At 38.2% G+C, this 70,788-nt stretch overlaps 8 protein-coding genes and 1 long non-coding RNA gene across 10 annotated transcripts in view; 4 read left to right on the plus strand and 5 right to left on the minus strand.

Annotated features, from left to right (window-relative positions):
* Window positions 1-524, plus strand: part of LOC103428250 (small ubiquitin-related modifier 1) — a 1,392-nt gene extending 868 nt beyond the window's left edge. Inside the window, exons 2-3 of the mRNA XM_008366350.4 lie at window positions 1-146; window positions 251-524. The exon at window positions 1-146 is cut by the window's left edge and continues 4 nt beyond it. Of these exons, the coding sequence (XP_008364572.1) occupies window positions 1-146; window positions 251-316 (212 nt within the window). The 3' untranslated portion in view covers window positions 317-524. The remainder of the gene's footprint in view (window positions 147-250) is intronic.
* Window positions 525-3,269: 2,745 nt separating this feature from the next.
* On the plus strand, window positions 3,270-6,470 carry LOC103428455 (endoglucanase 11-like). Its single transcript, XM_008366560.4, has 5 exons — window positions 3,270-4,027; window positions 4,189-4,401; window positions 4,557-4,757; window positions 4,939-5,193; window positions 5,652-6,470. Exons 1-5 carry the CDS (start codon window positions 3,827-3,829, stop codon window positions 6,303-6,305), a joined length of 1,524 nt encoding a protein of 507 aa, XP_008364782.3. The 5' UTR covers window positions 3,270-3,826; the 3' UTR covers window positions 6,306-6,470.
* Window positions 6,471-7,355: 885 nt separating this feature from the next.
* LOC103428244 (histone H3.3-like) lies at window positions 7,356-8,613 on the minus strand. Its single transcript, XM_008366345.4, has one exon. The coding sequence runs from the start codon at window positions 7,967-7,969 to the stop codon at window positions 7,559-7,561; it is 411 nt and encodes a 136-aa protein (XP_008364567.1). The 5' UTR covers window positions 7,970-8,613; the 3' UTR covers window positions 7,356-7,558.
* A 3,861-nt stretch (window positions 8,614-12,474) lies between these two features.
* LOC139194766 (uncharacterized mitochondrial protein AtMg00810-like) lies at window positions 12,475-13,500 on the plus strand. The gene has a single exon (XM_070819672.1). The coding sequence runs from the start codon at window positions 12,670-12,672 to the stop codon at window positions 13,498-13,500; it is 831 nt and encodes a 276-aa protein (XP_070675773.1). The 5' UTR covers window positions 12,475-12,669.
* A 3,711-nt stretch (window positions 13,501-17,211) lies between these two features.
* On the minus strand, window positions 17,212-18,460 carry LOC103428260 (uncharacterized). The gene is made up of 2 exons (XM_008366359.4): window positions 18,155-18,460; window positions 17,212-17,634 (listed from the first exon to the last, which is right to left on the minus strand). Exons 1-2 carry the CDS (start codon window positions 18,248-18,250, stop codon window positions 17,368-17,370), a joined length of 363 nt encoding a protein of 120 aa, XP_008364581.1. The 5' UTR covers window positions 18,251-18,460; the 3' UTR covers window positions 17,212-17,367.
* Window positions 18,461-36,939: 18,479 nt separating this feature from the next.
* On the minus strand, window positions 36,940-41,619 carry LOC103428465 (adenylyltransferase and sulfurtransferase MOCS3-like). Its single transcript, XM_029100122.2, has 11 exons — window positions 41,272-41,619; window positions 40,415-40,507; window positions 40,221-40,276; window positions 39,924-39,988; window positions 39,398-39,472; window positions 39,173-39,251; window positions 38,934-38,972; window positions 38,692-38,800; window positions 38,294-38,412; window positions 37,730-37,846; window positions 36,940-37,587 (listed from the first exon to the last, which is right to left on the minus strand). Exons 1-11 carry the CDS (start codon window positions 41,537-41,539, stop codon window positions 37,195-37,197), a joined length of 1,413 nt encoding a protein of 470 aa, XP_028955955.2. The 5' UTR covers window positions 41,540-41,619; the 3' UTR covers window positions 36,940-37,194.
* Window positions 41,620-44,599: 2,980 nt separating this feature from the next.
* Window positions 44,600-45,687, minus strand: LOC103428270 (uncharacterized). Of its 2 annotated transcripts, none has more exons than XM_008366367.4 (2): window positions 45,402-45,687; window positions 44,600-45,098 (listed from the first exon to the last, which is right to left on the minus strand). In XM_008366367.4, exon 2 carries the CDS (start codon window positions 45,083-45,085, stop codon window positions 44,879-44,881), a length of 207 nt encoding a protein of 68 aa, XP_008364589.1. In that variant the 5' UTR covers window positions 45,086-45,098; window positions 45,402-45,687; the 3' UTR covers window positions 44,600-44,878. The 2 variants fall into 2 exon arrangements, with proteins under 2 accessions (XP_008364589.1, XP_008364597.1); XM_008366375.4 differs by having other exon boundaries at window positions 44,600-45,104; window positions 45,402-45,555.
* Window positions 45,688-48,689: 3,002 nt separating this feature from the next.
* Window positions 48,690-49,622, plus strand: LOC114824001 (uncharacterized). Its single transcript, XR_003772223.2, has 2 exons — window positions 48,690-49,040; window positions 49,121-49,622. It is a non-coding gene; the product is annotated as an uncharacterized lncRNA (long non-coding RNA).
* A 249-nt stretch (window positions 49,623-49,871) lies between these two features.
* Window positions 49,872-52,860, minus strand: LOC103427292 (GDP-L-galactose phosphorylase 2). The gene is made up of 7 exons (XM_008365358.4): window positions 52,049-52,860; window positions 51,586-51,707; window positions 51,423-51,482; window positions 51,051-51,293; window positions 50,777-50,962; window positions 50,415-50,663; window positions 49,872-50,316 (listed from the first exon to the last, which is right to left on the minus strand). The coding sequence occupies exons 1-7, from the start codon at window positions 52,176-52,178 to the stop codon at window positions 49,960-49,962; spliced, it is 1,347 nt and encodes a 448-aa protein (XP_008363580.3). The 5' UTR covers window positions 52,179-52,860; the 3' UTR covers window positions 49,872-49,959.
* Between the last annotated feature and the right edge of the window lie 17,928 nt (window positions 52,861-70,788).

Below are 70,788 nucleotides of genomic sequence, written 5' to 3' on the forward strand. Positions count from 1 at the left end.
GGAATGAAGTGTTTTTCAGGATCAAGAGAAGTACCCAGCTGAAGAAGCTTATGAATGCTTACTGCGACAGACAGTCGGTGGAGTTCAACTCCATTGCATTCCTGTTTGATGGCCGTCGTCTCAGAGCCGAGCAGACCCCTGATGAGGTTCGTTTCTTTCTCACTCTCCCGATATGTCAGTATGTGTGTGAATGTTGATTTTGATGTTTGGTTTTTCGAATTCTGACCGACTATTATTTCTTCTCCTGCAGTTGGAAATGGAAGATGGGGATGAAATAGATGCAATGCTGCATCAAACTGGAGGTTCTTTTGCCTAATCAATGAATATGGAAGGTTGTTTTCCTAGTAGACGCTAAGTATGTGTAGACTATCTCGAAGGGCGATGTCTGTACTTTTAGTATCTATCAACGCTACTAGTTGTATTTAAGCTTTATTGCTAGATGTTTGTCAATACTTGGCAATTGTGTGTGTATTAAGTACGGTGTTATGGTTTCAAAGTATATGAGGTATGGTTTCTCCTTTACATTCTCTCTGTGTGTCTTATTCTTTTATTCCTGGCACTAGTATCTGGCTGTTCTTCATGCTACTCGTATTTCTTTTTGTGTGTCTATGGTGGTCTACAGGTTTGTGAATAATGGTTGAAGTTTGATCATGAGGGAGCAGATGGATGCATCTTGAGATGGTCTGCGTGACAAATCCTTGGCTGTCAATTGACTTGTCAAGATGAAATTGTTGCCTGATTTGTCAATTGCTCGTTGAATCTTGAGGATGATCATCGTGGGTGATTAGTGTTGGTTTTGGATACAAGACCATGAATCACATCAAAAATCAACGACATTGTGACACAACTTTGTCGTCATTGACACTTGATGAAGTGTTGTTAGCATTTAATTCGTTCTTAGCTGCTGCTTCACTTTTGTTTTCCAGCCCAGCTTACGTTTTTCGCCCTTTTGCATTAGGAAGCAGTTTGTCCTCTCTAAGCTTCTCTGCTGTCAGGTCATCGTAGGATCATTTAGGGGTTTCTTTAGCTAATCCATTGCATTACTAGACACCAAACAAGCTCTTAAATTTGAGTGTTTTAGTAGTTCTTCTGGTAAAACTTATTGAAATAGTATTTTACCTTTCAATAGCTGTCATAGTACTCTGTCTTTTTGGATGAAATTTGGGGCAACGCCAACTTATTGTTAAAGAGTGCTCTGCCTGTTGCATTTGCTTGGTATATTTGAGTTGTTTGATGTTCCATCGAAATACTTGAACAGTACACTCTCTGTTTAACATCGAAATACTTTATGATCTTCCATCCTGCAACTCCTTCTGCACCGCGATTACCAGCTTACGACCATGGATTGTTTTCAAGAAATTAAGGGGTAGAGGGTGGCGGCATCTAACCTGATGGACCGACTGTGATGGTTGCGACATCCCATCAGAAGACCAGCCAAACCAGGGGACCAAAATGTGGAGAGCATATGCAACATTCTACCAAGTTTTCTTTGCTGTGAAATGGAATTTTCTGATCCAACCCCCACCTTGTATTCGCTTATTACATATCACGTAAAGGCTGTGGCGAACATTTATTAATTGGTGACGCAATTGAGACTAATTCTTTGTTGAGTTTGAATAGAACCATTGCGGGTGAAAAATTGGTGTGGACGGCACTCTTTTTGTCAACCGATAGGGTAATTTATTAACATCAACAACAAAAATATTTAAGAGTCGGAATGGCTTCAGAGGCATCCCACTCATAACACTCTCTCCTTTAGAACCAAACGTAGCTACATGAAGAAATTTTCATTGTGACCGAAATACGGTGGTACATCACGCTTCTGCAATAATCACTAACTGGAACACGGGTGGACGTCCACCGCTTGATTACTGCACCTTCGAGGATAGAAGCCAGGCCAAGCTGCCAAACACAAGGGTTTGCAAATGGGAAGCAAGGACACGAATGTCATGGATAATCCCTTCTACCCATCTCCGTTGTCTTCCGCTCTAACAACCACATACAACCACCGCATTAGCAAAACCTCGTTCCAAGCATGCAGTCAATCCTGCTCTTACTGTCTTAGCCTCCGATTCCAGAGCCGCTTCTTTCTCTAGAGATGGAGAAACCCCAAACGCAGAGTTTGTGATCTTCCTTGTCATTATCGATGGGGTTTGAAAACTGCTGTCAGATTCTTGTGATGGGACTTGTGATTATGAATAGGGTTTGAATACTGACGGCAACAACAGTCAGTTTCTTCCACCTTTTTTCTCACCCCTTCTCTCTCCTAAGATGGAGGAGGAGTTGGTTCGGCCCCCCCTTGGATTCAGTTTTTGACAGGTGGAAGAAAGCGATAAATCAAAAAAGCAACTGCACATAGCAGTTTCAAACCACACCATGTTCAACTTCCCTCCTGTGGAGTTGCAGGTTTTTATTTCTTCGTTTTATTCTCTTTTTTTTTTTTTTGTTCTTTGATTATCTGGCTTATTGTTTTACAAAAATGCTCCTTTAAAAATTAGGAATTGTTATTGGCACTTCAAAATTATCATTCTACACTCCAAACTTTCTATATTTAAAAAGAAAAATATTCTATATTTAGAAAGAAAAATACGAGTGTAGGATGAGATTTTTGAATTGCTAATAACATTCTCTAAAAATTATATCCCTTTTATTTTTATTTTTTATTTGAACAAATAATATTATTTATATTAGGAGTACGCTTAGTAATAATGTTGTTCAAACTCTCCAAAGAATCTAAAAACTTTACGAGGAGATGTATCAGTGTATAAACATGTCCTTCAGTTTGGCTTTCTCCCTCTCCTTCCATTTTTTTTTTTCACGTTGATTTATTTTCATTTCCCAGGATTTTCCCTTCAGATGTTCATTTTTTTGTTTGAGGGATTTTATGTTCAAATATTTTAAAGTCTTGGGATACTAAATAAATTTTTGGTTTTTTAATATTAGAGATTAGAGATTAGAGACTAGTAGAGATGTATGGATGTATAAAAAAGAAAAATAGAAAAATGTAAATTTAATTGACATTTGATAATTAATACACTCGTAAAATTATTCAAATATTATATTTGTAGGATACGTCGGCTTTCCAAATTTAAATGCCCAACCAACGTCTTATAAAACCAACACTGCCTCCAGACACTATGCTACCAAAATCTGGCGAAGAAAATATTTGGGGCACAATTATGCCAGATATTATTACCTGAATTTGGTCAAAACGTTGATTAGGTAAACCTGATTTCGCGTGGGAGCACTTGCATGTATTTAGTCAATTTCAAGGCTCAATCAGGAGTCTTTTATTTTGTGGAATTTTTTGCTTCTAATTCCTATTTATTATTGATTTAATTTAATTATATTTTAACGACTGTAAATTATTGATAGAAATGAGTTTCATATTATAAGATATGTTCTAATATGTGATTCAGAATCACCTACCAATTTGTGGACACAACTATAATGTTTTTCATTTGTTGAGTATGCATTTTTTTAGTTGAAGCGGTAGAATTTTATTGACATGATTAATCCTAATAGAATCTTTAAAAAGGACACCCGGATAAAGTGCGGGGTTCCAAAATAAATAGAAATCTTGCTTAAAAATTAAAGCCATCATAATCAATTGCTTATAAATTATGATCATTATTCACTCACCTCTTATTGTGTTGTATAAAAAAAAAACATGTTGATTTGCTAACTGAACCAATCAAATGGGGGGCATCCATTTAAGCTCGCGTGGTCTTGACCCCACACGAATTGAGCAGGAGTATAAATAGGGGATCCTGTGGGAGGGCTAGGAAGGAAAGAGACTGAGAAACACAATATTATTACGGAGGTCATGAAGCAAGGTATTGTCCTCCATTGGTTTTCTCTACTCTCCATTTTCACACTCTTTTCCTTGTCTCAGTCCTTCGACTACGGCGAAGCTCTCTCCAAGAGTCTCCTCTACTTTGAGTCCCAACGTTCCGGCCGCTTGCCCCACAACCAACGGGTCACCTGGCGTCACCATTCCGGCCTCAACGATGGCCTAGAACAAGGGGTCAGTCATCCATTTTATCATTACAACTCATCAATCATATTCAACATGTTAGTAGCTCAATTGGTTAGCATTCGTCAATCGTAATTATCGTTTAAATAAGGTGTAGACGTGATTGGTGTGATGTATTTTGTTTGGCGTATGTGTTCATGTATATTTTTCAGGTAGACTTGGTGGGAGGGTACTATGATGCTGGTGATAATGTGAAATTTGGTCTGCCAATGGCTTTTACAATAACAATGCTCTCTTGGGGTGTAATTGAGTACGGCAAACAAATGGAGGATGCTGGAGAGTACAATCATGCCTTAGCAGCTATCAAATGGGGGACTGATTATTTCATCAAGGCTCATACTCACCCAAATGTTTTGTGGGCTGAGGTAATAATGAAATAAAACTGTGGAAACATCTCACAGTCTGACTTGTTATTAGAATTTTAAATTAAATGTGGTATAGATTCAGTTTGCAACATAATATTTCAAACTATCAAGAACTTCGAGTCCTTCAATAACTTTATTGCGTATATGATTGTTAGGTTGGCGATGGATCTACTGATCACTACTGTTGGCAAAGGCCGGAGGACATGACGACCTCTCGACAAGCCTACAAGGTTGATGGGAATCATCCCGGATCAGATATTGCCGGTGAGACTGCGGCCGCTACGGCAGCGGCTGCCATTGTGTTTAGGAAAACCAACCCACATTACTCTGGCCTACTTCTACACCATGCACAACAGGTAACATATTTAATTAGTGTGATGTTGCCCTATAGGTTGATATACATCTATGCAAAGGTTGGTGTACTGGTTACCAAAGTATAATGGTATTGGTCAAACTATGCACTTTCAAATATTTTTTACAAATTTATTCAATGTATTGAACATTAATAACTAATCAGGGAATTGGATTTGTTGGCAGTTGTTTGAATTTGGTGACAAATATAGAGGGAAGTATGATGAGAGTATTGAAGTGGTGAAAGGGCACTACACATCTTGGAGTGGTTACATGGATGAGTTGCTTTGGGCAGCTTTGTGGTTGTACAAAGCCACAAACAATGAGGATTATTTGAACTATGTTTTGAACAATGCTCAGTCTCTTGGGGGCACTACTTGGGCCATCAAAGAGTTCAGCTGGGATGTTAAGTATGCTGGTGTTCAAATCATTGCTTCAATGGTAAATAAACTTAACCTTTACTACGTTTATACACTACAAGAAAAACCGACAATAATCGCTAATATTAGTTTTACATAATGCTATAAACTCTGTACTAGTAAGCAAATAGAGCGGGTAAAAAGCATATCAGTGGCTAATTGGTTAGCAAATTGTAGGGTTTTACACAACGCATCTTGTGAAAATAATCGATTGTCAATTTTTCTTGTATTGCTAATTCTTTTTTGCTAAAAAAAATTATAATAAGTTTATGCGCACAGATTTTCATGAACCAATTATGTATTGTGAGGCTCATAATGCAACATCGCCTCACCGCAAATATTGCATCTAAGACTCCCAGTTACTTACGCCGACGAGCTTTGGGATCCTCTATTATAGATGTGATTTACCATGTGATTTGTAATATTTACAAATATTTAACTTGATGGTTTCAATTCTCTCACATACGTTTTCTTTTCCAGTTTCTAAAGGAAGGGAAGCACAAGCAACACATGCACCTACTGCAACAGTACCGTTCTAAAGCAGAGTTTTACATGTGTGCTTGCCTTGACAAAAACAATGTAACCAACGTGCAACGCACCCCAGGAGGATTATTGTACATCCGCCAATGGAACAACATGCAATACGTTTCAAACGCAGCGTTTTTACTCACAATATACTCTGATTACATCCAAGCCGCTCATCACAATCTTACTTGCGACAAAGGACAGGTGGGCCCACAAGAAATCTTATCGTTTACCAAATCACAGGTTGATTACATTCTGGGGTCCAATCCAATGGGCATGAGCTACTTGGTTGGGTATGGACCAAAATACCCTCGAAGGCTGCACCACAGAGGAGCATCCATTGATTCGTATAAGAAAAACAAGGGTTTCATTGGGTGCACTCAGGGGTACCATAACTGGTATGGGAGGCAGGGTCCAAACCCTAACGTGCTTGTTGGGGCACTGGTTGGTGGGCCCGATGGCAACGATGGATTCAGAGATGAAAGGTGGAATTACATGCAGACTGAGGCATGCACTTATAACACTGCAACATTAGTGGGAGTTCTTGCTAAATTGGATGGATTAGAAGGTGATTATCTGTCTAATCAACCATTAATAGCTTCAAGCTAGCTAGTTAATAAGATGTGTATGTATGAAAATGTCTTTCAATTGGTCTCATAGTTTTGATAAACAACTCAACATACAGTGCTATATCAATGTATAATCATATATACTTGGAAAAAAAAATGTATAACTATATATACATAGAAGCAAATACAATGAGGAATGAATTAATGAAGTTTTGACGTGAAATTTCAGCACAATAAAAGCTAGTCACTAGATGCGAAAATTACAAATAGGTATCAAAATCTACCACAAATATATATGTAACGTCATTATATTCATTTGAGTCGCATATAAGGCCTTTCTTCTACCAAATTGAGACAACTAGATCTAATGCTACTCAATCTAGTTGTCAATTGAATGAAACAAACATTTCTTCACAACAAAGATAATGTGGTTGTAAGAATGATAGCACAAACTCAATAAGCTGGAGGATAACTTATGATATCAACGGATTTTAGATTCAACTCAAACTTCCAAGATTTTGGTTGGTCTTTGTTCTTCTTGTGCTTCCTCACTGATTTGGCCTTCATGTATTTGATTTGAGCAGAATTAATATGTTTTAATTTTTTATGTCAGTTACTGACCTTTTTGTACCAACTTATGAGAATGCAAAGGTGAAAATAGGTGCAGTGTTTACCTAGTGGCGGAAAGTGTTTATGTCTATGATTTGTGGTGTGGGTTCGATCCTAACCAATTCTCCTCCCTCTTAATTGCTAACTATTTAACCTACTAACACAATCTTTCTCGGCAAAAATGAAAACAACATCATCATGCAGCAGAGCAGCATAATTAACCATATGTAGGGATTTCAACCAAACGAGTCCTTAATATTTTTGAATTTCTTTAGCATTTTATTTTATTTTCTTATCCTAACGTCTCCGCACTAAGAGCTCCCGGCGACAATAGAGGAATCAACCGCCTGCCGCGAAGGGGCGGCTTTCGATTTTCTAATTTCAATTATTTTCCAATTAAATTATATAACAGGAATTTGAATAGAATGTAGTTGAGGATAGGGATGAAACTGGTTAAAGAGATTATGGTTTTGTTTAAAAAAAAAAATAAAAAAAAACACAACTGCATTTATCAAGTGGATTAGAACTTAGAAGAGGTTCAACCACAATTGCAATTGCAACCAAAGAAAACAAGTCTTGAATTCTTAAAGATTACAAATTAACCAGACAAATTATAAACCTTAAAAACAAAACATATTCTTCTAGTCCAAATCAAATCAAATCTTGCTTCAATCTCTTCCTTCCTTAAGCCCTCTCGCCCCGGATTCTCCTGGCAAGTTGGACATCCTTGGGCATGATCGTGACGCGCCTGGCATGAATGGCGCACAGGTTAGTGTCCTCAAACAACCCAACAAGGTACGCCTCCGCAGCCTCCTGCAGTGCAAACACAGCGTGGCTCTGGAAACGCAGATCCGTCATGAAGTCCTGCGCTATCTCACGAACCAGCCTCTGGAACGGCAGCTTCCTGATCAGAAGCTCTGTGCTCTTCTGGTACTTGCGGATTTCACGGAGAGCGACGGTTCCAGGGCGGTATCTGTGCGGCTTCTTCACGCCTCCGGTGGTTGGGGCGGCTTTCCTATATATCGTGGCCGCAAGTTGCTTCCTTGGAGCCTTGCCTCCGGTGGACTTGCGAGCAGTTTGCTTTGTACGGGCCATCTCGAAAATCGAAATTAGGTTTGGAGAAGATAGGAGATTCTGTTCTCAGAAACTTAGGTCGCACCTGTCGCTGTGTTTCGTCCGTGCGTAAACTATATATAGTGCTCAAAGAGGCGGTGGAGTCGTGGGACGCCTCGTTTCACATTTACATTTTTGTCGCGCTTTCTGATCAAATGGTCATTATATCCGCCTGTTGTGTTTTTTACGACCCTTAATTAACGAATGGGATGTCATCTTTTGCCTGTGCCACGGATTGTGAAACTAAAACAGTCGCCTCTTATTGGTTCAACCTTTCCATGCACCCTCCCCATCCAACCCAAGTTTAACAAGACTCCACTTGGTTTAAAAGCGAATTAGGTTGTTGGATTCTTTGGAGGTTCTAGATTCATCTCCGAGGTAATAAGATCAGCGCTTTCGTATTAGATGGATGTGTCAATGTGACGAGGAAAGCATGAAAGGCTGGGATGATGAGAGAGAGCTATTGTGTTCATAGAGGATCATCCTAGATCTGCAGGAACGAGTAATTTCGGCTGATGACATGGGTCGAAATTACAGGGAGGTGTAAAACGGAAATGCTTGATCTTCATATCAATGTAGATGAAGAAGAATTTTTCCAGACTCCGTCAGTACCATTTTGCGTCTTTCATTGTGCGTCTCTAAGGACTCTACTGTTGCACCTTCAGTTCTGTAGTTCCTAATAAGCCCTCCACATTTTCCTCTAGTCTGGAATGCTTGGACTTGAGATATGTCGAGACAAGAATAAATTCATGTTTATGCTTTTAGTTTGGTTTGAAATGTTTGTCTATTGAAGGAAGGACCTCCGGTTACTTATGACTACTCTTCATTAGGGTTTTATCTAGTTAATAGCTGTCTATTTTTCTTCTTGATCTTATCATCTTGTGTAAGGGTCTTATCTCCTCATTTCAAGGTAGATTAGTGTGGCCCTATGTCGGCTGCTTTGCATGATTTAAGGAGATTAGTGTGGCTCCCTATGTCTCAATTAGCTGTCTTGCATGATTTAAGGAGATTAGTGTGACATCCTATGCTGGCTGTCGTGAGTGTTGAGTGCAGTTTGCAACTCACTCAAACTCTTCTATATATTTTGTGTAACCTTTGGATGCTGGTTGATATAATGAAAACCACAAACTTCAACATGGTATCAGAGCGGGCATCATTCTGAGCCTGTTCTGTATATCGAAACTGCTGTGTTTATTTTTTTTTTTCAAAAACAATGGCAGATGGAAGTCTAGAGGATGTAAGCATCATTGCTTCTTCTTCTATAAGCGCGTCTGAAATGGATATCAATCCAAACCAACGTCTCAGTTCAGTGTTATTGAATGAGTTTAATTATTTGCCATGGGCAAGGGCTGTCAGTCTTGCTCTCGGTGGAAGATCCAAACTAGGTTTCATCAATGGCAGTCAACCTGCACCAGATGCTTCTTCTCCAGAATTTGGAGGGTGGCTATGTAAAGATCAATTGGTCATGTCATGGTTGTTAAATTCTATGGAAAGGAAGGTTGCTGAAATCTTCAGCTATTCTGAGTCGTCTCTCATTCTTTGGACCACCGTGAAGGAGATGTATGGCAATCAAAACAATGCAGCTCGCATCTTTCAACTCAAGAAGGATATCTCCAATATACAGCAAGAAGGTAAAAGCTTTGTTCAACATCTTGGTTCCTTGAGAAGCATGTGGAATGAGTTAGATGTGTACAGGCCTCACACAACTGATTCCTCAGTGCTTCTTAAAAGAACTGAAGAAGATAAAAAATTTCAATTATTGTCTAGCCTAAGCTCAGAATATGAGGATTTGAGAAGTCACATTCTCATGAACCCGGAGCTACCATCCTTCACTAGTGTCTGTGCAACTATCCAACGTGAGGAAGTAAGGAGAAAAGTCATGAACAATGGTATAAAAACCAACGTGACAGAAGCTAGGGCTTACCTGACAAATGAAAAAAGGTATAAAGGGAAAAACCCTCATTTGAAGTGTCTACATTGTGACAACATCGGGCATGTGAGAGACAAGTGCTGGATCCTACATCCAGAACTCAAACCTGACTTCATGAAGGATAAATCCGCACTAAAGACAAGTCGAGCATACCCTCGTGCCAACACTGCAACATCTTCATCTATCAACAGTTTCGATACCTATCAATAGTTTACTGCAAATCTTACCACCCTGTTAAATGAGTTCGCAGTGTATCTCCAACAAAAGAAGGGAAGAGATGAGGGATCTGTTGATCATGAAGATGGAAGTACTACTGCATTGATGGGCAAATTTGCAGGTTTTTTAGCTGATGCTGATTGTGTACCTCAGACAGACTTGAAAGGTATTATAACTGCTTTCCAAACTGCTCTTAAAATAAATGAGTTACATGATTTTTGGGTTGTAGATTCTGGTGCCACAGACCATATGACAAATCAAATGTCAAAGTTACATAAATTTGAGAAACTACATAATCCTTCACATGTATCTGTTGCTAATGGTGAAGGTGCTAGGATTGTAGGAAAGGGAAAAATTCACCTGATATCAGATCAAATAGAGTCTATGGCCCTATATGTCCCATCTTTTCCTTTTCAACTTCTCTCAGTGGGAAGAATCACAAATTCCTTAAATTGTTTGGCCATTTTTTCACCAAAAACTGTTATTTTTTAGGATTGTATAACCAAGAGGACGATTGGTGAGGGGTTTTACAGTGATGGTCTCTATTACATATCGAAAAACTCTTCCTGTGGGTTTCATGCCAAGTCAAAGTCCATCCATACCTCCATTCAAAAGGCCTCATTGTGGCACCAGCGACTAGCCCATCCATCTCAACCTATCTTGTCCACCTTATTTCCTGATTTAGGCAAAGAATCAACCCACTGTGAAACTTGCCATTTGTCAAAGGCAACAAGACTACCTCTAGGGTCTTCGATGTCTAGAGTTTTCACCTTTTTGAGCTTGTACACTCTGATATATGGGGACCAACAAGTGAATCTTTTGATGGTTATAAATATTTCATAACTTTTGTTGATGATTATTCAAGAACCACCTGGTTATATTTGTTAAAATCAAAAAGTGAGGTGATGGAAGTGTTTAAGGACTTTCACAACCTTGTTAAAAATCATTTTTCTTCTCAAATCAAAACCCTAAGGTCTGATAATGGCACCGAATACATGTCCCAAGTCATGACTCAATATTTGAGTAACAATGGCATCATACATCAAACTAGTTGTGTTGGCACACCCCAACAAAATGGTGTTGCCGAGAGGAAAAACCGTGATCTCCTTGAAAAAACTAGGGCATTGATGTTACAAATGAATGTACCAAAACGTTTTTGGTCTCAAAGCGTCATGACAGCAGCTTACCTGATCAACAGGTTACCTAGTAGGGTTTTGGGGTTCAAATCTCCAATAGAGATAGTCAAGAACAGAAAGGTGGACTTGTCTCACCTTATAGTCTTTGGATGCATCTGTTTTGTTCATGTTCAGCCCTTACATCGAGACAAACTTGATCCTAGGGCAACTAAATGCATTTTTCTTGGCTACTCGTCCACACAAAAAGGGTATAAGTGTTACAATCCACAACTTAAGAGATTAATTGTTTCAAAGGATGTTCAATTTCATGAAACTAATTCTTATTACAGTAAGTCTCTGGATAGTACAAGTCAGGGGGAGATTAGCTTGGACATGTTTCCAATGCCAAGGACTGAGATACCCAACAATGTGGGTGATCAACCTCACACGATGGATCTTGTGGCCCCAAATCCACCGGCTCTATATGACGACAACAACATGCCTGTGAAAGATGAAGCTCTACACAGTATTCATCCTGAAGAATCCTCAGAGGAGTCTCTTCCTATCATACCTCGACGAAATCCAACTCGTGAGAGGCACCCACCAGCAAGACTGCAAGATTTTGTTACGTACAAGCCCAAACACCCTTTATCCAACTACTGTTCTTACCAAAAGTTGTCACCTAATTATACTACCTATTTGAGTAATATATCTGCACATGAAGAGCCTCAATTATTTCAAGAAGCTAACCAATCACAGGTGTGGAAGCAAGCCATGCAGGATGAATTGCATGCACTCGATCAACATAAAACCTGGAGCATTGTGCCACTGCCCCAAAGGAAAGAAAATAGTAGGCTGCAGGTGGATATACAAGATTAAATTCAACTCGGATGGGTCTATAGAAAGACACAAGGCACGATTAGTGGCCCGGGGCTTCACTCAAACATTTGATGTGGATTACAAGGAAACCTTTGCCCCGGTTGCAAAGATGAACACAGTGCGTGTACTCTTGTTCGTGGCTGTCAACAAAGGATGGCCTATGTATCAAATGGATGTAAAAAATGCCTTCTTACATGGTGAGCTTGAAGAAGACGTCTACATGAGATTACCACTCTCAAAGTCATAAACAGGATGTTGTGTGTAAACTGCACAAATCAATTTATGGCCTTAAACAATCACCGAGAGCCTGGTATGCTAAGCTTAGTTCAGTCCTTATTAGTGTTGGTTTTGGAAGAAGCAATGCGGACTCTTCTTTATTTGTACGCTCAGGCACTGCTGGTACATTGGTTGTTCTTGTGTATGTTGATGACTTGATCATCACCGGAGATAACCCTGAAGAAATCAAAGAACTCAAGCATTCTCTTCAGCAACGCTTTGCAATAAAAGATCTTGGTGTACTGAGATACTTCCTTGGCATCGAAATGGCTACCTCTCACAAGGGCTTATTCCTTAACCAGCGCAAATATGTTCTTGATCTCCTTAAGGAAGCAAACATGAGTGATGCTAAACCGGTCCCTACACCTCTCGACATTAAACTCAAGCTCAGCTTAGAGGGTCAACCTCTTCCGAACATAAGCTATTATCAGCGGTTGGTTGGTAAGTTGATATATCTGACCATCACAAGGCCCGACATTACGTATGCTGTCAGTATTGTTAGCCAATTTATGCACTCTCCCACGATGGAACACTTTAACCTGGTCAAAAGGATACTTCGGTATCTAAAAGGTTCTGTGGGACGTGGTATAATCATGAAGAACAATGCAAGCACTCAGATTACAGGTTATTGTGATGCAGATTGGGCTGGCAATTCCATTGATCGTAAGTCTACAACGGGATATTGCACGTTTGTGGGAGGCAACCTTGTCTCATGGAAAAGCAAAAAACAGATTGTCGTTGCAAGATCTAGTGCTGAGGCAGAATATCGGGCCATGGCATCTACTGCGTGTGAACTAATTTGGCTCAAAGGTTTACTGTGTGACTTAGGTGTTTTCAATCATCAATCCATGTCTCTTTTATGTGACAATCAGGCTGCAATGCACATTGCTTCCAACCCAGTTTTTCACGAGATAACCAAGCACATTGAAGTCGATTGTCACTATGTTCGTACACAAGTTCAATCTCAGGTTATCCAAACGCATTTTGTAAGGAGCTCGGATCAACTTGCGGACCTATTCACCAAATCCTTGGCCTCTCATCAATTTCAGCTTCTCCTTGGCAAGCTTGGATCCATCAACCTTTTGGATCCAGCTTGAGGGGGAGTATTGAAGGAAGGACATCCGGTTACTTATGACTACTCTTCATTAGGGTTTTATCTAGTTAATAGCTGTCTATTTTTCTTCTTGATCTTATCATCTTGTGTAAGGGTCTTATCTCCTCATTTCAAGGAAGATTAGTGTGGCCCTATGTCAGCTGCTTTGCATGATTTAAGGAGATTAGTGTGGCTGATTAGTGTGGCTCCCTATGTCTCAATTAGCCGTCTTGCATGATTTAAGGAGATTAGTGTGGCATCCTATGCTGGCTGTCGTGAGTGTTGAGTGTAGTTTGCAACTCACTCAAACTCTTCTATATATTTTGTGTAACCTTTGGATGCTGGTTGATATAATGAAAACCACAAACTTCAACAGGAATGCTTTGCAAAACTTTGAGAGCTTTAGGAAACTGACAAACATGGTTGAACTGTAAACCATAATGATTAAGAATCTTTCAATCGACTGGATTACCAAAATATAACTATACCATTCGTATTGATTTTTGGGTTTCTTCCTTATTCTATTAAGTTTTGTGTTTATAACTTGTATGTTCTGGCTAAGGGAGGTTCCATGCCAGCACCAGAGAATGTTTCTTACTTGTGTTTGCAGATTATCTGTTGGGAAATTTTATTTAAACCTATTTAACTTCTTTTAACATCCAACTTAAATTTTAAATGTTAATTGTCTATTTCATCCTATTGCATAATTACTATTAAGTACAAAATGAAATTAATAATAAAACTCAAATTTATCAATAAACCCAAACACTGTAATTAAATTAAACCCTACGATCACTCTTTGTTAATCCTAAATTAAACCCAAACACTATTGCTCTGATATTTATCTTATTTGTATTACTTGGAAGGCTAATTTTCTCTTTACTCGTGAAGATGTTGAAGAAAAATGTATTCTTGGAGGCACAACCAATGTAACTCTAACAGAAAAGAATGAAACTAAAAGAAAGAAGGTAAAAATTTTGAAGCTTAAACTTTTCTCTGTAATATTTTAGGCACTAACTTCTGTGACATTCCCAGGTTTCTGTTGTTGATAATGTTCGCTGGAAGGAACTTGGAGCTCTTGTAGCAGTCTGGCTTGTAATACTTGCATTGCAGATTGCTAAGGTTTTTATCTAGTGTCATACGTAGTCGGTTTTCCTCACCGAATCTTTCCATTTGGAGTCTCCTTCACTTCTTTGCATAAAGAAATTAGATTAACGTGAATCTTACTTGTCGGTGCAGACTTATGTGAAGAAATGTTCCGGAACATATTGGTTGATAGAACTCTTGCAGTTACATACATCTTCCATGCTTCTTGTACCAGGAAAAGAAAAACTTCTTTGTGCTTACAGATAGCCAGAAATATGACCAAAATGAGACTCCCATTGATGGAATTTTTTCTTGTCGTATAAATTAGATTCCGGTGGCTATTGGAGTAACTTCATATCAGGCAGTTAATCTGTACAAAGGGCGCAGAGTAATTGCATCGAAGGAAGAAGCAAGCAAAAAGTGGCCAGTTTACAAGCTTATTGCATATTGCGCTGGTGGCATAGCAGTTGGTATCCTTGGTGGATTGCTTGGCCTTGGCGGAACATTCATGTTAGGTCCCCTTTTTTTTGGAGATGGGAAAGCAAGTCGGTGCAAAGATAAATCCACATATTGAACTGGGTTTATGGGGGTATATTAGGTATTAAATTTGGGTTTAAAGAGATATTAATAGTTTAGTTAAAAATTAAATGGGTTAAAAGAGTAAGTTGGGTGTAGAAATAGGTTAGATGAGTTTAAATAAAATTTCCCTTATCTGTTTCGTGATAACCTAATCCCGGCAGTGGTATCTCTTTTTAAACTATTGCCTAATTTGAGTACTTTGGAGATAATATCTTCGGATGGTGGGAAGCCGACGCAAGTAAAAGTCTGAACTCCCTCTCTCTCTCTCTCTCCCCCTCTCTCTCTCATTTTTCCGTTACTCCTTTCTGGAATCAGATGTAAATGATTAACCAAAGAAATCTAATGTTATAAAGATGGTCAATATAAAAGCAAGAGGATGTCCAAGGGCAGGGTTGTGTTTGAGGAATCATAATGTACTACTAGTTGACCCTAGAGTGGACACGGCTTATCGCTTATGTGTGAACTGTAAGAATAAGGTTTAGAATTAGACAGAAAAATGACTTTGAGGCACGTTAATACGTTTTCCTTAAAGTGATATTTGTCCCCAATATGAGTTTGCTAACGAGTCTAAAGCAAATCACTTCCAGGATACAACAAAGTTTGGAATTTTACTTTAGCCAGAACTGAAATTCGCTTAAAATCTTCTAAAAAGAAACTGTATGATTTTGATGGAGAGAAAGAGGACAAGAAACTATTGTTTGAAGAATTGTATATAATATGCAGCCAACATGGGCTATTTATAGATAATATGGAACCCTTTGAAGATGGATCAAAGTGTGCATATAAAAGTCATGTTTTTTCATGCATCATTACCATCGAATGGATGCATCTTTTAATCAAAGTCGCACCTGCTACATCCTTCATTTTCTGATTTCATAGCAAGGGACATATCCCTTAGTTGTGCTTCTTCATCCAAGAGATATGGAACTACAGTCATGTTTCTTCACAAAAAAGGACATGGAACTGCCGTCTGCAGCCATGCACCTTTTACTAAAAGACACAGCACTGCAGCAGAAACATGGAACTGTAGCTATGCCTTTTGGCAAAAGACACGGCATTGCTGCCTTCTCCCACTATGCACGCAACTTCATATAAATATACTAACATGAACCATTTCCAGAAATCTCGTGGTTCCTCCCCATCAGTTTGACAAGCCTGGCTCAGAAATCTGTGTATACAACTGGTTATACCCCAGAGTTTGCCCTACTCACGCCATTTAAATCGTCCAAAAAACAGTAAGGCAAGAAACTGTAACTTTGAGGAAGGTGGCGTACATTGTGCTGAAGGAAGATTCCAGTACGAAAGTAGGGTGGCAATTCCGAACAGACATGGTAACACGATTAAACTCAATTAACGTACTGACATAAGTTTTTTTTTTTATGGATATTTTTTAATTGATTTACATGTTGATCACAACAGGAATACGAGATAAGATATAAATAGTAACTCGAACACGACCTGATTGCCACCTACATATATACAGCAAGTTGAGAAACAAAATGTACTCGTTATTTCAGGGTTTTTTGTTTTAGGTTTAACTTCCCAACCTTTTGGGTTGATTTTACACACACCTCAATTTCTTAAAACATTTTAAATAACGAATCCAATGTTTTGAAAATTAAACATCCATGAAATCACAAGCATTAAGTGAATGCTATCATAGGGAAAACAAATATTATTGAAGCTATTTTTCACTTATCTTGATCTTTTAAGATCTAAGTTCCTAAACCAACCCCTTTTAGCCACCAAAATTGCTTGACAAATCGATTTAGTTATTCAGCCAATTTGCACCTAAAATTGCTTGACAAAACAATTTATATATATTCAGATCTCCATAAATATCGTAAGAGTTCATACCCACTTTAATATTTGTCCGTGACCTAGTAAATGTATGATTTTTAAAATGTAAGATAGTTATGTGAAACATTTTAAACGATTTTCAATTTAGGATCAATTTGAAATCACAGTTGTCGTACTTAACCCTTTTTTTATTGCTTAACCCTTCGTTTTATTGCTCAAATTATAGCAAGGTGTACAGAAACAACTATACTTGGCGCTTGGTGACTCTCTTACGTAAAAAACCTACTACATTACATAGTTTTGAAACACAAATAAGGTAGCTCTCTGCCTCTGTTTCTTTTCGGATGCAAATTATACATGAATAGAAGACATAATATGATTTAATTAGACAAATAAAATGTTTAATTTAGTCGTCATGTGGCCTCCCTTTGTAGTCAGCCCCGGGCTCATGTTCCTTGTACCTATTCTTGACAGAGTCGACGTTAGAGTCACCCACGGTAGCTTCCTCTGTTCCATCGTATGTCTTCTCCACTGTCTGGCTGGCCACATCTTGCTCCGCCGCCTTCAGCTTCTCCTCGGCCATTCTCTTGAACTCCTCAGCCATAGAAGGTGCTCTCTCTTCTATATCTATGTTGCCGTCGTGCTCTCCCTTGCTCCCTTGGCTGCTATATCTCTGAATTCAAAATTCAGATAGCATAGCAATCAAGTCCCAATTCCAACACTGACCAAAATGAAAAGTTCCAATTCCAATTGATTCACTCAATCATATATAGTACAAATATCACCACTCAATGAATGTTATCTTATTTTGATTCAAAATGTACTTTTTCTTTCAATTCGAAATGTATTATAATTCATAAAATTTGAATTCAGAACTTGTTACAATAAACCAAAGAATATTGAAATAGTACAAGTTGTTTTGGCATTTCGCCTCATGCACTTTTTTTTGTTTAAAGATGTAAAATCAACGAAGAATTAACATAGATTGAATAAATTAGAAAAATCGACAAAAATAAAGAGGAAAGTGCAGAATAAGAAAACACGAAGTTCAAATCATTTCCTTATTAAGTAATTTGTTTAAAAAAGTACAAATTATAGCTCAATTAAATTAATTAGTTACCTTGACCTAAAACATGTGTGTAAATCATTCATAATTTATAAAGTAAATGAACAAGTGATGAAACGAAACTAACCTGCTTGGTTGCGTAATGACATGCTGCTAATGACTTCAAAACTGTGGATCTTGATCTTGATGGGAAGGTGTGGAGAGTAAAAATATGGCCTGCCATCTTGAAGTCGAACACACTAACTAGCTTTTGATGTATTGATTTTCCAGATTGCAATACAAGGAGAAGGAAAGGAAGTGCCAATATATGGATAAAGGTCAGAAATGCAATGACAATAATGCAGAGGTAAATGCCAATACACGCGTCTTCTCTTTTGAGTCATGTCAGTGATTTATATAGACACGTGGTCCTGTGTAAATTTGCCATGTCATTTGAGGCATGCAAACGTTGTGACATCTTTTGTTTCCCTTGGGATGTGTAGAAATTTGGTCTCTCTGTTGAATAGTGATCAGAGGATTAACAACACTTTGTATGAAAATATCTTAACCAATACATTGCCCCACCTGTTGTAAACATTGATGGATGACTACTAAATGATGTAATGGATGACTATATCAACCACTTTAGAGCACTGTAGCTTAGCTGGCAGCAAGGCAGTAAACTATCATCTGTGCCTATAAAAGGGAATGTTAAGGATGAGAGAAAATACATAGAAGTAAGAAGTTCACGGAAGAGGAAAAGAGAAAAGAGAGGAAGAGAAGAGGAGATAATAGAAAAAGTCATATTTGTACTCCTATTATTCCAAATTATAATGAAAACATCACTGCTATCTCAAGGACGTACTCCGGTCACATTGACTGTAGAGAAATCTCTTAAATTTTATGTCTTGTTTCATTTATTCCACTACACACACTATCGATTTTACAACACGTTATCAGCACGAGAAGCTCTCGTGTTAGTGGAAAACACAACACCATAAATCCGATAAAGCATTACCTACCTTTCACCTCTGTCAGCTAAAATCTCACAGAATAAAAGGTATGTCTATTTTTCATCTCTCCCATCGCGCCAGAAGCGCCCTACCGAATTCCGGTGAGAATTGAAATTTACGACCTGTAGTTGTCACGAGACAAGAAAACTCGTACCAGACAACTGGTTTCCAGATATCCAGAAGAATCTCATCAGACTTGGAAACCCAGATCGCGTCATTTTCGACAGATCTCGAGAACTCTCATGAATACTCGGTTGTCTGAGATGGTGATGGCATGACTGACTTCACACATGCCTCCCTCTCTTGTACCTCCATGAACCCCGTTGTCATCTATGTTCCTGTATGGAGGTTCTTGCTTCGCGATGCCATATTCTCTGGGCCATGCAAAGAAAAACAAAGAAAACAAGGGGATGGGAAATGGTACAAGATGCGTATGAACCAAAGGAGATACCTCCTGGCTCAGCAGCTCCACCCTCTACCCTGAACTGTGTATTTCCACCATCTTCGGTTTACAATGCTGGGGTTATGCGCATGGAACTTTTCTGCACCCCATTAAACAAAAGGTGACAAGAAAAGTAATAATAACAAAAGAAAAAAAAAGAAAAAAAAAAGAGGAAAGATGATGCATCTGCACCATCTAAATAATAAAATATAAATAAAAAAGGGTAAAAGTCTTTGAATGGTGCACGACACCATGTGGAAAAAGAAAAAGAATAAAAAATAGTAATAAAGTTGATAGTGGGAAGTTGATGGGACCATCACCATTATGAAAAGAAAGAAGAAAAATATATATATTTATTTATGTGAATGGTGTTGACTTAAAATCATTTCACAAGTTCTATTTACTTTAAAGCAATCTATTTACTATGGACAATATTATTGCATACTGCTTTAAGTTTTGATTTATGTGAATGGTGCTAAATTAAAGCCATTGTCACAAACTTTATTTTACTTAAATGCAATTTATTCACCATGGCTAGAATTACCGCCTATTGCTTTAATTTATTTATTGTACTTCTCTTTTGTTACGATGAGTATATACAGGACCTGAAGTTCCTTGATCAGATCAGAACCTACAGTTTCTTGATCTTCATCATATAAAATGATTAGACCCGAAGTTTCATCATACAAAAAGATCGGGCATAAAGTCCCTTAATCCTTAAGATCAGGACATGAAGTTCCTTAATGAGTACCGTAAGTTTGAAGTGCTGCAGTGCCTTAACTTAATTGTAATAAAAGCTATAAGAGTCTTAGTCTACAGACTATTAAATAAGGACTAGAAGTTCCTCATGTCCATACTCAAAATGGTTTAGCAGAAATATTTATTAAGCGGATGAAATTGATTACCCGCGCTCTGCTCATGAAAACAAAATTGTCAAGTTTTCTACATGGTGACATGTCATGATGCATTATTACTTTGGTTGAGACATGTTGCCAACCATCAATACTTCTCAGTACAACTCGTGTTTGGGTACCAGCCAAACATTATACATTTACTAGTTTTTTATTGTGTTATCTATGTGCCTATTGCACTGTCACAATGTACTAAAATGAGGCATTATCGCGGATCAGGCATTGATGTTGAACACTATCTATCATTCAATATTTAGAACCTTTGACTGGGGATATGTTTACCGCGTGGTTTGCAGACTGTCATTTTGATAAGACAATTTTCCCGCCGTTAGGGGGATAAAATATCGTTCAAGAAAAACAATGAGAAAATATCATTCCAGAAGAATGATGAGAAAAGACCGTTCCAGAAGAACGAAGAGAATTTGTCTTATTTTGATTCATGAAGCAATCAACATTAATGAATGATGCAACGATGTATCAATCAAATGCCAGATGCATTTAATGATGCAACGAAAGTGATGAAATCACATATATTTGCTGCAAATGTGCCTACAAAAATTGATGTCCTCATTAGACAATATTGTGAGGCAGCAAATGATTTATCTATTGTACGCCTGAAGTGTGGCAAACCTTCAGACTCAAAAGGTTTGGGTCATTTGAAAGAAGAAGAATATGGCATTACTGAACTATTGCATTCCTTAAGCATAACTGTTGCATGCTAGAAGCATGATAGCCGCCGCATGGATATACAACCTAGAAAGGACAATCCGTAAACAAGGGAATGTTGATGTCTCATGCATGAAGCATGATAGACGTATAGGTTCCAATGACTCAACTCCGGGAAGTGGAGATTAAAATGCAAGCTCTATAACGCTCAAGAAGAGGTTATGATCCGCATTCTCTAAACTATGACTATCCTGGAAGAGATAGTATAATGCCCTTGAAAAGACAATGGATATACAAAAGAAATGAAAAACGTTTATGTATACGCAAGCACATGAGAATATGGGATCATAGATTAATGATAACCAATGGTAATTTTGGTTTTTATAATTAGCTACTAAATTCATCAATGAGCTGTGTTGATATTGAGTCCCGTTCTTTTTCCGTCAACAAAATTTATTGGTCAAAAATGGAGAAAGGCAATTCCATTACAATTTTATAAGAACGTGGAAAAATGGACCTATGTACTTCAATATAATACAAATAGCCAAAAGATGTTGAACCAAGAAGGTTACATTGGACATTTGTAATACAATAACATACACTCACATGATATGACATAAGGTTACTAATTGAAACCTGAAATTATACTCTTATAAACGAGTTCATATGAATGGAGAATTATATACTAAGGGTTGTGAATCGCCCACATCATATCTCCATAAGTAAATCCCTCAAGTATACAAGGGAGCAAATTGCTTTGAATAAATTCTAAAGAAAAAATGTGTCATGAAGTGTAGAAAATCTTTGAAGGATTCAGATTACTTGAAGAAAGCCCTGGAAAGGTAAAGCGTAAATTATATACTCAATACCAATGGATGATATAATTGTCTTAGTGAGTACTATCATTAAGATATTGTTGCAACATACTAAAATCTATTGCAAGAGTCGATGACATTAAATTAGAACTCCTGAAGAGTTGATGATATTAAATTGGGACTCCTGAAGAGTCAAGAAAGATTATAAAGTGTTGAGAGAAATATTGTCTCGAACTGCAGATCGAACAATATGACAACACGAATCTTGTCCATGATGTTTATGATATTAAAGAATCATATGGATTGAAGATCATGAGTTGAACACTTAAGTGGTTATTAATATTTAGACACTAAGAAAAATCATTCATCCTCGTGAGGGAGAAGATGAATTGATATTTGGTTCAGAAGTACCACGTCTTAGTGAAGTATATGCTTTATTGTATTTGGCACAATACATTGAATGAAATAAAACTTATCTATTAATATCTCCTAGAAATTACAGATATGTGCATACACATGAATTAAAACAAACAAACAAGATGGAGCATTCACAAATGTTGCTCATGTGAAGCCTCAGTGCTCGGCAATACCCCATAAGGAAGAGGCACTGGAGATTGATCATGTGACACCCCAGTACTTGACAAAACACTAGAAGGGGAATGCAACAGTTGCTTTCGAAATCTAGCAACGAACCTCTGGTGATCACTTTGAATCCGACTTTTGGATTCCTGTAGCTAGTCGAGCTTTCTTTTCTTGCTCATTGAGTAATTATTTGCAAGCACGTGTAACACTCTATTCTCGTGCTTGAGCCATTTGATCTCTTGTTTAAGACTTGCCACCTCAGCCATCAATGATTCAACTTGAAGAGTTTGAGTAAGTAGGCGTTGGCCTATATTGGATACAGAGCCCCCACATTGAACACTGAAAGCCAATGAGTCTTGAACGGCCGACTCATCAGACCGTTTTGAAAGGATTTTATTATCCTTTGGAGTGAGAAGATTTCTAGCTACCACAGTAGCAGTTACGTTATTCTTCATCACAGAGTCCTTAACCGTAAGATGACCATTAGAAGATAAGAAGGATGGGCACCATATATTATCCTGACGCTGCTCGTCTGTATCACTCCTAAGACTCAAATCTAAGCAAATGTTAGATGGGCAAGCCATTTCAGAAATGATGAAGGAAAACGGAGGTCAAATAAAATTTCAGAAGTGCAAGAAGGGGAAATTTTTTACAGGCATCAACTTTCTGAGCATACTTTTGAACACAATTGATGTCTCTATAAAAGAAGAGGCAGCATAGCCACTTGTTCAGAGATTGAAGAGGCACAACTCTCTGAATTTCAAAAGCCAGATTTTCCTGAATAAAGTTCATTGGTATTTTTCAGACGCAATCTCAACTTTTTTGGATATCGCGTGCAACTTTGTAAAAGATCTTTAATAAAGTTGAAAATGCGTAAATCTTACTTTGTAAAATATCTATATATGTCGACCTTCGTTCTCCATAACAAGGCAGACTATCAAGAATACCTAACTCTTCCTCATCTCTGAAAATGCACCTTCAACAAAGCATCTCAAAATACTCAGTTTTCTTCCTCTCCAAGAATACCTCTTCAAAACAAGTTACACCAGAATAAGAGTATCTCATATCATTAGGGTCGAAAGCAAGAGTATCTCATATCATGCTTTCTCCATGTCATTTCCTTTGTCCTTATTCTTACCTACAAAGACAAGGATAAAGAAAGCAATATGTCGGAACCTCCAATCAAACTTCCGATAAGGAACCGACTGCCCAGAACCTTTGCCTGGTTGCTTATCTTGCATTGCTCTCGAGTACTCATCTTCAACTGTTGATATGATGTTGGCTATTTACACTGAAGCTGACACACATGGATGAGTCACCAAGAAATGATGAACCATCCAAATGCAAGGTTTGCATTCCACTCCTGCATTAGTGAACAGATACTACAAGAGAAGATGCCTCACATGCATAAGGGAAAACCAAGGAAAATAGCACTTATGCAAGGGGAATAGATAAGGCAAGTTAAAATGATACATTAAAGCATATGGAAACAAGCGTAACAAACACGTGCTGATTCATCCCCAACAAAGCCGAAGATCACTTGCCACGTGAAGCTCCTCATAGTCCAATTTCATTCAAGATCAAGCCTCGAAGGTCCTTGAAGAAATCACAAGTCTGATTCAAGATCAAGTGTCCACCACCCTTGAATAAAATTCAGCTCCAGATAAAAGGAGTAAAATTCAAACCTTTGGAGGAAATCTTTCAACTCCAGATAAAAGGAGTAAAATTCAGACCTTTGGAGGAAATCTAGTAGAAGGCCTTCCAGCCCAGTTCAAGAACAATCTTGTGGAAAGTCAATAAGCATAACAAATATGGTACTACTCATCAGGGGGAGCATCCAAAAACAGATCAAGATTTTAACGAGTCAATCGAAGATTTGTGGTCATCCAAGGGGGAGTGTTGTAAACATTGGTGGCTGACCACTAAATGATGTAATGGATGATTATATCAACCACTTTAGAGCACTGTAGCTTAGCTGGCAGCAAGGCAGCAAGCACTATCATCTGTGCCTATAAAAGGGAATGTTGAGGATGAGAGAAAATACATAGAAGTAAGAAGTTTTTTGATGCACAAAATCAGTGAGGACTTTGGTACAACAGAAAGTGTTAAGTTTATGACCTTCGCTAGATTGCTCCGGTCACTAGTGTGGATAAATATGTAAATGGATAGAGACAGGGAAGCAAACACAAGATGTACGTGGTTCACCCAGATTGGCAACGTCCACGGAGTAGATGAGTTCTCATTAATTGTGAAAGGTTTACACAAGTACATAGGTTCAAGCTCTCATTTTGTGAGTACTAGTGAATGATTTATACAAATGACATTAGGAAATATTGTGAGAGAATGGTCTCTATTTATAGAAGAGAGTTTCTAGTTTCATTCTGGACACGTGTTGTGATTGGCTTCTGACGTTGACACGTGTCGCGCTATGATTGGCTTCTGATGTCGACACATGTCGCACTATGATTGGCTTCCTGGTTGGAGGGAAACTCTTTTGGGTCCTTGACGGTATAACGTTGACCGGTGCTCAGTAGTTTCGAGATTGGTCAAGTATGGTACAAATAGTGCCCCCCTAAGTTCCCGAGTGAGGGAAGCTCCTCGGTTGGGGACTTGCAAGATCCAAGCTATTGAGTAATCACGAAACTTCTAAGTACCAAAGTGTGGTATCATTTTCACTTGCCTTATCTGTCTCATATGTAGATGTGGCATCTTCTCTGGCAGTACTTTTCCTCTATCCAGAGGTGGTATCTTTAACCAATAATGATGCACAAGGTAATGTATCAATTTCACTTGAAGCTTACTTGTAGTTTCGGGCTTGGTCAAGTGTGATACAAACCCTATAGTAGGAGTCCCCCAAGTCGCAGAGCTAGGAGATTTGCCGAAGGAGGTAACAGACAATGTAAGCAATCAGACTTCCAAGCAAGCAACTTGGATCAGAGGTTCAACTTTGGCTTCCGGTTGATTGTTCTCATTCTTCTTATGTCTTAAACAGCAACAAGGATAAGGAGAAGCAAATGGAGAAGAGATGATATGAGATACTTTTGCTTTTGAAGAAGTAACTTTCCACAGGCTTATTCTTGAACTAGGCTGGAGGGTTTTCTGGTTTCCTCCAGAGTATAAGGCCGACTCAAGAATTTGAGGGTCAAAACAAGTCCATCAAATCTAGAGTACGTTCTACCTTGATGATATGAGATACTTTTGCTATTGACAAAGTAGTGGATGTATCGACACGTGTTCTGTTACGCTTGTCTCCACATGCTTCCATGTATCCTTCTCACTTGCCCTATCTATTCCTCAGGTAGATGTGGTATCTTCTCTGGAAGCATAAGATGTTGAAGATGAGTACTCGAGAGCAATGCCAAGTAAGTAATCAGGCAAGGGGTTCCAGGCAGTCAGTTCTTGATTGGAAGCTTGATTCCAAGTGCTGACTGATTGCTCTCTTTCTCCTTGTCTTGCAGGTAAGACCAAGGCCAAAGGAAAAGACAAGGAAAAAGCATGATATGGGATACTCTTGCTTTTAACCCTGATGATATGAGATACTCTTGTTTTGGTGTGGCTTGTTTGCAGAGGTATTATCGGGAGGAAAAGAAGCTGAGTATTTCGAGAGACTCTGCTGAGAGTGCCCTCTCGGATGTGAAGAAAAGTTGAGCATTTTTTTTATTTGCAGGTCTGCTTGGCTGTGGAGGATGGAGGTCGACATATATATGAGTCTCCCTAACAACAAGTAGTAGTGCTATTCTTTTACCCTTCTTGGTCATAGCAATATAGTGGGAGCTGCAAGCTTCACATGTTTTAACTTTGTCAGAGCACTTTGAAAAAGTGGTATGTGGTATCTGGAAAGCTGATGTTGCGTGTGAAGATTGCAAACAAGCTTTATCCAAGGAAATCTGGCTCTCGAAGTTCGAAGAGCGGTGCCTCTTCGATTTTTGAACAACCAATCCTGTCGGGGATCTGGCTCTCGAGATTCAGAGAACGGTGCCTCTTCAATTTTTGAGAAAGCAATCCTGTTGGGAGTCTGACTCTTGAGATTTGGAGAGCAGTGTCTCTTCGATTTTTGAGAAAGTAATCCTGTTGGGAGTCTGGCTCTCGAGATTCTGAGGGCGATGCCTTTTCGATTTTTGAGCACGTAATCCTGTTGGGAGTCTGGCTCTCAAGATTCGGAGAGCGGTGCCTCTTCGATTTTTGAGAAAGCAATCATGTTGGGAGTCTGACTCTTGGGATTCAGAGAGCAGTGTCTCTTCGATTTTTTAGAAAGTAATCCTATTGGGAGTCTGGCTCTCGAGATTCGGAGGGTAGTGCCTCTTCTATTTTTGAGCAAGCAATCTTGTTGGGAGTGTTTTCTCGAATGTGAGTAAAGGTTTGTCATTTTTGTCAGTTTGCCTTGACACGGAGCATAGAGGTTGACACACATTGGGACTTTCTAGTTATCAAGCAGTGGTGCTGTTTCTTTACCCTTGTGGGTAATAGTAGGTAGCTGGACCTTCAAAATTTATGTGTCTAAACTTTGTCAGAAATCTTTGGCAAAGTTATCTGTGGTACCCGAGGAGCTGATGTTGCGTGTGGAAAGTGGAGCCTCTTCGGAATCTGGAGAGTGCTGCTCGGTGCTTCTTCGATTTTTGAACCAACGGCTCTGTTGCCCTTTCTTTTATAAGGGCACCAATTGTGTGCAAGAAGTACATTCAGAGAGTTATTGCTTGTAGGAATTTTCTCCTTACTTCAAAGATTTATTACACCTCATTTCTCCTTTATCATTTCTGAGAATATCTGGCCCATCCGACCGTCGTTTTGACTTGAACTTTGGTGAAGAGGTAGCCATGCCTTCTCAAGACAACATATGGGGCCCATCATTCTTAACCCATATTGGTATTCTTACCGTTGGGGACTCTATGATGAAGAATGATATGACTATTGCGGTGGTGGCCAGGAACCTTCTCACTCCCAAAGATAACAGACTACTTTCCAAACGGTCTGATGAGTTGGCTGTTAAGGGTTCTCTGGCTCTCAGTGTTTAGTGTGCAGGTTTTGTGTCTAATATGGCCCAACGCCTATTTTCTTGAACCCGCCAAGTTGAATCATTGGCGGCTGAAGTAATAAGTCTCAAACAGAATATCAGAGGGCTCAAGCATGAAAATAAACAGTTGCACAGGCTCGCACATGACTATGCTACAAACATGAAGACGAAGCTCGACCAACTGCAGGAATCCGATGGTTAAATTTTACTTGATCATCAGAGGTTTGTGGGTTTGTTCCAAAGGCATTTATTGCTTTCGTCTTCTGGGGCTATACCGCGTAATGAAGCTCCAAACGATCAACCTTCGGTGCCTTCTCCTTCTGGGGTTCTGCCTAGTGCTGAGGCTCTGAATAATCACCTTCTAGTGCCTCATTTTTCTGGGGCTATGCCGACTGCTGAGACTTCTCCTGAGCAACCTTTGTGAAGGCCCCATCTTGTTTGTTTATTTTGATTCATGTATATGTACATATTTGTAACTTATCGGAGATATCTTTAAACAAGTTTTGCTTCATTTCAACGTATTGTGTTAAATACACCAAGGTCTTTTTCACTAAGTTCTTTGAATTTTTCCTTTTGTTGAATCTTGTATGATGAAGCTTTGTGAGTGAAGCATGTAGGTTGAGGTAGTGCTCCCTTAATTTCCCGAGTGAGGAAAACTTCTTGGTTGGAGACTTGAAAAAATCCAAGTCACTGAGTGGTCGTGAGACTTCTGAGTATCAAGGTGCAATAGCATATGGTAAAAGTCCCCCAAGTCTCCGGTCGAGAGAGTTGACGAAGGAGGTGTCTTGCTAGTAGCCAAGTTTCCAAAGTAACAAAACTTCACCATTTTCCTTTCTAAGTGGTAGCCCAAAACTCCTCCTTCATATATATTTGTTATGAAAGTTGTTAGGCCCAAAGAAGAGGATGCCTAGGCAATTTTTTTTTTTTTGAATTTTCGAATTTTCGAATTTCCGAAAATATATATATATATATATATATATATATATATTGAGCTTTATAGGTGAAGCTTTGAGGTTGAAGCTTTGTTGGGTACCATGAATTGATTTTACTTCACACTATCTTGATCAAGATAGTGTGAAGCTTTTGTAGGTGAAGCTTTGTAGGTGAAGCTTTTGTGGGTGAAGCTTTTGTGGTGGGTGAAGCTTTTGTGGTAGGGGAAGCTTTTGTGGGAAACTAGAAATTTGAAAATGTGGGAGAGACAACATATACAAATTTTGCTTCCACACTATTGAGTAAGAGATTGTGATGCAAGCCACACCTTATAGTAGTCGAAGGTTTGGATGAACCATATAAATTGAATTTGCTTCGAACAATCTTGAATTTGCCTCGAAGGTTTGAGAATTGTATTTGCCCTCCATTGATGAAGCTTTTGTTGGCACCATAAATTGGTTTTGCTTCACACTGTCTTGATCAAGAGTGTGTGAAGCTTTTGAGAATTGTGGTTGCCTTCCATTGATGAAGCTCTTGTTGGCACTATAAATTGGTTTTGCTTCACACTGTCTTGATCAAGAGTGTGTGAAGCTTTTGAGAATTATGGTTGAACTCCTTTGATGAAGTTCTTGTTGGCACCATAAATTGGTTTTGCTTCACACTGTCTTGATCAAAAGTGTGAAGCTTTCTACGAGTTGTAGTGTTTGCATTGTTACAGAGGGGAAATGTCTGAAGCAGATGCAAGAAGGTTGAATAGCTTGATCTTCGTATGCCATGCACTGAAGTTGTTGTTGGCTTGCAATAAGACTTTGTTAGTGACTATAACTCTTGTTGGGCATAAGTGCTCCCCTAGTTGAGTTGTCAAGCTTGAGGGTTTTTAATTATTTGTGAATGCTAGGAGTTCACATGTACAAGTTGTACCACTCGTCTTCTGGTAGGTGGAATGAATGGTGAGTTGCTTTCATCACTTAGTTGGTGGTACGAAAGTGAGTTCCTTCATCACCTTTCATCACATTTCATCACCTGGTTGGTGGCATGAAGATGAGTTCCTTCTTCACCTGGTTGGTGGCATGAGTGGCAAGTTGCCAAATGATATTAGAGTACGGGTTGTACAGTTCATCACTTGGTTGGTGGCATGAATGAGAGTACGGGTTGTACATTTCATCACCTGGTTGGTGGCATGAAGATGAGTTCCTTCTTCACCTGGTTGGTGGCATGAGTGGCAAGTTGCCAAATGATATTAGAGTATGGGTTGTATAGTTCATCACCTGGTTGGTGGCATGAAGGAAAGTACGGGTTGTACATTTCATCACCTGGTTGGTGGCATGAAGGAGAGTACAGGTTGTACATTTCATCACCTGGTTGGTGGCATGAAGATGAGTTCCTTCTTCACATTTCATCACCTGGTTGGTGAGAATAAGGGCAAGGTGTCGAGGCACATTGTAGCAAGTGTCGAAGAACAAAGTATGTTGAACCCTTTCGAAGCACAGTTAGCTTATGTATGGATGTGTTGGAATGTATGATGTTTATGTATGAATGTGTTGGAATATATGATGCTTATGTATGAATGTGTTGGAATGTATAATGTTTATGTTGATTGATATGAGTGATGCTTATGAATGTTTTGATATGCATGAAGGGATCCATGCTTTTGATATGTGAACCATGTTGGTTGTAACACTTAGTATCACATACTTTGTGTCAAAGTACGCATGTTGAAACTCTGAGTTGGAGTATAAGGGTAGGTCAGTGTAGACCAAGTGTTCCAGTGCTAGGAACACAAAAGACTCAGAAGAAGTTGTCTGAATTCCCTCTTCTTTAAATATTTGCCGAATGGCTTGTGTGACAAAAGATCTCAAACAATTGAGAGTCAAAACATTTGTAATGTGTATGCCTTCTTATAATAGCATTTCCTTCAGTACCTAGTCCTCCACTTTGAAAGAGTGAGGCTTGGCCCCATAGTCATAATAGTCGACGGTACTTCACCCCTGGTTATCTTGATCCGAACTTTTATCCCACTTGTTGTAATGGGCTTGCTGAGAGTAAAAATCCTTTATCTTACCAAGAGACAGATACGTTTGGTGACTTAGCGAGTAGCTAAATGAGGCAGGAGATGATGCAATGGGTGTTTGAATGGCCAATATCTCCTCACTTGGTAGAACTTGACTTCCACTTCCCATTTGTTGATAGGGGTTAACCATATGGGGGTTCCCTTGGTATGTCCTTGCTTCGGCCGAGGCGTGGTTGTAAGCTTGTGCCATCACCTCATAATAAGTCTTCCAAATGTTGGCATTGATCATGTACTTGAAGAAACAATCACGTAGGCCTGCCGTGAAGGCTTTGAAGGTGGTATTGTCATCTGCCTCAGCGCAGCAAGAATACTCATAGCTGAAGCGACCGGCATACTCTTATAGTGACTCGTCCAGCTTCTGGCGAATAGTGTACAAGTCATCTACATAATGCAAGTGATCGGTCTGGAAGATGTGTTGAGAGACAAACAGTTTCCTCAATTCCTCAAATGAGTCTACTGTCTCAGGTGGAAGACGGCAATACTAGTTTAGAGCTCCGCTAGAGAGGGTGGAGGGGAAGAGAAAACATCGCTCTTCGTCGGTGTGCATCCGATATGCCATGGTGGACTCAAAGAGGTTAAGGTGTTCAATTGGGTCCTCCCTTCCAGTATAGAATTGTAAACCAAGCTTTTGTTTTGTCTTCGCTTGAAGGGGGGTGTCGATGATTCTTCTTGTGAAAGGGCCAGGCCTGGGTTGGTTCCAGTCAGGTATCTCGGCCTGACGTTCGGCCTTCAACTTGTTTACTTCCTCGATGAGCTGTAGGACAAGGGGGTCCTGAGTGGAGTTATGTACCACTGGAATTTTCTTTCGTAAGTCTTCATTGCCTCTTGGAAGTAGAAAAGTTTGAGCAAGGGCGTGTGGTTTTTTCTTGGACTCGCCGTACTGACTTCTAGGGCGAGTCTGTCGGAATACCTTAGAGTTCTCTGTACCTTCATATTCCTCTGGGACCTGTCGTTCCTTCCCTAGATTGGCAGCTGGCCTGGGTCGTGGGAAGGGACCGAGTCTTTCAGAAACCCTTGGGTCATTGATCTTCGAGCATATATGGAGGGGATTCTCTCGACGTAGCTTTAGGAAGTCTCGGTAGTCACGATAAACGGCTTTCGATCCTTCCAACCCTTATGCAATAAGGTGTCTTCCTCCACTTCTTCTACTTCGGGTCGAAGCATCTGGGTTGAGAGAAGTCTCATGTTGATCAATGTTTTGATGATTAGCTCGCTCCTCATCAGGGATACCCATGTCGAAGGGAAGTGACCCTCCGTGTTGGGGGCACCCAGATGATGGTTGATGTCCACAAGGGCAACAAGCTCGCGTGTTTGAGTACGCCTAGTTTTGTGGAGCGTCTCAAAGTGCTTCTCATACTGCTCCTGGATGACCTCATTCTTCATTGCTATCTTGTTGTTCTGAGCTTCTAGCTCATCGACTTTAGCTTGAAGAGAAACCTTATTTCCTTCCTTCTTTCGTTGCTTTGCACTAGGTGCAAGATGGGTGTCATTCTGTGTGTTGTGGCTTCTTTCGCTCCCCATGTTGGAGAGGGATGCCTGGTCAAAAGAGAGTGTACGAATGGTAGAAACCAGCTTGGCAAAGCTGAAGATAGTGGGAATAAGTGTCGTTCCCACAGACGGCGCCAAATGTTGATGCACAAAATCAGTGAAGACTTTGGTACAACAGAAAATGTTAAGTTTATGACCTTCGCTAGATTGCTCCGGTCACTAGTGTGGATAAGTATGTAAATGGATAGAGACAGGGAAGCAAACATAAGATGTACGTAGTTCACCCCTGGTTGGCTACGTCCACGGAGTAGAGGAGTTCTCATTAATTGTGAAGGGTTTACACAAGTACATAGGTTCAAGCTCTCCTTTTGTGAGTACTAGTGAATGATTTAGTACAAATGACATTAGGAAATATTGTGAGAGAATGGTCTCTATTTATATAAGGGAGTTTCTAGTTTTATTCTGACATTAACACGTGTCGTGTTGTGATTGGCTTCTGATGTTGACACGTGTCGTGCTATGATTGGCTTCTGATGTCGACACGTGTCGCGCTGTGATTGGCTTCCTGGTTGGAGGGAAACTCTTCTGGGTCCTTGACGGTATAACGTTGACCGATGCTCAGTAGTTTCGGGATTGGTCAAGTATGGTACAAACAAAGTTCACAGAAGAGGAAGAGAGAAAAGAAAGGAAGAGGAGAGGAGATAATAGAGAGAGTCATCTTTGTACTCCTATTATTCCAAATTATAATGAAAACATCACTGCTGTCCCGATGACGTACTCCGATCACACTGACTAAACCTCGTAAATTTTGTGTCCTATTTCATTTATTCCACTGCATACACTATCGATTTTACAACACCACCACATTAATAATCCCCAATTTTGAAAAAAAATTAGATTTCGAAAGTGGAGGCCAGATATTTCGTAAAGTGTGGTTAGTATTAAAGATAATAGTTTTGTTGATTGTTTTTTAGATACTTGAAGTGTAAATGGTTTATGTATTTAAAGCATCCTCACTTAGATGTTTTTGGATATAGAAATGCAAATTTGGCATGCTCAATTATTGATAGAATTTCAACTTTAGATTATTTTCACATTTGTAATTGCGGCAAGAAACAAAACATTGTTGCTAGATAAATTGTTGAGGCTGAGCTTTAAGGGATTTGAAATTGACATTTGTTTGAATCCCACATCGGTTAGAGGGAAAGGAGAAAAAAATTTAAATAGAATTACTCTACTCTAACTAACACCGAGGTTTTTTTATGGTAAAACTCCACACCTGACTGATTGTGCAGGTGGTAATTATCAAGTTGGGGACAATATCGATATTGGTGGAGTGGGGTCCCCGATCCGTCGACTTAAAAAATTCAACATGGTATCAGAGCCAGAGAGCGGACCTGTACTAGTACGTGATGGATGAGTCCCCTTAGCCCTGCGTGATGATGGTGGGTCCCTTGGCCCTTATAATACCATGAAAATTTAAAATATATGAATACGTGGAGTAAATCGAGAATAAATACATTTCTCGTTATGAAAATTTGATTAGAGAAATTTTATAATTTTGTTTCAAGGATTTATTATAATTTATGTAGAAAAATTTATTGATAAGTGGAAAAGACGAAAATGCCCCTAGTTGACTAAACGTAATTTTCCGAGGATGTATTTTATCCTCATATATTTTATTGTATTTCTTGACATATTTGGATAGATGATGATTCCATGAGCGTGTAGGCGAAAACTGTTCGACAAACGGAGTTATAATGAATGAAATATAAACGAACAAAAGTAGGGGCAAAATAGTCATTTTGCCATGAATTTGGATGGCTCCAGATTTGGCTGGAGGTGTGTTTTGGTGGAAATATGCCACATGAAGGGCTGTGAAAGGGGAGGAGAGGAGGGGCCAATTGGGAAGGGAAGAAAGGAGGGAAAGGAAGAAAGGAGAAAAAAGGAAGGGGAAAAACTGGGTCTTTCTTGACCTGCGTGACCCGACCCGATAGGCACGGTCAAAATAAATCCTCTCCGGCCACTTTTCGGGCACAATTTGACAGGGAAAATACTTAAGAAAACATCCTTGATCCATTTTCTTTCATTTTCACCCAGAAATTAAGGGAAATTGGCCTTGATTTCTCCTAGAACATGCCGACGGGTTTTGTTGGGGATGCGGCGGCAATCGGCCAATTTTGCAGGTAACACCATCTAGTACCACCATCATCCAACTCGTTTTGGTCCCAGGAACAAACCCCAAACATATTTTGGGGCGATGGAACACCAGAATGATCGAATCAAAGTGGACCCATTTCTAGGGTTCCGACGGATCAAGGGCTATTTCAGGTAATTCCAGACCGAATTGGATTTCGGCCAGGTATGAAAACATTTCCCCTCGTTGTGTTCTACAACCCTGTAAAATTTGGTAATTTTTGGAGTTTGTTGGAAAATTGGGTTTCCGTGCGCCGGAAATCGTCACATGTAGCAGCGCGTGGTCAGTGGGCCGACGCTGCCTTTTCATGCAAATTTTGATATTTTAAATCCGTAATTGGTACCCATTTGATGTGATTCGATTATGAAAGCTAATGTTGAATATTCCATTACTAGAATATTTTCGGAAATGGATAAAAGAATGAATGGTGAACTATGGAAGGCTTGATCCCACCCAAGGGTACGTAGACAGTCTAACAGGGGTTAGATGTAGTCTTAAATAATCGAGATTAATCTTTTGTTGGGAATTTGATTTAAGAAAAGAAATTTGGTGATTAATTTGAAAATTTAATCTTATGTTTTTGGTAAGTAAATTTTGGGATTTTGTGAGTGATTAAGAAATTTAAATAAAGAATTGTGATTAATGGTAGTTAAATAAACAAGAGTTTAATTTGGCTTATCACTGAAATTATTTTCCGAAATAAATTTTCGGGGCGTTACAGCCCTCGTGTAAGGTGAGTCCCTTTGGCTCAATGTCGTTGCTGATATGTGGATCTCCACGTGTGACCCACAAAAATGGGGTCTCACGTATTGGGGCGTGTTGAATTCCAAATCAGCTAGAGGGAAAAGAGAAAAGCAATTTAAATATAACTACCCACACTCTAACTAATACCGAGACCTTTTGTGGTAAAACCTCACACCTGACTAATTTTATAGGTGGTAATTACCAAGTTGGAGACAACATCGGTGTTGTTAGAAGTGAGCCATCGGCCCGTCTCTCTGATAATTCTACAACATTCAGTTGGGGTACCACACCTGACTGATTGTGTAGGTGGTAATTACCAAGTTGGAGACAATATCAGTGTTGTTGGAAGAGAGCCCTTGGCCCGTCCTTCTAATAATTCTACAACGTTCAGTTGGGGTTTGAACCTTGAAAGCTTACGCAGTTGAATTGTGGTATAAGGGTTGCGATTGATATTGTTCACAATCTAGTTCAACGTGATCAGCCTAAACATGTTAAAATAGATAAGACATTTTGCCAAGTGAGGATCAACTGGCAGATTTGTCCTCCGTTTCCTCATTGGTGGAGTAGTAGAGTTCTTAATTTTTGGAATGGTTCGTGCGTAATTGTGTAGTCTTAGTCTGGTCACCTCTCTCTTCTAGAATCTAGAGTCATGTATGCCATGCCAGTTAGTTTGGTTATTTGGAGTCTTTGGTTCTCAAATTGCAGTTCCATGCATGGAAATAGGAGGCTAGGAGCTAGGGCTTTGTTGTTTTGACGATGCTGTTAAGAGTACGATCGGTGCCATGCACATGCAAGTTTATTTGTCTAATGTACGCAGCCCTTATTATTGATGATCAATTTCCTTTCATGCGATCTATATGTATTTCTTTTTTAATTAGACTATTTGAGCACCGAGTTTAATAATCTTCTAGGAATGTGCATAAGAATTTATTTCTAAATATCCCATTCTATGAACTAAATAGATCCTAAGAGGAACCATTAAACTATTTATTAAACTCTAGAAATCCCCCTAGAGATTTTGTTTGATGGAATCCAAGTACCATACAGAGTCGGCCCTGAGATTTCAAGGGTTCTATGGGAAAGTGAATTGGAAGCCTCAAAAAGTACTAAGAATTTTATTTTTTTTATTTTTTTGTTCAAAAAAATAATTTTAGTTTTCAATTGAGTTTCTATAAATTCTAATAGCACAAACAAATTTAACAAAATCAACAAGTGGAAAGGTGGCGTATTGTTTTTCCTTAACTATCTAGAGGGTCAGGGTTTGAATTTTTATGTCATTGTGTGGAAGCAATAATACCACTAGGCCGATGTAAAGAAGCAATAATACCACTTACGCTAAGACTCAAGTTTGTAATATTCTACACATACTACTATATGTACGTATATGCATGCAAATTAATTTGAAAAATTGGCAGCCCTTTCGATTTGGAGGCCCTATGTGGTAGCACCACTTGCACCCACTCAGGACCGGCCCTGGTACCATATGACCGATCTTCAATCTAAAATTAATCCTCCCTTGCTAATTTCATGTTACTTGAATTGATGATCAGTGGAATTATTGAGTATTGACTTCTACTGCTTTTATTAACACACGAGTGCAGAATAATTCCAAATAAGGACTGAACTTTGATAATTCAATAATGGTGGCTAGTTTGAAGCTCTTTTTCTTTCCTCTTTGGTTAAGGCCTGCAAAATGAGGTAAAAAGTCTCCTAAATTGGGGACGCCGGTTCTAACAGTGGACTATTGGATTTGCATGACTAAATTTTGACTCTGGCAATTCAAATGTTCAAACACATCTCTTTATAGAGTTGAGTTTACATATACAGGGATAAGTATCTATTCCTTTTAGATTTTGTCCGGTGTGAAATCCTACACTCATGCTGACATGGCATCCTGTGAGTGGTCATACTCATGCTGACATGGCATCGTGTGAGTGGTTTATTTTTAACCATTTGGAGTCTCGCAAGACTTGGGAATGAAGTTTCGTTTCTCTTGTCTAATTTGCATTTTAATTTTTGTATTCCCTTCAGGCCACGATTGCAAGTATAAAAAACAGATTCCATGAGTGTAAAACATGCAAAATTACACATAAGCAGAGAGCTAGAACACTACAAAACGTCAAAGCCGGTAAATGGCTTGTCTATGAGGAAAAAGGACAAATAATTCCAACCGAATTACCACTTTATGAGTACAATACATGAAAATACAACACTAATACCCAATATAAATACTGTATATCACGAAGTACACGTGCACACTTGGACGGGGAAAGACAAAGAGGGTATAGAGTGCACACAAGTTCCAGAACTTAGTCCTGCTAATAAGTAGGGACGTTTGGATCGACCTCATGCGCCCAGCCCTCCAGTCCTCCGATGATGTCTTTGGCCGATGTGAAACCCATCTTGTGGAGATACTGAACAGCCCTTTGAGAATCGTTACCCCTTCTACATATTACATATACCTTTCCACCTGAACCAGAATCAGTACCCCTATGGTCTTCCTTTTCCTTTAAGGCTGAAGTTATTTCCGGCAACCGAGCCTCCAAACGTGGGAGCGGGATGTTTAAGGAATTGGGCAGAGAAACAATCTTGAAGTGATGTTCTGGACGAACGTCGATTAAAACATGTGCCTCACCACTAATTATTTTCTCCTTGTACTCTTTACTATTTATTCTGGCGTCTGGCTGAAGTAGGTTTAACTTCAAAGGTAACTGCATAGAGCAAACAGCAATATTGTGTTTGTGACCAGAAGAAAATACCAGTTCTCATTATACGGTGAAAAATCCAATTATGCATTTAAAAATCAGATACTTCAAAATCCTTTAAGAAAAAAATTATAAGACAAATATTTACCGGAGTCAGTGGAGACTGAGTGAAGTTTTCATAATCAAATTCTTGAAACTGCTGCTTAGAGAATGGTGCATTCTCACCACACACTACGCACTGCGGTGACCTTCCTCGAATCTTAACCTGCAATGAAAATAAAATAAATAACACCAGCAGAAAAATGTGCCATATCTGATGAGCGAGCGAACTCAACTGTGAAGCTAGTTCATTTTCAGTTCTAAAAGAACAGAACAAATCCAGATACCAAAAAGGGAGGCAACAAGTCCAGGTAGTAGGATGATATCCATCTTCTTATTAAGACTTCGGTACAATTTGATTTGAAATTGAGCATGTAATCTAATATTTAAAGAATTGAGAGGTGATAAGGGAAGGGAAGACGAATGGTCATTGTGCAGGCGGCCCATTGGTCCAAAAGCCTAAATAACTAACATACTGAGGTTACACTAATACAAAGCCACTCTGGCTTCAACGATTCTTGTTCTAAGACTAATGCATTCATAAAATCAAAGCAAATTAAAGTCTAGGAATCACAGCTGGAAGTAATGTCAGGTACTGGACGAAGAAGCATACATTTCGTATCCGTCCTGAAAATGCATCAAATAAAAGCATGCGTTCTGAGAGTGGTTCGCCAACTCCACTTGCAATCTTAATAGCTTCTAGGGCTTGGAGACAGCCGATGACACCTGGTACTGGAATGATAAAGGAGTAGTAAGAAACAAGGACTTGGTTTCTCAAGCAAGGAATGAAATACTACATGAGATATTTTAAATCAAACAAGATATGAATGGTGATTAAACTCCTGATTACCAAATTTCCTCCTAACCACTATGCAAGTCATCAAACTACTCTCTCTTCATAAAACATTTCACTTTGTATTGCAGCACACTGGGAATATTAATAGGCAATTTTCCAGCAGTGCATAACTTTGTATTCCATGATTTTTTAATATAAACAATTTATTGACATACCAACGCCTAGGACACCAGCGTCAGAACATCTTTGGCATGCGGTTGTAGGTGGGGGAGTTGGAAATAGGCATCGATAGCATGGACCATCATTATAATTGAAAACTGTGAGCTGCACAAATCTATTTGGAGTAAATACTTGGAATCTTTAACATGATAAAATACTGCAAATGACAATTTATACTACCTCATTATAGACAATCATATATTACGAAAGGACCAAATAAGATTTCTACACAATGTACCTGCCCTTCTAATCCCACTGCAGCACCAGATACAAGAGGCTGTAAGAGTATATACGATACCCATTAGTACTTAGTGGAGAAAATTGAATAAATGAGTAAATGGAAAGTTAAAACAATACAAGAACAGCCTACAAATCCATACAATTATATATAAATATACTTATATGTTGCAATCATGAGCTAGTAATGAAAAAAGTAACAGAGTGCCTTTGTAACATCATCACAAGGAGCCAATGTACCTTCCCTATCACCACACAACAATCGCTAATCATGTAACGACTAGGAGCATTGTCCGTTGCATCTACTACTATATCATATCTTAGAGATGTCAACAGTTAAGGATGATACGATATTTCAGCTATTTGGGACCAAAAATAAATATGTAGGATTGTTTGTAAAAGTGTATCTCTGAATTACGATAAAGAAACAAAAGAGAATTAAAAAGTGGAAATTTTCAAGGATACTTGCTCATAATTTCCAAAGCATTGGATGTACGTAATGGTTCTTGGTACTCCACAACCTGAATAGTGGAGTTAATCCTGGGATATGAATCCATGTTAGAATGATGCGAAATAATTTTTAAAACAGGAGGGTTTCAACCAAATAAAAAACAGAAGAGTTTTCCTGTTAGAAGCAATTGAATGAGTGGACACGCACAAATTTCTTTCCAACAAGCTTCCAACTCATTGAAAAAAAAAATTACCCCCTGTCCCTGTCCACAGCCACCTCCCTCCAACTCGACTGCTAAATACCCCCTCCTCTCTTCCTCTCTGGCTTTCTTTTGGGATAGTGGGGGGGAGGGGACCAAGGGTAAAATTGGAAGTCTAAAAGAAAAAACTTAGTGCTCGTTTACTCATTCACCTTCTGAGTGTTAACAGAAGCCCTCAAACAGAAATTTTATTAGAAAACAAAGGTTAGTGTATCGTTTGAAATACTAATTCAACTTAGGTCATTCTTTTACGCTGAAAAATAACCAAAAGACAAACTTACGAATGACAAGCCGCTGCAGCAGATTTCACTTTTGGCTGACCAATAAAACCTTCAGCATGGATAATCTGAAATAAGAAAAAAAAATGTAAAAATTCATTAATAAAGTGAAAAAATATCCACACACATTCGCACACGCACAAACTCTGCCTAAAAAATGCAATTAAGTGTGCCTCCCAACAGTAATTTAACTGAGCTTTACCAGTCAGCATTGATAGCTTATATACCATTAAATACATGATATTAAAGTTAGTGAACAATATGAAGAACATGAATAGGAACATGATTTCCAACTTGTACCTGTCTGTGCATATTATTGAGCTCAACCACATCATGATCAACGATCCCCAAGCAGCCTAAAGATACAGTCCCATTACAAGTATTCAGTTCCCGAAAATAATAAGAGTTCAATTTCAGTTTCATGGTATCAAATCATCATAAATACAGTATCTATAGCAGCCATTGTTAAAATCCCAATTATCTGGAAACATTACCAACACCACAGGCTGCAAGATACAGCAGAACAGGCGAGCCTAACCCTCCAGCTCCGACCACCAAAATCGATGACTTCAAGAGCTTTGACTGCCCTGAGCCAATTAGGATATAAGTCCAATTAGAAAATCTCAGCCATTAAAAAAGATGCAAAAATCATCTCATCGTTTACATAGATGTTACATGAATTAATTACAAAGCTCAAAATTCATTCCTTCATCTCAGTGCCTCAACTTTTATTTATTTAACAAGAATATGAGGCCTTGTTTGGCATCTAGAATTGGATTGAAATACATAATCCACTAATTCAACAAGCATGTTGAGGGAAGAAATAAAAAACTGTGTCCAACTTGAATGTCGAAGATAGATTACTCATTAAGTAAACTTATCCATTTCAATCCACCAAAATGGTAGAATTACAATGGACAAGTTTCCTTCCCGTCTAACCCCTTTAAATCCCACAAAATATAAAATCATTAACCGCTCCCTTTAATCCACCTTTACGATAAATATAGTGGATTATCCATTCCATTTCAATTCTAAACACAAACGAGAACTAAGTTCTTTTGTGACAATCATTTCGTTTTAAGTTTGAAGTTTTTTATTTTTGGTTTTTAGTTTTCAGTATTGAAAAAAGTTATCAAACAAGATTTCAGTTTTCAAAAAATTGAAAACAAAAACTAGAAACTGAAACCGAAATGGTTATCAAACAGCCCCTAAAATTACTACTAGAAGTGAGCACTTCTGGATAATTCTAGACCCTACTTGCATTAGAAAGGTTATAACTTTGTAACATATGCATGCCATACATGTATACATACATACTACACATACACACGTAGGGGACTTGTAAAATTACCTTGGACTCCGAACGAAGGAAGCAAGAGGTGGCGACTGTAGCGGTGAATCATCTGAGGCGACAAATCGTGACCATAGCCCGAATCAACGGACGGTATATGGGGAGGACAAGAGCCATTAGAAACGCTGCCGTTCGGTTTCTGAAGGGTAATCTCTCGGAGCTGAGCTTCGAGGGCCGATATTTGGCGCTCTATTTCGCTCTTACTGGCCTTCAAGTCTTCGAGTTGGCGAAGAATCACAGAGGCCTCGCCGCCCCGATCGGAATCCATGGAGTCGCAGTCGCAGAGAGCAAAAGCTGAGCTGATCAGGGAGCTTTGGAGGTTTGGAAGAGACGGTCGCTGCGCGCGAGTCCCTGCGGGTTTTGTCAATGTTTCACTTTTAAGGGGCAATCTTGTCATTTGGCACATTCGGTCAAGCCGTCACGTCCTTGACGCCGTTAAAACTTAAAGCCCTCTCTCTCGTTCTCTTTTCTTCCAATGGTTGGCGTCTGTCTTTCTTCTTTGATTTATTTAGTCTGATTGCTGAAAATTTAAATTACAATGTAAGAAGTAAAATAAGGCATGTGGATAACATATTGTTTGTGAAAAATACATGAGTTAAGAGCATCTCCAAAGAAGATGTCAAATATAGTATGTCAAAATTTTATTTGATGGCTGATGTAGCAAATTGAATACAAGTGATAAATTCTCTTCTTTTTCAATGGATGTGTTAAATATTTATTTTATTATTTTATTGGGCTTAAAGTTACATAAACTATTAAAAAATTATCAAAATTAGTTTTAGTTTTTATTTTATTAATTGTTACTTGGAACCATGCATTAAAAATTAAATTAAATATATTTGACTCATTCTTTGTTTTCTGTAAAAAAAGGCAGCTAGAAAGCAAGAAGTCAAATGACTCATATGCCACATTATATATGACATATCCATTGGAGAACACATAAATATCTTTTAATCTTATTTGATGTATTTGACATCTCTTTTGGAAATGGTCTAAGGATAGGTGAGTTTCTCATCTTAATTTGCATGAAGGAATTTAATTTGATTTTAAGAGGCTATGGATTGATGTTTTTTTATTTATTTATTTTTTTGTTTTGTTTTGGTCTATGGGATCCAAAAAGATCGCCACCAAGGAACTTTTATTAAAACAAACACATACTTACAAAACAAACAAATGTCCAAATTATTCCTATAAACAAACAAAGAACGGGCTTAAAAACAAAGAAAACATAAAAAAAGAACAACAGTGAAGCCCAAACACAACAGAATGTCTGAGAACCTTCCACTGATTGCATATTAAGAGTTAATTTGGTTTTATAAATTTCTTAATTGCCAGAAGAAGAAAAAAAAATTAGGAAGTTTTGTGTTAAAATTGGTTGTGCTGCGTATTCTGTGTGTGGTGTTTGAAGAGCTTGCCTATTAGGTGTTTGTGAAAACTCCTCTTAATATCAGAAGCAAGGGATTTCGGTGCAAATTCGAATGTGGGGCGTTAATATGTATGTATGTATGTATGCATAGGTTTGTTATACATGTGGAGATGAATTTTAGTGATTTTATGAAGATAAATGGTTGTTGTCAGAAGGTACCTTGCATTTTTCCAGCAGAGTAATTAATTGAAATAGGATTTCATGCAAAAATACAGAAAGTGATGCATAACCTTCTTCACAGTCAGCTGTGGCCAGAGTTTGGTTAATTATCTCAACCCCAACTCGTGAAATATAGAATTGTGAAAGGCTTTTTGTATACGTTACTCTGTCAACCTCATTGTTTTCCACTGGAAATTTAGTCAATTGTTTACCGCCGGAAGTTGGATTAAGAGAACGAAATGAAGAGATGGTATTTTATCTGTTTCCATACCATAACACCACCAACAAGTGAGGAAATTTACTATGCTTAATTTTCTATCCAAAATGTGCTGGCAAGCTGCAGCAACTGCTCTCTTTTCACAACCTCTAGTTTTTAGTTTTAGAGAGAGTAAATGGTTTCTTGACTGCGTAATTGTAAAATTTTAGGCAGAGGCTGGAAAAATTAAGTTGGCTAGCCATGTCATATTGGTACGTTTGGCTTCGATATTGGCGTGGATGCGTTTGTGTTCGTGTTGCATGTATGTGTGCATTTAGGCACTCAGAAAAATGTTTTGAGGAGCAGAACTAATAAGAGCATGCAGAGGCACCTTAATCGCAGCCTCAGTGTCTTCAGCTCGTAGGCACAAGTAATTGGTAGTTCCTCCCTTCGGATTTTTGTAGAACAAAATGCCTCGATACAAAGATGAACCTCTGGCAGTCGGCGTTTACTCAGTCTGCGACGAATCAAGGTCTCCCCATGGTGCTTATTTATGTTTTCAGAAAGTAGAAACTTGTTTCAGCGTTTCATTTATATATTCATTTGTGGCAGGTATTTGATTGTGAGGCAATGTTCCATCTTTGGGGTGTGGTGATGATCTGTTAAAATTGTTTGCGTCCTACGGAGAAGTAGAAGAGTACTTTAAATTGGAAAATTGAACTTCCTGTCGAAGATTCAAAAAAGCATTTGAAAGCTGAATTGCCTTTCTTTTCTATTCAGGGACTCTGGAGAATCACAACTTGCTTCACACGTTACCAATCCTCCCCTTTCAAGGATTTCCTCTCACCAGGTTTGTTATTATTTTTAAATTTTTGGGGAGATTGGTCGGGATAAGTTTCCTTAATGAGTAATTTCATCTTCCGCCTTCAAGTCACACCCAATTTTTTCATATTTCCCTTCAGCATAGCTTGAATATATTGGGGTTATCCGTTGCAATACAATCCTAGACCCCAAACAAACCTTACTCTTATGCTATCTTGCTGGTTAATTGGCTAGACTAACACTCGATCCTCTTGTAATTCGTTGACGGAGTATTTTCCTTCCCAATCTATGAATCAAACTGTCAAGATGGTGAGGGAGAAGCTCAGTAAGGTGATAACCTCAATGGCATCTTCCTTTTCTTTGGCCTTTATTCTAGGTTTTGTTAGAAATGTAAGGCATTTGTTATTCTCTACCAGGTTCAGTCGAGTAGTGAGCATCTGCAAGATGAAAGTGCTTCCAAGAAAACGCGGGTGGATAGTAGAAGGAGAATCTAATGATTTTTTTCTTTTCTTCCAGAGATGGAGTATCGAGTAATCCTACTGGGTCTACGAGAAAAGTTTCTGAAGGACGATCATAGCACGGACTCGTGCTGGTGGCATGAGTTTGTAAGACACAAACAAGCTCTCCTTGTTTACATGAACTAGGTTAATTGCCATGTAAACTACACCATACCGGGCAGTATGTCCTTGTACACAAACAAGCTCTCCTTGTTTACATGACGAAAATGATCAAAACCAAATCATATGGACGACAAAGTAGATAATATAACCGTGGCATACAAGCTCTGTTAATATGCATACAATAGACATGGTAATCCAAAGCCAAATTGTACAACAGAAGTAGAAAAGAGCGGTAAGAACTCAAACTCGCGAATCGGAAAAGTTCTCCAACCAAAAATATCAATGGCAGTCAACATGAAAAACATAATCAGAACAGGAAAAGTGCTTAGAAGTTGTCTCAGAATACAAACCCTTTGGCATTTCGAATGCACATTGAAGTAGCACTCAAGGCTCGTCTTTCGGGGCAATCTGCTTCTCGTACCGCTGCTTAAACTTGGCAACCTGGCCGATGTTCTCAGCCATTTGGCGTTTCGCCTTCAAGTGGTAGACTTTACCAACGGGGTGGATTTTGGTCATCATAACCTGCATCAATCTGCCGCTCTGCGTCACGTACGATATCCATTGCATCTGAGGGTGCAACCCTTTCTTCATCTTCCCTAACAATCTGCAACTTTAAACCATAACTTGTCAGCAATCCAAACATCACCTTTCACAAATTCACACCCAAACAGTATCAAAAAAGCAAACAAAATCGCGAAACAATCACTCTCCTCTCCTATCACCAAAAATAAATATTAAAACTCGAAAAAACAACATTATTCAGAGTATCGAATGGTTGGCAGAAGCATTTCATCGAACAGTTGGTGTTCATTCAAATTTTATCGCATCGGTTTGGTTCCAAAATATACTTTAAATAAAAATAAGTACGAGAAATCTGATGGCGTGCGAAGTACGAAGTGATACTTACCGAGATAAAAGCAAATCCGAGGAAAGAATGAGATCTTCCAAATAGATGGATCGTGTGGTTTGGACAAAATCAGCATCAGCCTCTCCGCCGCCCTTGTTTTTGGTGGTCGTCAAAACAGAGTGTAATAAAATGTGATCGACGGCCTTGCTATCGCGGGCTTACTCTGACATTTGGGCCTCCACCTTACAATTTCATGTTTAATCGGACTCGCTAGGGGCTTTTTTTATTTATTATTTATTAAATAGATGCTTTATTAAAAGGAGACGGTCAAAAAAATGACAACTCAAAACCCAACATGAATGTAGGTGGTCTTTTATTACAATAGTAGAAATATGTTGAACTCTTGTATGACGGTGTGGATTCAAACTCAATCGATGTTAATTTAATATCTAATTTAACAAAATTTATCATTTGGTAGAAAAAAAAAATCACAGCATTAATATTAGGAGCAAAAGCTGCATCTTATAAAAGATACGCTGCCTGGCAACTATTACAAGGAGAACAACAACAAAAATAAAAGAAAACAAGTGGAACTATAATAATTAAGATACAACAATAAATTTTCAATTACGGGTGAAGAATTTGAGTTAAGTTACATAATAGGGCAACTATAATAATTAACATCAAACTTGTCATTCACATTTACATAGAACCTAAGTCCTTCCACTTACATATTCCTTCTCCTATACTAATTGCACCAATACTAGGTAAACAACATACTTGGGCATAATCACATTAGCTAGGTGCTCCCCCGAGACTCGAGTTCGAATCCTCTTCTATATTATTTATCGTTGGAAAATATTAGTATTTTGATTTATTTTACCGTTTATTTCTTGAGCTTAACCCCGTTAGTATTATGAATACGGTTTCTGATCTTTTAGGGTTAGAATAAGTTTATTATAAATACCATGTTTGTTATTCAATCATCAACTAGTCAGACACAATTAAGGTAGTGTTTTGGGCTTTTGTAGGCGCTCGGCTTTCTTTGTTTTTTCATTAATCAAATAATCGTTGTAGTTTGTTTGTATGTTCGTTAGCGCACTCTGATTGTCAACTGTTACGTAAGCATAATATTGTTTTTTTAAGAAGGAAATGATTAGAGGGACTCTCTCCTAGCTACCTAGTCTAGAAGGAGCGCATGCAAAAAACATTTTTTGAATCATGTGGTGCTAAACACAACTTAACATATTTTAAATATATTTATATGCGTGAATTGCTTCAATAATTTTTTATTTCATTATTTTCTTTTTTTATGAGTCAAATTAGAAACATAAAAGAAATGTGATCATCATCACTATCTAATGTAAACAAAATGAAAATGGAAACGCTAAACAGGAAAATGTTGAAATTTCTTTTTTAGATTCCATCATTTTGAATTTCCTTGATCTAAAACTCCATCACTCTCTCAAATGCATTGTTAGAGGTTCAAGAGAAGTATTTTTACTTTTAACAGTGATAAACACTTTATTGCAACCTTTGAAAGGACCACAACATACGCAAATGAAGGTTTTTTGTTTAACTCTTGTCTACTATCTACCCAACATACCTATTTTCGCAAAGAAAAAAAAAATGAAATTTCTATAAACAGTTGGGATTTCTAAAGTAAAATTTAGAACTTGATGCACGTCCCTCGTTTTTTATTTTATTTTCCTTTCATTTCCTGCTGACACTATCATATAACTTTTATGATTTTGCTTATTTTTTATTATATTTTCCTTTTCCATTCAACTTTCACTCATCATTTTATTTTTTTATTCTTTTCTCTTTTCTCACTTTCTCCAAGTATATTAAAAATAATAATTATTATTATTAAAAAAACATTATTTTTATGACGAAATTACTCCTACTCAAGGTATAAAATATCGATGATATTGGAAATATCTGTAGTCCAAAAACACAGAAATTTCGATGGAAATATCGGGATATTATCGATATCGATAAAAATTGAATAAAAACCACGGAAATTGTAAGAAAAACTTGAAAATTTTTATTGAAACTTTACATGATGTTTATTTAGTCAATTATCTATTAGTTTATCATAAAAAATTAGAAGGAAATGCATTGCATGATGGATTTAACTGATTTAAGTTGATTATATAGCGAACTGGCAAACATTGTGAGTGTAGAAAATATGTAGTAATTAATGAAATATGTTTAAACACACCATAATCATTTATATATAATAAATTAGTACAATATTTTACACTTTATACATTGCATGGTAAGATACATGAGTGACTTAGTACCACCAAGGTATAAAATATTGATGATATCGGAAATATCGGTAGTCCAAAAACACGGAAATATCGATGGAAATATCGGGATATTATCGATATCGATAAAAATAATATGGAAACCACGGAAATTGTAAGAAAACTTGGAAATTTTTGTTGAAACTTTGCAGGATGTTTATTTAGTCAATTATCTATTAGTTTATCACAAAAAATTGGAAGGAAATGCATTGCATGATGGTTTTAACTGATTTAAGTTGATTATATAGCGAGCCGGCAAACATTGTGAGTATAGAAAATATAAAATAATTAATGAAAGAAGTTTAAACACACCATAATCATTTATATATAATGAATTAGTACAAAAAGAATTCAAAACAAAACCATATATATAAATATTTTAGCATATTTTCACAAAAACATAAGTGATATTTTAGCATATTTTCATAATAAAAGAATAATAAAATGCAAAAAAAGTATCCAACAAACAAGTCCAAAATTTAAAAACACATAATTTTGAGATAATTGATTTTACATCCTACTTTAATAAAAACGAACGCCTAAGACAAAGAAACTAAAAGAAAGGAAAAACATAAAAGAAACAAATAAATTAAAATAAACAAATAATAAAACAAAAAGAAAAAAAAAAGAAAAAGGAAAGGGCTCACCTGGATTCGAAATTAAGACCTAGAGCCAAGGGAAAAGCGCATCAAAAAGAAAGAAAAATTTGATGGGCGCACGGGTTCGAACTGGAGAACTTAGGGATTGTGAGGACATGTTGACCAACACATCCAAGTTCACATTGGTGTCAATCTTTGGCAACAACTATAATATATGCGAATTTAGCAGCTTATGTTCATTTCAGAAAAAAAAAACCCTAGCACTTTCTGTCTTGCCTCGAGCCCAGAGCCCCAAAAGGCTCTTTGTCTTTCCGTGTCAGACTTTTCCCATTCAATAGACATGGCATGCACACATGTCATGCATCCATGTGGTGAACTTCTTAGGATTCCAAAATAAAGGCTAAGATGTGCCCCATTTTCCCCATTTCTGATTACCTTTTAGAAATCCTAGGCCTCTCTCAAAGATATCTCTCAATAATTCAAGGACCTCCTTTCATTTCACTTGGCCCTCTCTTCCCATTTCTCTCAGACCTCTCTCTCTTTAAGATAAAAAAAAAAAAAAAAAACAAATAGCTCTCGTCGACGCCGTCTCTCTCTCGAAACTCTTATCTCTCTCCTTTCTCTCTGCACTGAGACCCACATACACACACGCACACCATCGCACCTGCTTGAGGAAGACACCCATCGTCATCAGTAACCTCGTCTTTCTCCCTCTCCTTCTCCTTCTCGTCTCTGCAACTCGGCGACGCAGGAACCCTCCGGCGAGTTTCTTGAATTTCTCCGGTTAAGTAAGCTTCGAGTTTACCTCATTTTGTTCTAGATTGAAGCTTAGATGTGAAATTTAAGTTCTATCTCGTGTTTTTGCAAGGTTTTTGGGACGAAATCGGCTCGGGAATAGGCACACCCATCTCCGACGAGGCCGTGGGTGTCGACAAACTTTCCGAACATCTCCGATCGTTTCACGGCAAACGGAAGTTATAAAAACATTCCTCTCGTCTTGTATTTTATTTTGATACCTAGATCGGAGTCTAGGGTGCTATTTTACAGTCGGCCAAAGCTGTAGAAGCTCCAGCGTTCTTCTCCGATTTGCACATCTCCAAAATATCGTGATATTATCGATAATATCGCGATATCGTCGATATTATTGATAATATTGCGATATTTTGACGAAAACTCAATGGATAAGTATTAAAATATCGGTAACTCAAAAAAATCGATATTATAGGCGAAATATCGCCGATAATATCAGCATTTCATACCTTGAGTACCACATAGAGTTCCTATCAAGGTCTAAAATATCGATGATATCGGAAATATCAGTAGTCTAAAAACACGAAAATTTCGATGGAAATACCAGGATAATATCGATATTTTAGACTTTGCTCCTACTTTATTTCATGCATTATTTTAAGTTGCTTTTAAAAATGTTTGTTTAGGAGGCATTTTTGTCCAAATTTTTTTGGTGAAGCTATGACCCCATAATAGAGCCTACTGGCCTTTTATTCAGCCACAAACGAAACCACCACAATAAAGCATTTTACATATCCATAAAGCACCCTAAAATAGATCAATGTTGTTATGCAGTATACATGCACAACACACTGCAAACAATGAAAAGCTGCAAAACCAGTTTTGCTTATTTAGGCATCGGCTAGCATCCAAGAAAAGTAGAGACATTAACCCAAATCGTAAACTGCAATAGTAGATTCACATTGTAAACACCCGACAAATCTGCTCATTTACTGCAGAACAATGCACTCTTTTGTTGATGGTGTTGACTTCTTCATGAGAACGAGGCTTAACTTCTGGATCCTTGAGCAAGTTTTCATTCCCGTTATCACCTGAAGCAATACCTTCGAAAATAAGAGCATTCACTTCTAGGAACCTTTCTTCAGAAAGGGAGACCTCTGCCAGGAGCTTCCAAGCATTTTCATCCGACGCCTCATCATAGTCCTTTTTCCTCTTTAGCACCATATGCCCACTAATTTCCCACACAGCTGGATTCACCTGTGTATCCAGAATCTCTGCTCTCACTTCCCCAAGAGCTTGTTTCTCAGCATAACACTGCATTTCATAAGACCATACGCGTGGGGGGTTAGTGAAACGGCCTGTGAATAACAAAAATATGCCAAATGAAATATTAAGTTTCATTAACTACATACCTGTGGCACGAGAAAGATTCGCTTTCCACAGTCAGAGATAAGGACATTGTAAGGTATGTTGTTCTCTTGAAGGCATATGCAGGCATCAGAGACGGTGTTTGACAAATCTTGCAGAGTATTTCCACCCTCAAAAACAAGACCTCTGACTGGATAATTCAGAAGCTCAGAGACCTTCACCTCGGCATTCAAAGTGGATATTTTTTTGGTAGGAGCCTTCTCAATGGGAAAGGTCACGGCCAGGTAGTAAGCCTATAAATGGAAGAAAAAACTGTTGAGTGACAACTATAAATAGTAGTGAACCATATCAGAAGCTGAATCCAATATTTAAGGCCAGCTTGCTTGAGAGGCAAGCAGTTAGAAACCTGGAAGTGAAGGTGATTGATGGTAGCAAATGCACCCAAGCTGTTGTAACCCAATCGAAAGTAAGGATTCCCTGCTTCAGCCGCCATGTGAAGTGCAAGCAAGAAGCTTTCCCGGTCAATCCTTTGAGGCAATCGCTCAAGAATGTGAGGAATCAACAGCACATGGCCATATTCAATCGGACTGACCTGTGGAATTGTGGACAAAAAGCAATTAAACTTTTTATCCTCAAATAACTAGTAAAGAACTAACAATGCATAAGAAGAAAGAGCATACATTAATGGCCACAACGCTCGGAGAACTTTCAACATCAATGGGTGCGCTGGGGAAAAACTGAACTTCACCATCTTTGCTGGCTTCAAACTGGAACAGAACCTCCTCTTGTCCAACTTTAGTGAAGTTAAACTTGCTGCCATCAAAGGGCTGGAGGACCTTATCAACTCGAAACTCTGTTGGCCTCTTCTTAAGATGGCGACCCTCATTCAGCTGGGCTATGAAACCAAATTGCCCTGGGATCACCTACACCAAATTATCAAAGAAATTGGTACCCATATCCCAAATAAGTATATAGTGTGTACGTTCCTAAGCTCGAATTCCAAATCCCGTTTACGGAAACTACAAAATTGAGGAAACAGTAAGTGAATTCACCTTGGTTTCACAAGCAGTGACATCATAGCGAAATAGCCCTCTCTGCATGCGATCCTCCCACTGTACCATGGAGCGGTAAACAATTTTATTCCATAATACTTAACTACAAAAGGAAACAAACAAAGCTGGTGACTCTTTCTTCATCTCCTGTAAATCAATTTACCTCCCCGAGAAGCAGTGAGTCAAGAAATGCAACGGGAGGCTCTCTTTTCTCACGTCCTAGCAAACCCGTGTCACCATCATTCACGTTCAGCTTCTTGAAGGCATACAATGGAAGTTTTGCACCTACCCAAACCGAAAATGGTACACAACCCAGTCATAAACGGTAAAAATCATTTTCTTCAAATCCCAAAAAAAAAAAAAAAAAAAAAAAAAAGGAATAAAAAGAAAAAGAAAAAAAAGAAAGAAGCTTCGCTACTACTCCAACCCGTATAGATTGAGTAACTGACAAATACCCAGATAAGAAATAACGCCCGAACCCGTCGAAAAACCAGAAAATAACCAAAGGAAGCAATTTCTTGACAACATATCACATAGGGAGGTTTGTTTTGGAAAACACCAATTCAGTACGTAAAAGATAAAGCACAAAAATTCAAATTCAAAGTGGAGGACGTTTCAACAAATACCTGGAATGCAACATTGGTTAAGGCAGTTGCGGCCACAGCCCCCGACGCGGCGAGCACCTTCCTCCGCCTCATCTTTCTGGTAATTCGAAACGACGGTGGGAACCCTCTTGATCCTCAACGTCATGCTCATACTCGCCTTCTTTCTCTCTCTCTCTCTCTCTCCCTTTTTTCTCGATTTCTCAGTAAAAATCAAACACCACAAAAAAAAAAAAACCCCCGAAAACAAAAATACGATCTACTCGAGCGCTTTATAGAACAAAAAATCTCTAAAAATCTAAGCAAGAAACTCTATAAAAATAAAACTAATAAAAGCAGAAGAGAAAAACAGAGGAAGGGGAGCCGCCACCGGCGAGGAAGAGGAGGTCAGACGGGCTACCGCCTTCGGAAGGCAAAGCACCACGCCCGCCGTGCGGCGAAGGGTTGCTCTCAATTACACAACCCTTTCGTCCGACACCCCGGACATGAACGAGCGGCCGAGGAGCTCTGGGTATAGCCGTGATGTCTACAACTCGTCGAACCTGGGTCTTACCCCAAAAGAAATTCGAAAAGAAAATGATCAAAACGCCTTCCTTTCTTCTTCCTCCTTAAAACCCAGATAGGAAAACAACCAGAAAGGTGAAGACCGCCTGGTTTCGAACTGAATCGAAAAACACAAATGGGTACGGGGAATTGGGGCAGCAGGTGGGGTTTGTGGTTGTGGGGGTGTGGAGAGGAGATGAGGGGGTGGATTTATAGGCATGGGGAGGAAAAGTGGATTTGTGGTAGAGGATGTGCCGTGGGGTTTGTGTTTGTATTTTGGGGGGGGGTTTCGTGGCCTTGGTTGGTTTGATGGTGTATTTTCTAGGGACCTGTCTTCTTTGTCCTCCCATTTTTAATACATTGTTATTTTTTTTATTTGTGCGATTACGGTTAAATTATATTAATATTTTATATTATTATTATTTTTTGTTTTATTATCTTTATAAAAAAAAATTAATATAAAATATTAACATAACTTAACCGTAACTGCATAAATAAATTAAGAAGAGTTGAAAGTGTATAGAAAGTGAGAACGAAGAAAAGCCGGGTCCTTTTTTGGGACAATAATTGAGAAAAAAAATGTGTGAGAGATTGAGGTTCACTGGTACTTATGATTGCCGTATATGGACCACTTTGTGTACGGATGGAGGGAAAAAAGACTTGACTTTATATGCAAGAAAATGAGGGTTGAAATATATAATACTTAAACCGCTTTGAATTAAAAAGAAACTAATGAAAAAAACTTGAAAACTTTGAGTTTTAATGATAAGGACAAAATAAAGGGTAAAGTGAATAGTACAAGGATTGACTTTTTAGTTTAAAAATGTGATTTTTATTAAAGTGAACAGTAACGAAAGTTTTTCGTTAAAGTTCTCTTGAATTAATTGAGAAAGAGAAAGAGTTTATCGGATTAAAAATATGTCAATTCCCGTTTACAACATTTCTCTTTTGTTGAAATGAAGAAAATTGTTCAAGATTTCGGAAATTTACAATTGCTAAAATTCAGATTGAAAATTTCATAACATGGTGAAAATTAGGGTATGGCAATGTGTACAAGCATTTTTATATAGAAATTCTGTTGTGTTTGTTTTGATTTTCCGTAGCTGTTGGTTTATTTTCCAAGTGTTGCAATCGACTTCTTCTGGAAACATAATAAAATCAATTTTGTGGTTGATAAGCTTGCTTACGTTGGGGTGTTGGTGTCCAATCCCCACTTTTAGAATTATTGCCTCCATGCTTCGGAGTTAGATGCTTTGAACTTTAATTGAATTGGGAGTTGGAACATGTTGTTCGAGATGATTTTCTCTTTAATAAATTTATTTTCCATAAAAAAAATAAAACCGAATATTGTAGTTTTGGATGGGTGAGGTGAAAGAAGAGAGAAAAAATTGATGGGAATATGTGAAAGAGGGAGAGAGAGAAAGATGTTGAACAACCCCGAGCTTGGTTGCCCAAGGTAGGAAGTCCAGCGTTGGCTGGCAAAGGAGCCCGAGCAACCCCGAGCGCTAGGCCCGTCGATTCTCGCCGGCCCGAGAGCCTGAGGTGGATCTGACGTTAGACGCCTGTTTTAATATTTTTTTTTGTCAGGCCTCTAACTCCTCCAACATCGTGCTGATCTCGTCCACTATCCCCATCCTCTCCACTTCTAGTGGTGGTCGCAGTGGAGGAGGAGAAGGAGCTGACGGAGGATTCGGAGCATGCGATTCCGGCGTCTGCGATGCGAGAGATGGAGACTGCGCAGCAAAGGACGTGGCGGTGGAGGAGAAGAAGGGGAGGGAAGGATAGGTAGCATAGTAATGGTTGGCGAGTAGGAAGAATGAGAGGGAGAGGAGGGCAATGGTTGTAATTTTGATGCAAGTCGGAGAGGGCGATGGCCGTCATGATTGGATTTGATTTTCTCGGGAATGCAAAGGAAACAACTGGAAAATTTTGAAGGGAAAACAGAGGATGGGTATTAATGGAAACTAAGTAATTTAATTAATTAAAAATTAAATGAAAAATTAAATAATCGCCTAGTGGACTTTGCGAAATTACAAATCTTATACGAAATTACAAATAAAATTATTTTGTATTATTTTATAAATAAAAAAATAGTAATATTTTATTGCCAATTGCCAGGGCTATTCAAGTGCAACAATGGAGATGCAAAAGGCAGTTACTGTTCATTAAGGGCATTTATTGTTTACTAGGTGGATTGAATAGTGAATAGCCTGATGGGAGGGCTCCCATGCTGGGATTGCTCTTATAAACCTAGAACCTTAAGAACAGAGAAATATTTTTAATCATTTAACTTACGAGTCATTTTTAGAGGACTAGTCTTCATATATAATTAGACGGATTAACTTTGGAAAAAAAAAAAGAAATAGACGGGTTTACCCGCACAGAGTTTTAAATAAGACAAAAAAAAAATCAATCAAAGTCTTTTTTTCCATTTACTTCAAGAAACGATAAATATACCAAAAACAGTAAACCCCTTTCTTATATCTCTCCATCTTATAAACAAAACAACATGATGAGCCCCATAAGCATTCGCTCCAATAAAATCTAGATCTTGTTTCTTTGGAAGAGCAATCGGAACAAATACTGGGAGCGATTCAACCTCAAGTGCAGAGAGTATAGCACTACCCCAAATAAAGTAACCCACGTTTCCTTATGTCACAAACACAAGCGTCCACATAGGAAACTTCCCAACCCCAAAGGCAACATTTGATCTGCCACATCTCACCATCCCGATCCATAAAACCAAAATTCGCACTGCATCTCCGAAGCTTCCCCCTTTACAAATTCTGGATATTGTGAATCATTATTTAATTCCTTATTGGCCCCAAAAAGGAAGGAAAAAGAACTAAATATCTGATCTAAGAGAGAATTTTCAATGTGACTGGTACACTACATGTCACTATACAAATGGTGAAATATATGTGTTAAAAAGTTAATAACTTAAAAAATAAAATTTCTTACCACTTACATAAAAGCACGTGGTGTACCATGCGTGTTCCCGTCACAATGAAAAAATTTCTCCTAATTTAATCCCACTTAAAGGAATCCACCAATCAGAAAGAGTGAATATTCTAAAAGAGGATTATTTTTTAAATAATCCAAAAATATTAGGGAACTTTAACGAAAAGCTCCCGGTACTGTTTACTTTAACAAAAAACCACATTTTTACACTAAAAAATTAATCATGGTACTGTTCACTTTACTTTTTATTTTGTCTTTTTTGTTAAAACTCAAAGTTTTCAAGCCATTTTCATTAGTTTTTCCAAAATATTATTCAATATTCGTGTCGCATCAACATCCTAACAAGATAATTGATAGAATATTTTTTTAATACATCGATATTTTTACACTAAGGGGAGAGGGAGTTCAGATAAGCCACACAATGCGTAACTTAATTTGGTATCAAATTCGTCATTCACGAGATTCGAACGTAAAACCTCATGAAGAGGAATACCAACAAATAACCAAATGGATGTTTGAGTAAATTTCATGAACGGCATTGATGAATTTTTAACTTGAGAGACTAAAAAAAAGAAGGCTAATGGTATTTGAATTTCAAGAAAAAATTGTAATAATAGTCTCTTAACTTTAACCTAATTGGAGTAATGGTCCCTCAACTAAACATTCATGACCATTAGTCCCTTAACTCTTCAAAACGTGTAGCTATGGTCTTTTTCATTAACTCTGTTAGAACTTCCGTCAAAATGAGCCACGTGCCACACGTGAGAAGGTTATCAAGGGGTAAATATGGAAAATGAAATAATAAAAATTGTAACAATAGTTCCTCAATTTTAACCTAATTGGAGAAATGGTCCATCAACTTTAACAAAATTGGAGCAATGATCCATCAACTTTAACCCAATTGTAGCAATGGTCATTCTAACATGATTCATTTTGACAAAATTCTGACTGATTTGACGAAAAAGATCATAGCTGCACATTTTGATGAATTAAGGAACCAATAATCATAAATTTTTAATTAAAAAGCCATTACTCCAATTGAGTTAAAATTAAAATAACAATACTACAATTTTCTCTTGAATTTCAAATACCGTATTTGATAAAGGGGTGTGCTATCCACACACCTCATTTTACTTCTCACACACCCATTTTTAATTTATGTCCTTTGAACTTTTTCAATTCATCCGATCCGATGATCGAAAATTAAAAAGATGTGAGAGAAATAAAAAATGATGTGTGGATAGATAAAAACCATTAGATAAGAAAAAAGAAATAAATCTAATCCCATTTAACGGACCCACCAATCAAAGAGGGTAACACGTGGGTTGTACGCTTGCCTGTTGGTAACTGGACGAAGATTACCAGGGTCGCAGATTCTATCATAAAAAATTGGAGCCGAGTAAGAAATTTACAGGTTCTCGGTCCACAGAGCAAGCAGACAAATTTTGACTGAAAACGTTTGATGATTCGGGATCTGAGGAGGAATCATACTACGTGATGCAATTGCTAAAGTATTGGTGCCACCCATGTTGTCTTTTGGATGACATGGACTTGTAACTTCATACCGACCATTGATGATGGATAGTGTGCCTTCCAAGTATTTACGAGCCTAACTACCCTCATCGTCATGCTTGTAGATTTTTTTTAGGAAGTCTTACCCAAACACTCTTAGTACTATTCATTTTTAACGTTAAAAATATTTTACTTTAAAAAGTCATTCCGGGTACAATTCGCTTACAACACTTTTTTGTCATTTTCGTTAAAATTCAAAGTTTTCAATCACTTTTCATTATTATTATTATTATTTAATGGGAGATGGGGACGTCAAGCAAAAATTAATCAATTTCTTGGTGTTCAAGTCACTCACTTAGCACTACCGTATTCATTTTCACTTGTATACTTAGGCGGGATTACTTAAGTTTAATTTGTGTAGATGTTGAACTCGATACCAAATTATTACCCCTCATACACCTTTTTTAATTTTCAGCCATTCATAATCCGACAGCCAAAAATTAAGAGAGGTGTGTGAGAAGTAAAAATGAGTGTGTGGATAACACTACCTTTAATAAGTTGAATAGTTCTAATTATTTCTTTATGAAATTGGTATTTGATTTGTAGTTTAATTGTATTCAAGTATTGAGTTGAAATGTTATTTAGTACTACGGTCTAATGATATTCCTCTTTACTTGTAAGCAAGAGGTAACACACCTCAACCCGGGAGTTCCATCTGGACTCCAAATCGAGCTGTGCTGGCCGACGCCGGGAGGTAATGAAGCCATAAATTGTAGTGATGTAGAAAATGTGGATAAATTTAAACCTAAAACTACCTAAATATAAGAGTGCGCTTGTGAGTAGAATTGAATCCAATTCACACGTGAGGCAGAGCATAAGTAAAGTACAGTAAAGTAGATTGAGAATTATACCATCGAAGGTAATCTCCATTTCCAAGAATCCCGGTCGATACGAAAGCTCAGCTACTAAAACCTGGAGGGGTGAAAAACAAAGGTGAGTGGGCCTAAAAAAATAAAGCTTTGTAAATCCTTTTCAAAACGTAATAACCTCTCGTTATAAAACAAGTATAGTTTCCAAATATACATACTACGTATAGTATGCAAATACTTATCGTAGCATGCAATTTCTCAAGAATTCAATACATCACAATAAACTTCATTAATAAACATCTAACGTCTAGAAATCACATAATCTCGTATAGACAAACATATCATATCAAGTGCTCATCGACATATGCTAACACATGAGTCCATGCAGAGGTATTATGACATGAACATGACTAGGTGTAATAATGATTTACGCTCTAGTACTACAATCATGTGAAGACTGGCGTTATGCGCATCACATACGAGTCCTAATTGCCTATAGCAATCTAGGATAGGACTGGTACCTATAATGGATCCAAAGTGAGTGTACTGTGCAAAATGAATATAAATGTGAAACCCAGCCCTGACTCGGGCGAGTATAAACACCAGTATAGCACACGATGAGCAGACAACGTAAATATAGTCATACCACCGTGATTTGATAAATCTAGTGAACAACATACTATTCAAATAAAATATTGATCATAGTCGTATATAAAATTTCATAATAGTACACATACCTATGCATCCCGTAGATTTAGCGTACTTTCATAAATTCCTTCGTTTAGCTAATTCTTATAAACGTTAATCTAATATAGGTATACGTAGTAAATTCATTATTAAACATATATATGGAAACTAGATAAATATATATACTATTTAAAAGTAAAGACCCACTTACAAATCATGTCGTCAAGTCGAACCCGCCTCGCGGGAATCGAAGATCCTTGCAATGCGTTTGACATAGAAACGAAACCATTTACGTAAATATATAACGTACGAACGTATAAACGTGTCTTTGTACGAAGTATGGCAAATAAAGAAACTATTTTAAAATGGTTGAATTTTAGAGAACAGACGGTGAATTCGGATTGGGCACGTCGAGAAACTTAAAGAGGGACCTCGGGTTTCCCCACGCGCCGCCGTACGTGCCACCACAGGACGGCGGTCCGGGAAGCCAGCGCCACCGCATGCGCCGAATTAAGTTGCTGAAAAGTTGGCTAGAAAAGTCACCAGCTCCGCCGTCCACAGTACCTCTGAGGAGGCATGTGTGCTCCACCCACCGAGCACTGCAACATCACATACAGCCCACATGCCCGTGAGTACAACAGTATTTGCCGTCTTCACGAAGCACAGGTTCGACCTGATTTCTAGGCCAACTTCCAGGGTTAATATCTAGCTCGATTCACCACCAAAATTGATGATACAAAAACCAACTTGAAGTTAGAAATGTAGGGAGTCGATCTATACCTATTGGTAGCCTAGTCGTGGTCGGTGTTAGCTGGGAAGTTAGTATGAAAGTGGTTGGATAACCATGGTTTTTCCCTACCAGTTTTCTGGAAAATTGTCCTCGAGGTTTTTCTACGCTTGAACACCACCAAAACAAGTGCATAACTTCAGAAGTAAACTCAGAGCAACAAGAAGGGAAATATCGAGGAAGTCTCGAGGCTTACCTTGGTCAGGATCGTGGAGAACTCGTTAGTAAACTCCTCGAACAGAAACGGTGCTACAGTGACTTATAGGGTCTGTTTTAGGTGTGATATGAAGATCTGAGTTCAACAGAGGTGTGGAGAATGATAAGGTGTGGTGGTTTGACGGTTTGGCTTGTCGGAGCTGGCAAGTGATGGTGCTCGGGTTTGTAGGATTCTCTACACTTGCAGAGAGATAGACAAGAGTAAGCTGAGAGATGAAAGCATGAGTGAAGAGAGATAGATCCGGATTTGTTGGAGAAAAATGAGACACACGGCAAAAAAATGAGAGGATAACTTGGGTAAGGTGTGGGTCCCACGGGCCTAAAAATATTATTAAACTATTAAAAATACCCCCAAATAATAATAAAATAATAAAATAATAATTATGAGAAATATATAAAATTGTTATAAACTTCTTATTTAAGTGTTATTGTGTAAATCCTATATTAGATTTGATTATAGTTATTATTCCCTATTAGGACTTGTATTCCTTTGAGGATAAGGATTTCTTCTCTCCTTTATTACTATAAATAAAGGCACTGCGTAGGGGAATAACACATCCTCTACACAACCCTACAAACACATCTCTCTATGTGCCACTAACCCTATTTTTCTTGTCAATTAAATATAGGCCACAACACTTTATCTGCACGCTCTTACCGCTGCGCTTAGGAATTTGACGTGGAAGTTTTTCTGCATCAAACCAGTTCATCAATATCATCACGCAATCAGGTTCTTTCAAAACAACAATTTTTATCTCGATATTTTTGCAGCCCTGATAGCATGAACATTCACCATAATGCATTACCCAACTTTACGTTTTTCTAATTTTAGATTCTACATAAATTGTATATGCATTATATCCATAATTGTTGAATTATGTGAATTGATATTGCCATGAATTGCATCATATATTTGCTCATGCATTAAATTATATGTTGAATTAATCTGATTTTTTTTCAAAAAAAAAAAAAAGGTTTCGTAAAACCCTAGCATCTCCGGCTCCATACCGTACTGCCGTGCGAGCTGCCAATACCAGGCCAGCAACCTACGTCGGCTTAGCAATCCCAGCCCAGCCATGAATTACAAGGCTGCAAGCGCAAAACCAAATAGTGCGGTTTAGGCACCATCGTCCTTATTCCAAACCCTTGGCCTGAAGCCAAGGTCATCCCCGTCGACTTTTTCTGCAAAAACATAACCAGCAGTCGTGTGATTTAGACGAAAATCATCATTTTCACCAATAATCTTCTGAATTCCAAAAGAATTTTGTGAGTTTTTCGTAGGATTCACTCGAATCCTTTCAGTTCTCACATCCCCGACATTGAGGTTCAACCTTCATTGTCCAATCTTGGTTCTCCGATGAACCAAGGCTTGCACCAACCATGGAGCACTACCTAAAGCGGTGTCGTTGACCATCTCCGGTGGATCCCCACACCCAATGCCGCTAAGGTGGCCCGAAGATCCAACCCGAGCCCTAACAGACCTCGGATTCCTTTTGGTCCATATTGCACAACACCATTTTTGTTGGGCCTGCTTGTGACTAGATCATTGACCCACATCACCAGCCCTTTAGGCTTTGGTGATAACCCGGCTCGAGAACTAGTTGAGTCTTTCTGGGTTCCTGCCATTTCTCCCATGCATTGCATCACACACAATCACAGCCTTTGTTAGTGTATGTGTGTCTATGCCGTACTAGATCCCAGCCCACGTTTTGATACATCTGTATATGCATCACACCATATCAGAGCCCTTCATGGGACCCTATTTTGGGCTTGCGCATGCAACTCACTTATTTGTGATGCTGGGCCTGCCTGTCTGCTAGGCCCTAGCCCAACCTTGCCCAATTTTTTTGGCCTGGACCACGGTACTAAATTTGATAAGCCCACCCGTGGGCTTTGGCCCCTGATTTTGGGCCCTACTCTTATGTGAATGGATTGATTTTTTCTCCATTACACTTAACCATATCTTATCCATTTATTTTATGATAGGAACATATTGAATTTGAACAAACTCGACTTCACCGCTTTATAGGTCTCTAGAAAGAATTACCTCAAGTAGGTCCAAGATGTGAAGCTCTACCTCACTGCAAAGAATTTGCTTCCCATCATTGAAGATCAGATGGATAACCCGGTTAGCGAAGCTGAGAAAGCCATTGCCATGATCTTTATCCAAAGATACATTCATGATGCACTGCAAACCGAGTACCTTGATGAGGAAGATCTACTAGCACTTTGGGTAGCTTTGGCTGATCGTTTTGATCACCAAAATAATATTTTCTTGCCTGAAGCAAGACATGACTGGCAGCATCTACGCTTCCAAAACTTTAAGTCTATGAATGAATATAATTCTAAAGTTGAATTCGATCACTTCTCAAGTTTTGTAACGAGAACTTGACTAAAAGGATCTCTTGGAGAATACCTATTCGACCTTCTTTACTATTAATATTATCCTATAGCAATAATATTAGGCTCATAAGTTCACTAATTTTTCGGATTTGATCTCTATTTTACTTCTCGTTGAAAAACAGAATCAACTGTTAATGAAGAATCGTCAAACTCAACCTACTGGGGCGACTGCTGTGCCTGAAGCACACTATAGCACAAACCAACGCCCAAAACGCCAACATAGTGGTGGTAGGGGTGGCTAGAAGCCACCTCGTCAAGGTCAACAGAGCCAATGCCCATCTAAGGGAAGAAACCGAGCCCGAAAACACCTTAACCTTACTCCTAAGGCCCCAAACTTCAAGAATAAGGGCAAAGCACGTGAAACCATAGATGCAGACATGTGCTACCAATGTGGTTCAAAGAACCATTGGTCTTGTGTTTGCCGAGCTGCCCAGAAGGTTGTAGCTGAATATCATTCTAGTCATAAAAAGTTTGAATCAAATTTTTTGCAAGTGGATGAACCGGAGAGTACCAAGATAGAGGTTTATGACTTTCAGGAGGATACCACCCCTATGGAAGATTAGAATCTTAGACATAAACTAATTTTTAGTTGAAGTTGGAACAATGGGGTCGAATTCCACCTAGTGGCGAACCCCTTTATTTTTTTGGTTTAATTTTGCACAATTTTCCTTTATGTTTGGATTATTTGTTGGTGATATATTTTTTGGATATTAAGTTTTTATTAATTAGCATCCTTGAATACTTAAATTATTTTGAATGGATATTTGTTTTTAGAACTTTTATGCATGTGGCTGATTCAAATTAATTTTTATTTCTAGTTATGACTAGTGAGAAAGTTAGTTGTTTGGAAAATAATTCAACCACGCACACCATTTTGCGTGAACGCATCTATTTTACTAACTTCATACCTAAGAATGCACCTCCGACAACCCTCTCAAGACCATCCAACCTGATCGAAGGATATGGTAATGCACGTATAATGTTGTCCAATGGTACAATTTCGAACATTGATGAGGCACTATATTCTCCACGTTCCGGAAGAACGTTGTTGAGTTTCAAGTACATTAGAGATAATAATTACCACACTGAAACCTATGTAGAAAATGGAGTTGAATTTTTGTGCATTACTTCCTACGAAATGGCCAGAAGCGTATTCTAGAGAAGATTGAGCGTATCTTGAGTGGTCTGTATATTATGACTATATTCTCTATAGAAAGTCACTATATGCCCGGCCCTACCTCTGGGACAACGCATGAAATTACACTTTGGCATGATTGTTTAGGACACGCTAGACAAACAACGATTCGATGTATCCTCAAATCATCACACGAACATCCACTAACTCGAAGTTTAGGTTGGATTCAAGGAATCGCATGTCAAACCTGCTCAATTGGAAAACTTATTATTAAGCATTCTTATGACAAGATTCATTCTAATCCTTCCACTTTTTTACAAAGGATTAAGGGGGACATTTGTGGACCGATTCACCCTCCATGCGGACCATTTAGATATTTTATGGTTTTGGTTGACGCTTCCATACGTTGGTCACACCTATGCTTATTGTCCATAAGGAACGCTGCATTCTCTAAACTGTTGACTCATGTCATTAAGCTCAAGGCTCACCAGCCTGATTATTCGATTAAATATATTCGATTGGATAATGCTGGAAAATTCACATCTAAAACTTTTGATGACTATTGCATGTTGGTTGGGGTTGAAGTTGAACATCCAGTACCCTATGTTCACACTAGAACGACCTAACATAGGCATTTATTAAGCGTTTACAAATGATTGCTCGATCGCTGGTCATATGTACCAAGCTCCCGATTGCTGCTTGGGGCCATGTAATATTGCACGCAACCATGTTGGTCCGCCTGAGGCCTGTTGTGACCTAACCATATAACGTCTTTCCGTTGATTACTGGATACGAACCCGACATATCACATCCACACATTTTTGGTTGTGCGGTCTATCTGCTGATTTCGCCGCCCTTACGTTCAAAATGGGGCCTAAGAAAAGGATGGGAATCTATATTGGATATGATTCTTCTTCGATCATTCGTTACTTAGAACCTTTGGCAGGTGATCTATTTAACACTCATTTTGTAGATTGTCACTTCTATGAGACAATCTTTCCGTCGTTAAGGTGAGATAAGAACGTCAACATTCCTGAAGAATGACACGAATTATCGTGGACAACTCTCACTTTATCTCATTTAGATCCCCGTATAGCTGAGTCTGAAACTGAAGTGCATCACATAATAGATCTTCAGAGCATAACTCAGAGCATGCCAGATGCTTTCACCGATCTAGTGCGAGTGACAAGATCATGTATTCCAGCTGTGAATGTGCCTACAAAGATGGATGTATACAACGGTCTTCCTTCCTGGAGGCCTGGGACACTATTTTGGCCAATCCACATTCATTAATAGTTAGCCAATCATTTGCCCCAACACATAAGTGTGGCAGACCGCTTGGTTCAAAGGATTCACACCCTCGAAAGAGGAAACCCAATGCATAGGCCCCTAAAGAGCTTACCATGAATCCAACAGTTGCCTACTCATTCTATCCAACTCATGAGGAAATTCTAGATGATGGAAGTGTCATTGAATAGACAAATCCACCTCCCTAGAATCGTGAGATTTTCGTCCATTATGCTAGCTTGGATGATGTTTGGTATAGAAATGAGATGATCGTCGACGATGCATTAGCATATACAGTAGCTACTGAAATCATATTGAGTGATGACATTGAACCTCGTTCCATTGATAAATGTCGACATAGAACCGATTGGTCAAATTGGAAACAAGCAAACGAAGTCGAACTCGATTCGCTTGCAAAACGTAAGGTGTTTGGACCTGTATCTCCTACTCCTCCAGACGTGAAGCCCATTGGCTACAAATGGGCTTTTGTTTGAAAGTGTAATGAGAAGAACGAAATTGTGCATTACAAAGCTTATCTTATTGCTTAAGGCTTTTCATAACGCCCTGGGATTGACTATGATGAAACTTATTCACCTGTTATGGATGTGATTACTTTTTGCTACCGTATCCGTTTAGTAGTTTCTGAAAAACTGAGTATGCAGCTGATAGACGTAGTAACTACGTATCTCTATGGGGATCTTGATACGAAAATTTATATGAAAGTTCCCGAATGACTTACATTGATTGGTTCAAATATTTCCAAACCCTAGAACACATTCTCAATTTGGCTGAGGCATTCACTCTACGGTTTGAAGCAATCCGGAAGAATGTGGTATAACCGTTTGAGTGAGTATTGTACTAGTCAGGGAAATGTGAACAACGAACTATGCCCTTGTGTGTTCATTGAGAAGTCACATTCCAGTTTTGTGATTGTTATAGTATATGTCGATGACATGAATCTCATCAGAACTCCTGAAGAGCTCCAGAGAATTGTCGCACGCCTGAAGTCAGAATTTGAGATGAAAGATTTAAGAAAGACTCACTACTGTCTTGATCTCGAGATAGAGCACAATTTGGATGGAATCTTAGTACATCAATCGAACTACACCCAGAAGGTGTTGTGCACTTTAACGAGGATAAAACTAAGCCATCGAGTACTCATATGGTCATTCGATCGCTAGATGTAACCTTCCGTCCGAATAAGGATGATGAAGAGATTTTGGAGCCTGAAGTTCCTTATCTAAGTACGATAGGCGCTTTATTGTACTTAGCACAATGCATTAAACCCAACATCTCATTCACTGTTAATCTTTTGACAAGATACATTAATGCACCAACACGCAAACACTAGACTAATGTTAAAGACATCTTCTGCTACCTTAAGGGTACCACAGATTTGGGCTAGTTTTATCCATATGGATCCTTAAGTGATGCTTCACCCTTTTATCTCGAGTCAATTCTCGCCTTGTTGGTTATGCCGACGCGGGATACTTATCAGATCTGCACAAGGTGCACCTTTAAACATGTTATGTCTTTACTGTTGGAGGCACCGCCTCTTAGAGGTCAACTAAACAAGTCTTAGTTGCCACTTCATCTAACCATGCTAAAATTCTCACCCTACACAAAGCAACTCGGGAATACTTTTAGCTGAGAGCAGTTGTGGGCTATATTCGAAGCTTCTGCAATCTTTACCCCGTCGTTAACATCCTGACAACAATCTATGAAGACAACGCAACATGCATCGAATAGCTCAAGAAATGTTACATCAAATGAGATAACACCAAGCACATTGTGCCGAAGTTCTTCTTTTCACATCAACAACAAGAGCATCAGAAGATTGAAGTCACACAAATTCATTCACAAGACAATCTGGCCGACTTTTTCACCAATTCACTATTGAAGGCGACGTTTTAGAAGCTTGTTCAAGGAATTGGTATGAATAAACTTTCTGAGTTGTAACATTGTTAGTTCTCTCTGGAATTATGTCAAACTCAGGGGGAGTATCCTCAAGTATACTTGCTTGAACTTAATGTACTCTTTTTCCCTACGATAAAGAGCATTTTCCCACTGGGTTTTTGCTACCTAAAGAGGTTTGGACGAGGCACCCACCTTCGGTTGACCATATCCTTGATGATGTCCCGTAAACGTTTCATTAACTTTGCATTAACTCACGCATTTTTCCCTAAACTATGGATTTTGTCCCTACTTAGGTTTTTACCATAGCCTTAGGGTTTTTTGTGAGACTTGCTTCCTTATGCAAGTTCCTACCTTATTGAGACTAGTGTGTTCCCAAAATCAGTGCCGACGAGATGACTTCCTCAACTACTGCATGATGCTGAATCTACTTGAGTATTTACATACTCAATAGGGAGTGTTATAAACTTTTTATTTAAGTGTGATTGTGTAAATCCTAAATTAGATTTGATTTTAGTTATTCTTCCCTCCCTTATCACTATAAATAAAGGCACTGCGTAGGAGGAATAACACATCCTCTACGCAACCCTACAAACACATCTCTCTATTCTCTCTCTGTGTCGCCGACACTCTCTTCCTTGTCAGTTAAATATAAGCCATAGCAAAAATAATAAATAGTAATTTTTACAAAACTATTTTTCGGATTCGTAGTTCCATAAAATCCATCGTAACTCCAAATTCGTTTCTACTTGCGCCTACACTTTAGTACCGTCGAGTACTTCAAGAATACGATAAAATGGTAGCTCATACGCATCACGAAAATACGGTCAACAAAAGTTAATAATCTTGCCTCAAGGGCATTTTCGTCAATTCACTCTTTTAAAATTAATAAAATCGTAAAATTAGGAACGGGTTGTTACAATCTACCCACCTTAAAAGAAATTTCATCCCCAAATTTTGAAATCATTTGTTATAAAAAAAAATACTCATAGATAGAAAGCAAATATATAAAGAAGAAATCAAGCTAGAGCGGTTGCATAAAAGAGATTGATATTCCATCGCGATTGGAGTGCAATGATTCCTCTTTCATGCCTTCAAACTCATACTCTCATTCTCCTTCAGTATAATGCTATAATATAATACCTTTATAAAAATATGAGGTAAAAAATACATACGTAATAACATAACGTCAATATATATATATATATATATAATAACATAACTTAAAATAATTGTATTGAAATCAAAACTAAACATAGAAATGATTTTCCATCTACGCGCTTGTAGCGTCATGTACTCCGAAGATATGCATGTAGTATATTTGGGTAAAGCCCAAACTATAAATAAAAATACTAAAGTAGATGAGACTACTTGTCCACTTGCTTAACGAACCCAATGAATAAGTTATCGATATTACAGTCTGCAGCCCGTAACACTGACAACTCATTGTTGTCTCGATAAGCAAGAAAGAAATTCCCGAGGGTGCAATATTACCATCATGCCCCCCATTAGGGAAGTACACATATTCGTCTGATTTAAGCCTTGATTGAGCTCACACACTACCTTCTCGGCGACAACGTCAATAGCACACAATATTGCTACATTGTAATCCCGACCATTCGTATACCTGTTCACAATACTCGTCTATCAAACATGTACAGTGTGTAAAATCTCTATACAACAACTTAAATGGTACCATACATATAAACAAAATAGTAATCGTAGTTACACACAACTCTAATAAAGATAAATGTTTGTTAAAACCATACCAAGTCTGCAAAACGCACATTACACTAAGGTCTGGATAGTTCGTTCAAACTAACCGTTAGTTTGAGGATGAAATGTGGAACTAGCCAAAAACTTATTACACATGGTCTTCAAGAAGACTTCCTAAGACTTGGAAGTGAAACATGCATCACAGTGATGTGAAATTTAACTAACACTCAAATTAAAACCCTATGATTGTAGTATATGTAAGTAGGGATCGTTTTAGGCTGGGGATTAGAAGAGATGCTAATCTACTCAATTTAAACTTTAAAACACTAAACTAGACTCAAAAACAGAAAACTAAACTCTTATGACTCAAAAATGACCACATTGACTTAAAACAGCAAAACTAAGCTAAAAGGACTCAAAATAGACGCTAGGGAGTGATTTGGACGAATTTAAGATTATAAAGACTCAAAACACTAAATTAGACAAATTTGAACTCAATTAACTAAACTAAGACACCAAATAAGAACTAAGGGGGTTTTTAGACGAATTTGACAAAACTAAGTGAATTGCAGCAAACAAAGCAAGTTAAAACGAAATTAAGATGAATCCAAGGGTGAAAAGCTAGTTAGAGGGTCCTTCTCCACACATGAACATATGCAACATAAATCGATTTCCAGTATTGTTTCTTTAAACCATGAATGACAATGCCCCAAATTAATCGTGAATGCACAAATTAACTCTCAAATTTCCCTAAATTTATTGAATTGAATGGACAACGCATCGCAATCAAATTATTCTTCTCAAGTTCCCTATATGAACAGCATGATAAAGATACATTCAAAGATCATTAAGTTCCATGGAAATCATAAGCATTGACAAGGCTATCATAACTATGAACTGCATGATACTCCAGCCAAGAATCTACTTAACACGATTGTGACTAGCAATCTTCACTACTTTTAATTATAAGTTCCTAACGATTAGGTGAAATTCCCTTATAATTTAGCATCAGATTCATGTATGCAAACTAAGTATGCATCATTAACCAACACACAAGAATAAGTTATCAATCAAATAGATAAGTAAATCACATCCATGTTTTACAAAACAAAAACTGAAAGGAATCAATTCATATTAAACATATGTCCATGGCTTTAAATTCACCTGTAACTAAGAAAAACTTAGTTACACATGTTCATGGCAATTGAAAAGCAAACTGAAATAAACATTGAATTTAAAACGAGGGAAGAAAGAACTCATAGAACTCCAATGGTTGCAGGTGGCTTGTGCACAAGGACCTCCTTCATCAATGGAAGGCATGACAAGACTCTCTTCCTCTTCAATGGCGCATCAAATGGTGTAGAATGGTGTATGTGTTGCGGCAGGATGTGTTTCTGAATGGTATGGGGGTGGTGTACAAATTTTGGCTTAAAACACATATATATATATATAGGCACGGCAAAACCCTAGAGTAATCAGGTTAAGGTTAGAAATAAGCAAAAATAAAGAATTAAGGCCCTAGGGTGCGACACACATGTATAAGTCCACCAGGAAACAGGTTTGGCCCAATTAATTTCTAAAAAGGACTTGCACAACCCAAATCCACAAGGAAAATGGCTAATTAAATCAGAATCCATAGGGAATTTGGTGAGGAAAGGTGCGACAGAAATTGGAAGGAATGGGAGTGGCTTGCAAGGCAAGACAAAGCTTTTTAGAAGGATTTAGGCGCCACATTTTTAGGGTTTCTAGAAACAATTTGTTTTGTGGCAGAAATTAGGACTTCTAGAAGGGAATGCTTCTAGAAATAGCTTCTAGAAATAAATATTTAAGTCCCCTTGCAGCTAGATTTAAGGTATGATAAGATTATGATATGATAAGATAAGATAAGGTTGGATAAGGTTTTGGATAATGTTTCCTCTTTTGAGCTGATTCCTTATCTTCTTTGTCTTGAATTTAATTTCTTCATCTCCTTATCATATTCCTAGCCTTTTGAACTTCAAAAAAGTCCATCCAATGTGCTCCCCACGTATGCTATCCATTTGATGCTCAAAACTACTCCAAAATGCTTTAAAATGCACTTTCTTGCCAACTTTGCTAATTAGACCTACAAACACACGAAAATAGCTTAAAACACTATAATAAGTAAGAACTAACAACATAAATGCAAGAAAACAAGCTAACTAAGTCGTATAAATATGCTTATATCACACAGTGAGATACAGTAGCGACATGAACACCATGCAGTCGAACAATATGGTTCACAACGCCTTAGCAAGCAGATTCGTGGTGAAGCTCTCTTGAATTTAGCGAAAAATTATGTTAAGAAGGCTAAAAGAACACTCAAGAATTTGAGGGTCCAAAACAAGTCCACCAAATCTAGAATACAAGGTAACTGGACTAAATGCATATATCTTGCTACAATTGTAGCTTCCGGAAGAATCAATCGCCAACGTTAAAATTCGTTTAGCAAATTATTTGTTTGGTGATTGAGGGATTAATGGTCACAACTAAAATTTCAATGTATGAGCGATTCTTCTGAACAATACACTTGCCTCAGAAATAATATGAAGTACGGTAGAGTAGACACGTACCCAAGGTTGATTGGAATGTCCTCCAACACAAAGAGGTGACTATGGAATCATGGTCAAAGTAGATGTTGAACAAAACGCTAAAAAATCTGATAAATTCAAGAATGAGTAATTTTATCAAGTGATCCAAAATGTAGTCCATCTGG

This window comes from Malus domestica, chromosome 03 (genome assembly GCF_042453785.1).
Source record: "Malus domestica chromosome 03, GDT2T_hap1".
Taxonomy (NCBI): domain Eukaryota; kingdom Viridiplantae; phylum Streptophyta; class Magnoliopsida; order Rosales; family Rosaceae; genus Malus; species Malus domestica.

Coding starts and splice junctions, on each gene's coding strand:
- LOC103428455 (XM_008366560.4), top strand. CDS start 3,827: ATGAAGCAAGGTATTGTCCTCCATTGGTTTTCTCTACTCTCCATTTTC. Junction 4,028..4,188: donor ACGATGGCCTAGAACAAGGG/GTCAGTCATCCA, acceptor TATATTTTTCAG/GTAGACTTGGTGGGAGGGTA. Junction 4,402..4,556: donor CAAATGTTTTGTGGGCTGAG/GTAATAATGAAA, acceptor TATGATTGTTAG/GTTGGCGATGGATCTACTGA.
- LOC103428244 (XM_008366345.4), bottom strand. CDS start 7,969: ATGGCCCGTACAAAGCAAACTGCTCGCAAGTCCACCGGAGGCAAGGCT.
- LOC139194766 (XM_070819672.1), top strand. CDS start 12,670: ATGGCTACCTCTCACAAGGGCTTATTCCTTAACCAGCGCAAATATGTT.
- LOC103428260 (XM_008366359.4), bottom strand. CDS start 18,250: ATGGCAGGCCATATTTTTACTCTCCACACCTTCCCATCAAGATCAAGA. Junction 17,635..18,154: donor GTCATTACGCAACCAAGCAG/GTTAGTTTCGTT, acceptor TTTTGAATTCAG/AGATATAGCAGCCAAGGGAG.
- LOC103428465 (XM_029100122.2), bottom strand. CDS start 41,539: ATGGATTCCGATCGGGGCGGCGAGGCCTCTGTGATTCTTCGCCAACTC. Junction 40,277..40,414: donor TCTTGCAGCCTGTGGTGTTG/GTAATGTTTCCA, acceptor CTGTATCTTTAG/GCTGCTTGGGGATCGTTGAT. Junction 38,973..39,172: donor GTTGTGTGGTGATAGGGAAG/GTACATTGGCTC, acceptor ATACTCTTACAG/CCTCTTGTATCTGGTGCTGC.
- LOC103428270 (XM_008366367.4), bottom strand. CDS start 45,085: ATGAAGAAAGGGTTGCACCCTCAGATGCAATGGATATCGTACGTGACG.
- LOC103427292 (XM_008365358.4), bottom strand. CDS start 52,178: ATGAGCATGACGTTGAGGATCAAGAGGGTTCCCACCGTCGTTTCGAAT. Junction 51,708..52,048: donor TAACCAATGTTGCATTCCAG/GTATTTGTTGAA, acceptor CGGTTTGGGTAG/GTGCAAAACTTCCATTGTAT. Junction 50,664..50,776: donor TCAATCACCTTCACTTCCAG/GTTTCTAACTGC, acceptor TTCCATTTATAG/GCTTACTACCTGGCCGTGAC.